Source organism: Astatotilapia calliptera, chromosome 17 (assembly GCF_964374335.1).
Source record: "Astatotilapia calliptera chromosome 17, fAstCal68.1, whole genome shotgun sequence".
Taxonomy (NCBI): domain Eukaryota; kingdom Metazoa; phylum Chordata; class Actinopteri; order Cichliformes; family Cichlidae; genus Astatotilapia; species Astatotilapia calliptera.
This window is the reverse complement of record NC_137438.1, coordinates 40,580,698-40,652,786: the sequence shown is the minus strand read 5'-3', so window position 1 is coordinate 40,652,786 and position 72,089 is coordinate 40,580,698. Positions and strand designations below refer to the sequence as shown.

At 43.5% G+C, this 72,089-nt stretch overlaps 1 protein-coding gene across 4 annotated transcripts; it reads right to left on the bottom strand.

The window, feature by feature from the left end:
• Positions 1–16,314: 16,314 nt before the first annotated feature.
• Positions 16,315–67,113, bottom strand: lmo3 (LIM domain only 3). Of its 4 annotated transcripts, XM_080291266.1 has the most exons (5): positions 64,702–65,138; positions 62,810–62,886; positions 62,212–62,425; positions 27,238–27,363; positions 16,315–17,835 (listed from the first exon to the last, which is right to left on the bottom strand). In XM_080291266.1, exons 3-5 carry the CDS (start codon positions 62,415–62,417, stop codon positions 17,730–17,732), a joined length of 438 nt encoding a protein of 145 aa, XP_080147392.1. In that variant the 5' UTR covers positions 62,418–62,425; positions 62,810–62,886; positions 64,702–65,138; the 3' UTR covers positions 16,315–17,729. The 4 variants fall into 4 exon arrangements, with proteins under 4 accessions (XP_080147392.1, XP_026002557.1, XP_026002559.1 ...); XM_026146772.2 differs by lacking the exons at positions 62,810–62,886; positions 64,702–65,138 and adding an exon at positions 66,782–67,113; XM_026146774.2 differs by lacking the exons at positions 62,810–62,886; positions 64,702–65,138 and adding an exon at positions 65,212–65,939.
• Positions 67,114–72,089: the final 4,976 nt, after the last annotated feature.

The window sequence follows — 72,089 nt, the reverse complement described above, 5'->3', positions numbered from 1 at the left end:
TTTAACAGTAGAAATCAGGCTAATCCTAACGCTGGTATTTCATAACCAAGTTTCTCTCACAAAAACAAACAGTTGTGTTTCAGTGCAGAGCAGAAAGCCCACACCAAGTCCTCCAACGAGCCTCGCACAGTAGAAAGGCTGACTTTAACAAAGCACTTACTCTGCTGCACAGACCACGTCCTGACGTTCCTGCTTCTCCTCTAAGCTCCCACAAAGGGATATAAATCTCCCCTGGGCAGGATAATTACCGAGATAATTTTATCCATAATGATACTTGTCAGTCAGGAGTGCTGATGAAATTAAAGAACTTCTTCTTTGTGAAATTTCTCCTCCAGATTTATCCCGAGATTTATGTGTCAGAGGAAGAAGAAGAGAGGAAAAGAAAGTCGGAGAAACTTTTCCGTCTATAGTAGGCTCCATAAATCCCTGCCGTGTGAGCGGTGCGTACGTTTGTTACGTGGCCTCAAGCTAAAAATCAAAGTCACATCAAGCTAGAATAAAGGTTACAGGCACGCAGATCCCTGTTGTTATATTTTATGTAAATATTTCAGAGTGGCAGAACATAATGTTCTCCATGTATTTATTCTTCATCACTCAGCTCGACTCTTCATTGACTGTATCTCTGAGGACGGATTTGTCCTGATTGATTTGACCTGCAGCAAAACTGTCAACTCTTTAATCCTCAATCTGAACTCTGAACTCTTCGGACTGGACCTGCATCCTGTCATTAAGGCTCGGTGACAAAGGTAAAGGCCTCCTGTGGATGAGAGCAGACAAAAAAGGAGGAAGAAAAGCGTCACTGCCTGAACGCAGCGAGAGACGCGGAAGCAGCACCAAACATTCCTACGAGGATCACCACGTCAGGGTTTTGTTTTTAAATTAACGTGGAAGAATTGGGGCCGCGTTGTATCGTTGAACAAAGGCAACTGAACGAGTGCTTATGTTAAAGTGTGACAATGACAGAATTAGAGCAGGTTTCCTCAGCTTCGTGCTCCCCACAGGGAGCTTTGCACACAAAAGAAGTACACTTTCATTGTCACTGGAAATTTCCTTCATTAGCATTTTCTAGAAAATGGGGCCACATGAAAAATAAAAATGCCACCAAGAGACGCCCGACGAGATCCAAACCCTGGAGACTTTCAATAGAATCGGCTGTTTGGTGATTATGCAGAGTTTCAAATATCTGAGAAACATCCTAAGGTGGATTGTAAAATTCAGTTTGCTTTCTTTAATGACACGAGGAAGACGTGTCAGTGTCGTTTCACCTGCAGCGTCTGTCTAAGCATTAAAATCGGGACAGGATCCCTCAGAGTCTCGATGCTGGTGGTGTTGAAGATGAGGCTCGGGTGGAGCTCTGTCTGAGGTGGAGACGGGGAGGAGGTGGGTCTGAGTCTGAAAGGGAGAATGATGAAGAGCACAGATTTAAACTGTGCAGAGAGGAGGCTGATTGTCTCAAACAAGGCAGACAAGAAGATGATTGGACAGAGAAATGATGTCAGTGTAGAGACTGACAGTGAGGGAAAGTAGGAGAGATGTAGAGACCAGACGAGCAGCAGGAACACCAAACGAAACTTCATCTCCATTATCACTGTGCTATCTGATATGTTAGCCTTCTTATAAATAGCAGGTTCCACCTCGCACTCCTTAAATCCTTGTTAATCGACAGTAAATTAGGTACCCTCTCCTAGATGATCTAATTGGAACCCATTTATTCTGTTTGCTTGACGAGCAGCAGCTGCACTGCCGAAATGAAGAAACTGAAACATGAAGCAGAGTCTCGGCTTTTGTTGCAGCATTTTCCTGCCTAAGCTCCTGCACTGATACACTTTGGTAATCACATTGTATGATATGTCATCAGGTGTCACTCAAACAGGTTTTTGACATATTGCAGGGATTTGGACTGCAGATAGGTAACAAATAAACACGTTATTGAAGGATTATAGATGATATACAGTTCTGAAACCCTATGTTCTATAATAGAATAGTATGCAGCTAAACAGTGTGAATCAGAGAGTTTTACTTTGGTCATATTTAGTAAAATGATGCAAAAAATCAGCAAAGATTTTTACTTTGTTGATGACTTTAAGTCATTGACTGTGTGTGTGTGTGCGCGCACACACACTTAATCCAAAAAAAGAAACTCACAATCGGAGTGAAAGTTCGACACCCTCCGTGTGAGTCGACCATCCTGGAGAGACACTTGGATGTTCTCAGCACAGCCACTCTGTGCCTGATGAGAGGACGCATGCCTGAGGGTCCGAGCTGCCACCTGAACCATCAGTAAAGTGAATAAAAGACAGGTGACCCTCAACCAATCAGAAAACGTGACGTAGGCTGTTGATGATCAAAGTCCTAAAGAAAACCCAGAAAGCTGGCAGTCACCTCTGAAACATGGGGGCAGTTCAAAGCTCTTGATGGGCTGCAGCACAGTGAAACACTGAGATGTTGGAATGTTTACGGGAAGGCAGACAACAGAGACCTAATGTTTGATAATCCACATTCCCTGTTTGACTCTTCGTGGCTGGACTGAGCATTTGCTCGGTGGGCCGATGGGTCAGTTGAAGGGCTTCTGCCTGTCGGCCCTACAAGCACTGACCCACTCATTCGTTATCATTACCAACACTGTATTGCTCCGGAGCAGCGGGCCCTCCCCTACCTTGGCTGTGTGCTCGCACACTTTGGAGAACTCAGTTTGGTGTGGAAGAAGTGGAAAAAGGTGCAGCTGTAAAAAGACAGTAAAAACAGAAAGTGTCAGTTTGCCTGACATGTAACAAGCAGTACCAAGTCCTCGCAGTCACAGGAGGCTGCTGCTAGCATTAGCTGTGCAGAAATGCAGGGGGAGAAACTTCAGCACCAACACAGACAGAGGAAGCGGAAATTGGTCTGTTTTACACCATAAAGACTCGAGTGGATCAGAAAACGTACAGACGAGGCGGAGTTGGTAAGAAAACAAGTGTGAGTGTGTGCAGGGAGAGTGCTTTCCACTCCCGGATTAAGGAGGGAGTTACAGCAATGATGGTAAAGCAACATTAACTCATCATCACCAGCAATAACAATAATGAGAATAATAACACTATTATAAGAAGAATATAGACAATAACTCTGGAATGTATTTGTTGTGTTTAAAGCTCGTTGTTTTATGCTGCATAGTTGGTTTGTCTCATATTTGTGTTTCGTCCTTGTAGCACACAGACGTGCACTGTAGCGTCGTTTCAGATTCACACTCGGACACTAACATTAACAGAGAGAAGGCCGTCTCTCAGGAGCGACGATCTTCCTGGACCGCTGATGGTCCACGAGGTCCAAAGACGCTTTTCTTTGCGCTCCTGTTTAAATGCAGGCTTGATTATCTTATAAGATGATTCTGAAAATTGTTCAGCCAATGAGACGACCTCACTCGCCGCATCCTGCCAACCATGCTGCATGATCACATGAGTAAAAGGTGAATTATAAGTTTGCAGCTCTCATATTCACGTAAATATCAATCACACGTTTTTCTGTTGCTGTAAAAACACAAAAACAGAAGTTTAAACTTTTTATTCTACAATCTGTCACATTTTGCAGCATATTTCCATTCATAAAAAACCAAAGCTATATAAACAGTGGAGAGCAGGAGCGATACACCAATACTTAGTGTGGGATATTAACGTGACACCTAATTGTTCTGTAAATAGTTAAATAACACCAAAGCCTGAAGCATTGCTTGTAACGATTTCCACATAACGCTGCAAAATTTGTGCACGAGTTTTTGAAATTTACAATTTCTATTTGATTTTAATGGTAGAAAAGAATTTGCTAAAGTTTTTAATACTCAGATGTTTTTTTGTCTGTAATTTTTGGTTAATTGTGTGAATACAGTTTGTAAATGTGAGGTTGAAAAGAATGATACCAAAAAAGCAAGAAAAGCATTTTTAAAGGTGAAATAAAAGGATAAAATCAAACGTAGTTTCCAGCAGACTCCAGTGTGGTAAAGCCCTAAAGCACATCTAAGAATTAAAGCTGAATGTCTGGACTTCACTGTTGTTAACTGATGAACACAAAGAATAAATCCATGTGTAGTGAGATTCAGATTTAGGAGATTTTAAAGCATTCATTATAAAAACATAAAATCCCCTCATTGTACTGCAGCTTGCATTAAATTAATATGAGCTGCTGGAGACGTTGAAAGTAAAATGTAAAGAGCAGAACCTGCTGTGGTTCCACTAGAGGGAGGCATTTTAAAGTCAGCCGAGCTGCTCCGTGTTAGAAGTCACGTGGAGCAGATGTAGCTCATGAATGTGCTTCAGCTCAAGCAGGTTTCTTCATTAGATTTCCTGAACTGCTCCTGCGTGCTGCATTGTGTCCTTCACTGTAAGTAAAAACTCGTTTGTTCCTCCAGGGTCTGTCCCTTTCCTCAGACCAGAACAGGTACGTTTATAACCAACAGCCTCAGACACGCCCACTACGCCTTACTCACAACGAATGCAGCATAACTGGGACTGTGTCGACATCATCAGTTCAATTCCAGTTTTCTGTAGCGTCATCAGCAGAAATCCTAAAAGGTTGAAAACTTACAATAAAAAAAAGAAACAAGCCCCCAAAACATTAACACTGAAACAACCACAGCCATGAGCAGCACTTATAGGTAATTCCCAGTGTTCAGATAATATTTACCCATTTTACCCAGTGTGTGTGTGTGCGTGTGCGTGTGTGCGTGTGCGTGTGTGCGTGTGCGTGTGCGTATTGTATGTTTCTTTCTTTTTACTAACAAATGACTGATGAGTATTTTACTTAAAACAAGCACGCCTCAGCTGTCAGCCATTGTGTTCATTCTGTGTGGGAAACAGTTAAAGTAAAAATCTCTTGACTAAGTTAATATTTTTAATTGCTGCCATATTTTCAAACTATGTGAAGATCCCTGACAGAATCTGATGGATTATTAATTTAATATTTAAGACTAAAGTCAACAAGTAAATAAATAATAGATATTAATATTATAAAAATTGTACATATTTTTAAAAAAATAATTATTTATTGAATTCTGATTAAATAAACACTAATGTGGATGTTTCCCATCCATCTGTACGTCAGCACAATATGAGGGTAACATTTGTGAACACAGACATACATGATCCACTTCATATGTTTTAGTCGACGGTAGCACAGAGCCAGTAGCTTGTGCTGATCCCAGTTAGGGGACTAAAGGTAATTACCATCGGTAATTTAAATATTATTGATTTGCCCTCTTGCATGATGGAATTGAACACTTCAGCCAAGCAACCAGTTTTAATCATCCATCTGTGAGTTAAATAGAGTGGCGGGTGGGAGATTGTGTGGGTGGCAGGCTGCAGACAAAACTGATCTTTTTCTTTTTTTAAGAGTAATTTTCTGATAAGTCCACTCTTCAAGAGGCCGTCATTACTAATCAATCAGTGTTAACATAAAAGCCCCTTTTTTTAACTTAATTACAATTTTGGTGTTTTTAGATAACGAGGACTTTGCGCATTGTGTGTTTCTGTGCACAAAGTGGGATTGACAAAAAAAACGATACTGGCAATTCATTCATTAAAATATTTGCAAATCTCTTTCATATCTTCTTAATTATACTGAACCATAATGGAAGCCCAATTAATAAAAGCAGAAAACTCCACCTGGGAGACACACTTGTGCATTCTTCACTTTTCATTAGGTCATTTCTCACAAAGGATCGCTATTTCTAGTTTTAATATTTTAGTGTTCTAACTTAAGTTTTAGAATTCTCTGCAGGTAGCGCACTACATCATTTTGACAGTTCAAAGTACTGAAACCTTTGGAGTAAAGTGTTTTTTATTAAATTCTATTAACATAATTTATGCTTGTCAGACACCCAGCCTTAGCAGAAGCTGTGTTGGAGCTGTGGTGAAATTCCAGCTCAATATTTCATCCGCTGGTTCCCTCAAATGAAAGAATGGGCTGCTAAGATACATGTGACACAGCGGTGATGATTAGTGCCAGAGACAAACTGCCCAGCGCTCTGTGTCATCTTTCACTTATGGCACAAACCACAGAAAGTGTCTAAGATGAATATGTAACTCTTAATGTACCCATCACTTCAAAGAATTCATCAAATACATTGTGTTCTCCGCGTTTGTCTTTTGTAGCAATATGATCGATATTTCAAAATTAAGTCACCAAAATCCATCCATCCATCTGTCCATCCATCCATCCGTCCGTCCATCTGTCCATCTGTCCATCCGTCCGTCCCTCCATCTGTCCATCCGTCCGTCCGTCTGTCTGTCCGTCCGTCCGTCCGTCCGTCCGTCCGTCCGTCCGTCCGTCCGTCCGTCCGTCCATCCATCCATCCATCCAGCCATCCGTCCGTCCCTCCATCTGTCCATCCGTCCGTCCATCCATCCGTCCGTCCGTCCGTCCGTCCGTCTGTCCATCTGTCCATCCGTCTGTCCATCCGTCCGTCCGTCCGTCCGTCCGTCCGTCCGTCCGTCCATCCATCCATCCATCCATCCAGCCATCCGTCCGTCCCTCCATCTGTCCATCCGTCTGTCCATCCATCCGTCCGTCCGTCCGTCTGTCCATCTGTCCATCCGTCCATCCATCCGTCTGTCCTTCCGTCCTTCCGTCCATCCATGTATAATACAATACAGATACATAAAAAACACTCCCAAAACAGAATAAATTATTACAAATAAAAATCTTTACTGCAGACACTAATTTTGTGTTGTAAGATTTGAGTTTCATGCTTTCATAGTGGTACTTGGGTACTTCTCAGGTGGTACACACAGTAAAAAGTTTGAGAAACACTGATAAGTGTATGTGTGCTTTTGGAAAACATTTAAAGCTGCTGTACAGAATCTTTGAAACAAGCTTAAAACATTTTTAAAAACAGAGCTTCTACTTCTCTTTACAGCTCCTCACTCCACCAGGGCTGTTTGGCTCTTTCTGATAGTGTGCAAATGTGGCGCACATACTGCAGCAGTCATACAGACAACTGGACGGTCCAAACGTTGGCCTACCTATTACTGGCTGAGGTTTTAGTAGAGTTGTGGCTGAACCACATAAAAATATCTATACTTGTGTTGTTAAAATGTTATGTCTCAACCAACTACTGTATAATTGTTATATTTTTAGCAGTGTGTCATTAACAGCAAATATTGTCAAAAAAAGTAAGAAATCTTTGGGGGTGCTTTGATTCATTTTGGGGGTGCTGAAGCACAGAAAGGCCCTTTTCTGTCACCATGGGTACCTGCTCCTCCTCCATTGCCCCTGTTACCTCTGGTGTCCCCCTGGGGTCTGTGCTGGGTCCTTTGCTGTTCTCTTTATACTTGTTACCCTTGGGCCGAATCTTTGATAAATACAACTTTTCTTTCCACTTCTATGTGGATGACATTCAAATCTATTTTGAACTAGCTGAGGATGTCACGTCGTCGTTGCAACACTTCTCCGATTGTATGAATGAAGTTAAAATCTGGCTACTGAGCAATTCTCTCATTCTAAATGATAAGAAGACTGAAATTGTAGTCTTTGATACTCCCTCCTCTCGGGCTGAACTAACTGGTATTTTTGGGCCCTTTGCTGACTCCCTTTCTGACACTGTGAGGACCCTGGGTGTTGTCTTGGACAGTTCCTTCAAGTTGGACAAACGTGTCCTCTGTAGTTAAATCGAGTTTCAATCAACTACGTCTAATCTCTAAGGCCAAGCCCTACATACCATGTAAGGACCTGGAGAAACGTATCCATGCCTTTGTTACATCCAGATTAGATTACTGTAATTCCCTTTACACTGGTCTCCATTCTGCCCTCGTTCACAAACTGCAGCTCGTTCAAAATGCAGCTGCGCGTCTCTTAACTGGAACTGGCAGGTTTGAGTCTATTACTCCAGCTCTTTCCAACCTGCACTGGCTCCCTATTAAATTTCATATTGATTTTAAAATCTTATTGCTCACTTTTAAAATCATAAATAGCACCGCACCCAGCTATCTTAGGGATCTCCTTAGCTTTTATACCCCTGGGAGAGCGCTTAGATCAAATGCTCCTGGTGCGACCTAGATCTCGGCTCAAGACCAGAGGTGACCGCGCATTCGCCGCTGTCGCATCCTACCTCTGGAATAACCTCCCTCAAGCTATTCGGGCGTCTGATTCAATTCAATCTTTTAAATCTCAATTAAAAACGTATTTGTTTAGCCTTGCTTTCCCCGCCTTCTAGAGCCCACATTTGTAAGTGTACTGTAACTTATCTTTTTTGCTTTATTAATGTTTATAATGTTTTAACCTTCAGCCTTTCGGGTTGTGCCTACTATGCCTGGTGTATTATTGGTTAGTTTTGTCTCCACCTGTTGGTATATTTGATTTGTATTTATTTTATTTGTATTATTTTATTTATTTGTATTTATTATTGCTCTTATCTCGTTCTGTGAAGCACTTTGACATACCTGTGGTTTTTAAATGTGCTATACAAATAAAATTGCACTTTAAACGTTTTTTCTTCCCACTGCCATCACGTGCTTGCACCACAGCATTTTCTCTCTGTTTAGTAGAATTTGAAGCAGCTGTTGTGACAGTTGACTCAGGAATTGACTCTTTTTCTGCAGTCAGATTTATTCAATGACTAACGACATTTTAATTGTGCAGTTTATATTAAAAATCAATCAGTGCAATTATTCCTGCCACATAATTGTTTGTACATGTTAGCTAGAATCATGAGTTTTTACTGATTTCTTTTTATTCTTTATGTAACATGTAGCTCAGGGGTGTCCAACTCCAGGCCTCGAGGGCCGGTGTCCTGCAGGTTTTAGATGTCCTTGATCCAGTACAGCTGATTTAAACGACCTCCTCAGCATTTCTTGAAGTTCTCCAGAGGCCTGATAATGACCTAATCATTTCATTCAGGTGTGTTGCAGGACAGATCATAGCTATAACTTGTTCCCTGTATTGCAGTAACACTAAGTTCCCCTTGGATAAATGATAAATTATAGAAGACAGTTTGGCATCTTGTCCCTGTAGGCTCTCCCAGGTAAGTCCGGGGCCTCATTTGTGCTGTTTCAGGTTGGGAGAACCTTTAGCGGAGCCTCAGTTAATCTCTTTGGCCAAGCTGCTCAGAGAGAGTCTTGCTCAAGTGGTCTGCTTCATCTTAAGACAAACACTTCAGCCTCCACCAGCAGCTCCGCTTTTCTCTGCTTTCTCTCAGATTCAGTCTCTTTCCTGTGCTACCCACAGATTTTAAAACCTGCAAATACTGCATGAGGTGCACGTGAGGTTAAAGGCTCAGTGTTGGAGGTCACCAAAAGATGCTTTCAGGACTTTAACAGCATAATCTCATGTCACCAAATAAATGTTAGAGTGGAGGCACAGTCAGGTGCAACATGTTGCACATTTAACAGCAACACAGTGATCTTTCTTTATTACACTGCTTTGTATCCATATGGTTGATGACACACGTTCTCTCCAGTGTACACTTTTGCCTCGTTGTGACACGGACAGGAATCACAAAAACGACATTATGCAACATACATGTTGTGTATTGAATAGTCTACAATACACAACAAGAAACAAGATGGTTAAATAATTAAGTAAGGGCCATATACTATGATATACTGCAAGAATTTGTATATTTACAACAGTGACAAAAAGAAAGAAAAGTAAAAGTGAAGATAGAGTGGAGTTCCTGTCCCCGACTCGGACGCCTCCAGATTCTGCAAAAGCAAAATAGCACTTTGTACCACAGGCTGAAAACGTGTTGGTGCACACATTAAAGGATCTGAGCTTCCTTAGAAAGCATCACAGTAGGGCTGGGTTTTTATAATCGATTTATCGATTAAAATCGATTCTGGCTTGGATAATGTAAAAGCGATTCATTAAAATCCTGAATCGATTTTTTAATATAAATTTATTTTGCCCGAAATGCCAGAATCTCAGGTGAAAGATCACAAACTTTCAACAACCACCAAACAGCTAAGACAGTAAATGAGAGCAGGTAGACGGATTCTGCACAAAGACTTAAACACACAGCGCGACCCGCGGATCAGAATCAGTGAGATGTCGCCTTTCTCACAGTCGGGGCTGAAAGCCGACAGCTCGCTGATTCTGATGCGTCGGTGGGTCCGCGCTTTGTGTTCACGCCCTTTATGCGCTGATTCTAAAGCTGTTAGTTTGATGTCTCTCCAAACAATATTGACCGAACCAGCAGCAAAAGAAGATCCGAACTACGCTTCACATAAACATCGTCATGAATTCACTCCGACTTTTCCTGTTTTGCTTCCACCGCGATGCACAGCTCTCTCTCTCTCTCCCCCTCTCTCTCTCTCTCCCCCTCTCTCTCTCCCCCTCTCTCTCTCTCTCCCCCTCTCTCTCTCCCCCCCTCTCTCTCCCCCCCCCCCTCTCTCTCTCTCTCTCTCTCTCTCACAGTTTCCCGTCTAAAAATCTGTTTTCTTCATTATTCGCTTGCTTGTTACGCACAGGTCTACTGCTGTTTACAGGCTGTCGGACGACGTTTTTTTTCTTCGTTTTATATTCTTCCGAAAAGAAAACCTAATTTCTGCCGTTCAATACTGAACAAATTTAAAGTTTTTAAAATTATGCAAAATGCAAAACGCCGTGTCTCTAATAAAACCGCTGTAACTTCAAAGGTAATGTTCATGTGTTGATTTATGGTTTTCTTTCGTTTTTGATGTACTGCAGAATATTTTTATAAAATCCCAGAACAGGAAAACCTTCATGTTTTTCTGTGTTTTATCTTCAGCTACTTTGACACAAAGGCCTCTGCTGTGACGCCTACACCTGTGATAAAGTCTTGCATGTGTCAGCTTCCTTTTTATAGATACAAAAATATGTAAATGTGCTGATCTGAATTATAATATTTCTGACTGTCAAAATTTCCCAGATTAAAATCGAATTGAATTAAATCGAATCGTGGATCAAAGCGATTCGGGACCTTGTGAATCGGAATTGAATCGATTCTAGAAATCAGTGACGATACCCAGCCCTAATCACAGCATCACTCTTAGTCCTCCAGTTAAGTCTATTATTCAGGTGCATGCCCAAGTACCTGCAGCTGTCCACTCTTTCTTCACCATCTCCTTTTGTCTTGCTGACATTTAGACAGAGTCGATTTCTTCCTGACCACTCCACAGCCGAGAGTCAGGACGCTGCAACAGCATCACCCAACCTCACAAGAGGCTGATAAGCAAACTGAGTAAGAACCAGTCTCATCAGCACCTTCATGACATGTGACGTTAAGGCAACTGGTCTGAAATCATTAAGGTCAAAAGGGGTGGCTTTCTTTGGTACTGACACAAAATGTGATGTCTTCCGTAGCGTTGGTACCTTCTCCTGCAGCAGGCTACGCCCACACTAATGCGTTTTCGTTTGAAAACACTTCGTTTTCTCTCCGTTTTGGCTCCCGTCCACACTGAGACGACGTTTTCCCGCCGCTCTCAAAAACAAATACATTTGAAGACGGTGCGTTTGCGTCGCAGTGTGGACAGCGAAAACGGAGTCTTTCGAAAACGATGACATATTTTAGTCATGTGATGCAGTCATGTGACCAATTAACCAAAGATAGCAGAGGGCATTATACAGCAGTTGTTTTGTTTGCTCTCAGTTTTGACAGCCCTGTTAAAGATTAATATCAGTCTGTACATGCTTCTCACTCGCTTTTGCAACTTTGTACTTTTGTGTTACTCGCAGCAACAACTCCGCCTCATTGTTAGTCCATTTAAAATACTCGGTGTTTTCCTCTGTGTTTTGCTGCGATGTTTCAACGAACCAGAAAGTAAATAAACGGCAGAAATGAGGCAGGCCGAATCTTCATGCGTTTCATGCAGGACTGGAACGTGAGTGTTTTTGGCTGTTTCAACGTGGACGCACAACTCTGTGAAAACGACTGAAAACGATAGTGTGGATGTAGCCTCAGATCGAAGAGTTACTGCAGGATGTGAGAAAGCCGGGCAGCACAGGACTTCAGGATGCTGGAAACGACATGATTAAGGCCTGTAGCTTTACCTTGGTGTAGTGGCCCCAGTTCTCTCCTCATGTCACAGTCATTTATAAAAGGGAAATTTGTGAGGAGGGTGTGGATGTATGGGGGAGGGAGCATGTAGTGGTGCATTGTTTGGTGGCCGAGGCGGTGTTAAGGTTGGCAATGTGTGAGGAGGGCAACAGGAGGTCCAGTAATGAACCTGCTGATAAACAGATTCAGCTCATTGGCTCTGTCCAGGCTACCCCCCGACTGCTGATCTCTTCAGTTCAGCTCAATTTCAATTCAATTTTATTTACACAGCACCAAACCACAACAACAGTCGCCTCAAGGCGCTTTATATTGTACAGTAGATCACACATTAATACACACAGAGAAAAACCCAACAATCATATGACCCCCTGTGAGCAAGCACTAGGGCGACAGTGGGGAGGAAAAACTCCCTTTTAACAGGAAGAAACCTCTGGCAGAACCAGGCTCAGGGAGGGGCGGAGCCATCTGCTATGATTGGTTGGGGTGAGAGAAGGAAGACAGGATAAAGACATGCTGTGGAAGAGAGACAGAGGTTAATAACAGATATGATTCAATGCAGAGAGGTCTGTTAACACACAAGAATGACAACCCACAGGTTTATTTCGGAGGCCTTGAAGGCCACGGCAGAGGCCGATGCTTCAGAGTATGAATGCGTATGAATGTATGTTAGTTAGAAAGCGCTGACAAAGCATAGACAACAGTGCTTGCATGAATGCGTGTTGTATAGAGCACTTTGAGCACTCCAGGAGAGTAGAAAAGCGCTATATAAGAATCAGTCCATTTACCATTTACCAAAATTTAAACTACAAAACTTACAGTGTTCACAGGTACTCAATGTTTGCCCCTCTGGACGCATAGCAAATGTCCTCATGACAGTTGTCCCATAGTTTTTCAAGCATGTCTGAAGTCACAGCAGCCACTGATGTTGTTATGCTGCCTACTGGCAACCGTGGGAAACTCATGGAAACTCGTAAATCTCCTGTTTAACGATTGAAAACACAGTCGGTGTTTTCAATGTCATTATCAGTGAACAACTATAGAATTCAAACGCTTTGAAATCAGATTATTCTTTTGATACACACTGAACTGTATATTCTGCTGCCAGGACCTCAAGAGCTTTAAAAGTAAGAAATAAAATCTTAAAATCAACTCTAAAGCAGATGGAAAACCACTGTAGAGTCATTAAACTGGTGTAATATATGGAGAAGTCCTGCTCCTGCATTTTGAACAGTGTGAAGTCTATTGATGGGTATTATTTGATATTGTGTTCAAATAATTAAAATCTTACTCTCAGCTGATTCGTCCATTCTAACCATCATCATCTGGCCACTTTGAAGAATAGTGTGTGTGTGTGTGTGTGTGTGTGTGTGTGTGTGTGTGTGTGTGTGTGTGTGTGTGTGTGTGTGTGTGGAAGGTGGCTTGCTGTAATCTTCCGTTCATGGTTGAATTGGTAGGCTGGGGCCTAAATGGACATCTGGTAGAAGTTACTGCTACATCAAAAGAAAGACCCTGAGACCCAAGAGGCTGAAAGTCTGCACAGTCCTGCTTTCACTGACTGTTAGTTTGTTTCTATGTGTCCTCATTGCATCGAAGCTACTGACAGTGATAACTTGTGTAATGCTTTCCCTGGACACACGCACGCATGCACGCACGCACGCACGCACACACACAATGGTAGTAAACAGTGCAAAAGTTTGCTTATACAGACATAATAAGCACAGATGTAATGTCTCCACAGATAGTTTGAGATTAGGATCTGAGATACTTCTTTAAAGCAGAGGAAATCAGATAGATACTACTTTGATACAAAGAATCAGTTTTATGTTTGTCTTTTTAAGAAGCAAACATTGCGTTGTGTTTTGTGACCTACTGATTCTGCATTTTGTTGTCCTTTGGTACCGACAGCAGAGCTACGCTTTCGCTAGAAAACTCAAATCCCACACAAACAAAAGTACATTATGCCTACAATAAAGCGCTAATGATCCAACAACTGGGATATACTTTCCAGGATGCCTATCACAATGTAGGGGCCAAAGGATAAGGAGCCATTAAAGCTGTGTTATCTGTTCCAGATAGCGTTGGTATGTCTGTAAAGATCATTATTTTTGCCCCTGCAGCCACTTGGCAAAGGGAGCAGGACTATCCACACACCCAGGATCAGCTGTAAACCATGGATGAAGATGCTAACAATATGCAGGCTTGGAGCGAATCCGTTTTTGAAGGTTCTTAATAGCTGTTAAAGCTCACGAGTGAAGGGTTCTGCATCGTAGTTTTTCTTTATGCTTTGTAAGGTCAGTGAAAATGTCAAGGACATGTTTCTACTGCTCTCAAGGTTACATGTGTTCAGGAGGAGGGAGGGCAGTGCAGATCCCACTGAGAGCGTCTTACACTGTGATTAGAAAAGACTCTGGAGTAAAACGAGGTGTTTAAACAGTCTCCAAAAAAGAATGGATGCTACCTAAAATGTAAATAACAGAATGCAGACAATGGTACAGAAAACACATCAGTCAGAAATTTTACTTAAAAAAATGCTGCTTTTGAATTTGATAACAGCATCATGTACAGTCTTATGGCACAATAATCAAGTAATAACTATTACTTATTTCTTTATCTTCAAACACTAATGCATTTGTCTTTAAACTGCAACAGCTCAATTCCTCACTTAGCGACACTGTTGTCAAAACAACAGTTTTAATTGTGCTCTAATATGTATACGTCGTCTTTAGGTTTAAAGCAATTTGCAAATTTTAATTTATTTTATTTGGTTTAATCCAAACTTTTACTGAGAAAAGGGTTTTCAAAAATATGCAAAAGACACAAGTGACTTTATCAAGGTTAACCAAGGGGTTAGATCCACTCACAAAGAAAAAGCGTGTTACACTGTGTTAGTGGTTACACTTTCCTTAGAGGGGCTGAAGCTAAGGAGAGAGAGCAGGTCACCTACTGATCGGTGCTTCGATCCCTGGCTCCTCCAGTCTGCATGTCAAGTATCCTCGGGCAAGATACTAACCCCAAGTTGCTCTGCGATGCGTCCATTGGAGTGTGAATGTGTGTGAATGTAGTTAGAAAGCACTACGTATAGAGAAAGTACTTGTGAGACTGAGTGTGACTGAGTGAATGTGGCATGTTGTATAGAGCGCTTTGGCTACGTTCACACTGCAGGCGAAAGCGCATCAAATCCGACAAATGCGACCATCTATCCGATCATGCTATGACAGTGTGAACGGCACAAATCTGATATTTTCAAATCCGACCTGGGTCACTTTCGTATGTGGTCCTGAATCCGCGTTTGCTGTCGCATTTTATTTGTCGTGTGAACGAGCACACACACACACACACACACACAAAAATCGGATTTGAGCATTAAGACCTGCAGAGTGAACGTAGCCTTTGAGCACTCCTGGAGAGTAGAAAAGCGCTATATAAGAATCAGTCCATTTACCATTTAAGTTGTTGCTATTGGTAAGAGGTGATTGGTTGTTTAATTGTGATTTCAAATGTTTTTATTTATAATGATGATTATAGAACTCCACACCAAACCTTTCCCGAGTTAAGATATGACATCTTGGAAAATATACAAAATCACAAAACCAGCATTCATCAACATTTGAATGGTGCCGACCATCACTGAGTTCCTCTTCATCATCACCGACACAAACAACATAGACAGTCCAATAATAATCAGCATCGAGATTCAGGGCTGAACATCTGACTTCAGATAAGTTGATAAGAGCACTTAGCATCTGTGAGTAATTCTTATTGGTGCCACACTTAAAATAAAAACACTATAACGTCTCCATGTAGAGCAGAGCAGCTTTAACATCATCAAAGATTTTCTCTCTTTGTCAGATTCAGTTAGCTTAACTGTAAAGTCATGGAAACATCTGTGAAGTCCAACTTCACATCAAATAATTTACCTTTCCAGATGATCCTAAACTGTCAGTGTTGTTGAGGGCTGCAAGAGTAACATGTAAAAGAAGCTTTGTTTTTTCTTTTGCTCCATGAAACATAATCAAAATAGAAAAATTTGACACAAAAAACAAAACAAAAACTCACCTAAGTGGAAAAATGTAACTGTCAACCAAAGCTCTCTGCTCTTAGGTTGTGTGACCCGAACATCAGAAGGAGCAAAGACAACAAACCGATAACTGCACTTCTGATGACTCGTATATCATAAGCTGTAACACGGCACAGAGAACAGCTTCATTCCTGAGGCTGCTTTACAACTAAAGCTGCATCTTTGGGTTTGATACTGAACCCTCACTGCTTCAGCAAACACTGTCAATCAACAGTCAAATCAATAGGAAACAGAAGAAAAACACCATAACCACTGGTTAGACAATAAAACTTTATTACATTTGTGTTTAAAATTATTACAATTATAGTATTTACAGGCATTGTCCTAAAAATAAGATTCTCATGCTGGATGACACAAAAAGAAATCATTGTACAAGCAAGCAGAAATGAATGTACATCCACAATTTACAGATTAGAGAAGCTTCTTCCTGTCGTCCTGCTAACGGTGCCATGAGCTCAGATGGGTTCATACAGAAAGATGAGATGTTTTCCTCTCAGCTGACGAGGACAACGTCCCACTGTGGGAGGAAGGCGTTGTGGCCATGTGTGAGTGAAATGACTGAAACTATCCATGTTCAAAATTCTACAAACCACTTAAACATCCTCGGTGTCCATGAGTATTTCACTTTGACTGGAGGTTTTTAATAAAAGAAAAGCCGTCCCCACCTAAAACAACATAACCCATCACAGAATCATAGTGGCAGCGTCCCAGTCCAAAATACTGCATTTTAGGAACGGCGATAACTCTTGTCAAACCATGGAAATATCTCACACTTATAATCCTGTAACACTTAGTTTTTCTTATAGAGGTTTTTACACACTTGTGGGCTGCAGAAGGAGCTGACATGCTGTACTATTCCCCAATAAATCTTTTGACTGAGGTGTTAGCAAACAATTGCTTATTTACACATCCAGACATGAGGCAACTTCAGCAGCTGGATGTTTGTCCACCTTATTCAAAATGTCCAATATCAAGTCCACAATTAACCTTCATTTTTACCCTGGTTAAGTCTGACATATCTCCCTTCCCTGTTTGCTCTGCTAATGCTGCATGGGCAGCATAAAGGTAAGTGTTTCTCACTTGACTGTTTGTCAGGTTTGGAGTTTCAGGTTTCTGAAAGGATCCATGCAAAGCCTTAAAGGACGTATGACAGAAGTCTGTAGCCTGAAAGGATGTCCATGGACCGACACACGCACTCCCAAAAGTATTATTTTGCCACACTTGAGACAAAATGGATGGATTTCATACTTTTATACTCAGTTCTTCAGCACACAGTTTTAGTGATTGACGATATCCGGGTCGAGTTCAGATTCAATCACAGACTGTTGAACTGTGCAGTGCAGTTGGGTGCGATGGTAGGTGGGACTAGTCTTTTTTAAAAGAGCAAACAATGCCAGCAGTTGGTTAAAAATTCCTTTTCAGGCCAGTATTTGTTGGTTGGTGGGAAAAGGCAGCATCCAAAAATGTTTTTCACACGATACATTTTGTTGTAGGCTTCCAGGGCTTTTCCCTGCCACGGCGTCTTTATGGCTATTCTGTACAACAGTGTGTTTGCCCTCTCAGGGAGTCTTTCTTACGTATGTACACGTGGGGAACATGGACAGGAAGGCATTAGCACTTTTTCTGGAGTTTCTCCCACTCTTCCTCTTCTTCCATGTTGGCCTGTGAAGGTCAGCGGACCTGGGGAGCATAGCCCTCCTTCATTAGCCCCTCTTCATAGTCTGTCTGGCACAGAATCATGTTGTTCTTCAGGAAGAACTTGTCTCCAACACAAAACCTGCACAAAGAGAAAAGAAGGAGAACGTTCACATCAGAGCATCAAAGTTTCATTAATGTGAGGCTTTAAACAGGCCAAGCTTCCTGACAACAAACGCTTCTCCCTAACTACTGTATCCCAACACTGTCCTTTCAACAGCAGTGTTGGGACTATGGTTGGAGATGATGCAGGGGCTGGTTTGAGTGTTTGTGTGTATGCATATGTTTATCTCCAAAGGTTGATTCTGTTCATCTGGACGTAGCGTTTTGTGGGAGAAACGTTTCGTCATCATCAGGCGACTCCTTCAGTCTCAGCTGACTGCAGGTTTCCCCAAATCTTAGAAACAGCACATTTGCATAATGACTGAAACCAGCCCACTGAGGGAACAAATCTCATGACCATTGACCAACAACCATGAGTCCCATTCACAGAGAGTTGGGGAATGGCTCCAATCACAGCATTGTAAGATGATGACAGATGTACCCTTAGGCCCCTCCTCCATTCAGAGATGGTCTTTCCCTCCTTGACTCCGCCCTCAAACCAGCGTTCCTCCCTGTCCAGGATGTGCACGTCCTCATCATTGAACGAGTGTCCACTGGCCTGTAGGTGTGAATAGACTGCAGAGTCCTGGCCTGACGAGGTGGCTCTTCTGTGTTGTGCCGTCCGCTTCACCGGAGGTTGTTTTGGTCATGAGAATCGTTCCTTCAGTGGCTGGTTTCAGTCATTATGCAAATGTACTGTTTGTAAGATTGGAAACCTGCAGTCAGCGGAGACTGAAGACGTCACCTGATGATGACGAAACGTTTCTAGGAGATTTTTAGGAGATTTACTTAATGACTGAGGATGCATCAAGATGCATATGTTTATATTTACTAATGGAGTGTTTAGTGTATCCTAACTAGATTATCTGTGTTTCTGGCCAGGGTTCCTTTACCCTTGCAGGAGAAACAAAACCCCACTGACCCAGGCAGCCCCACCTTCCTGTGCCTTGTTGTTATGGCGTTATTTTTGTGCCACTATTCTGAGCGCACGTAAAAACTATTTGCAGGTGCAAGTGTTGTATTTTGAGGAGAAATTTATTTTGAGTGAAGAAAAGCTGAATTTGAGTGAACAAAATTCATTGCTGGGTGCAAAAAATGTATTTCAGTGTTTGCTGTTATCCACACACACACACACACACACACACACACACACACACACACACACACACACACACACACACACACACACACACACACACACACACACACAACAGCAGCCCCTCTCGCTCAGTTTTTGCATTTGCGCTCGCTCGCAATGTGTCGCTCGCACTCTCAACATTTCTGCCCGTGCCTTCAACTCTTTCTCTACACCATTACATTTGTGCCACAAAACCAGCCAATCACAGACTTGGATGCAAAAACATCTGATTGGCTGTTCTGGTCTCCAATCAGCTCGAAATGACGAAATGCAATATCCCAGAATCCATTTCGTCCAAAACTCAAACGAGGCAGTGGCGGAGGAACACAGAGGGGCGGAGTTTGAAATATTACTCTGTCTGGGTCACAAAATAAACTTTTAAGATATTTTCATGTGAGAATGTTGCTGTGTAAACAACACATGGAGCAAACACAGCGAGCGCAAATGCAAAAACTGAGCGAGAGGGGCTGCTAGTGTGTGTGTATAACAGCAAACACTGAAATACATTTTCTGCACGCAGGAATGAATTTTGTTCACTCAAATTCAGCTTTTCTTCGCTCAAAATAAATTTCTCCTCAGAATGCAACACTTGCACCTGCAAATAGTTTTTACGTGCGCTCAGAATAGTGGCACAAAAATAACTCCATATGTTGTGAGAGGGCAATGAAGGTTATGATGAACATGTAAGAGCAGTACGTTTTGTTGTATTGTCCTGAGGGCTGCTTATCTCCCTCAGTGTGCAGGCTCACCAAAGTCAGCAAGCTGCAGTGCCGTCTTTACCAGGGGGGAGTGGAGCTGGGATGTGGGGAGTGGGGGGGGCAGTGAGCCTCTGACTTCCTTTAGTGTTAAGACTGCTGAGTTCATTGCTGGGACCTCCACACAGTGAGTGGAGCTCGGGTACCTGACATGACCCACCTGTATGCAGGAGTTATTCAGGGCTACATTGCAGGTTCAGAGCATAATTTTTTACATCCACCTCAATGGTAACTTTAGTTACAGTGATTCAAACACACTGTACGAGCACAAACAACAACAACAACAACAACGACCCCCACTCCCCATCCAAAACTGCATTTTTAAATTCACCCTGATCACCCTTCAAGCCAAATGAACACACGATGGTAAAATGAATAATATTGATTTTGAGAACAAAATATTTTGGAATAATTCTGGAATTCAATTCAGTTTTATTCATACAGCACCAAATCACAACAACTGTAAGGTAGACCCTGCAATAATACATACAGAGAAACCCAACAGTCATATGACCCCCTATGAGCAGCACTTTGGCGACAGTGGGAAGGAAGAACTCCTCCTGAATGGTGCAGGGGGGCGGGGCCATCTGCTGCGGCCGTTTGGGGTGATTTCAGTTATAAATGGGAGGGCGGGTTTTCCAGGAAGCAGTCAAGTCACTAAGGCTGCAGCAGCTGGTGTGGATCAAAAGAAACAACTACAACTGGGCAACGACCAGTGAGGGGTAATAGCTACGATGCCAGATGTTGCTGTTGAGACCTCAGGGGCTTGAAGACAGAAGACTAAAGATGGAGAGATGGGCCTGATAGCCGCAGTGAAGTGGTTACCCACGTCTCGTTCAAGACACCAGGTAGGAGAGCAGTGCTGATTACTCAAGTGATTGTACCTTCAAATCCTACAAGCTCTAATTAAAAAACAAAATATTTTATGCCTGTCAAACTGTTACCTTTCGTTACCTGTTACACTTGCAACTATTTCATTTTTACGGTCGTTTCAGGCTTTTCCTCTTCTGCCAGCAACGACATATTAAACATTGAATTGTTTTACACACTGGCTGCACATGCCCAGTTACCAGCACAGGCACAAAGTGACAGAGACCTCTTATTGTCTGTTAGCCGGTGTCTCTGCTTAGCTATGCTGTCTGTTTTTTCCCTTCCACCACATCAGAGTGGAGCCTCCACCTTTATCAGCACTGGCCTTCTCCCAGACTGTCATCAGGCCTGCACTCCTTTGTGCCTTGCTAACTGTAACCTTCCCGAGCCTCTCTGAGCTGTGGCCTTGACTTATTGGAGAAACTGGGCCAGCACAGGAGAGATGATGAGACTTGACAACAGCCCCATTGATTAGCTGTCCCCCAGGGCTGATCTGTGGGTAACTGCTTGCTGGATGAAGCCTCATATCTCCTTCCCTATTCTTTACACCCAGTGTTGCCAACATCTTTTCTCTCCTCAGAACCAGCTACGTGTCTTGTTAGCTCTAGGACAGCACTATTGCTGAATGATCAGATCCACTGTGGGGATCCTTTGTTTTCACTGATAGACCTCGTACTGCATCTAGTCCCCTTTAGTCCCTCAGCTTGATGTCATTTTAAAGAAATTACTTTTCCTTGTGACAAACATGTTATGCCTGAAGTGGGTTCAGCTGCAGATCCTTTTTTCATGGAAAGTGCGGCTGTCAGTTTAATAATGGTGATGACTGTTACCACCCAGCAAGACCTCCTCCTGAAACTGCCCGTGTGGGTGTGTCCTGCTGGCTCTCCTGCCTTTTTGCACAGCTGACTCCCATCAGCAATTAGAAGTATTTAAGGCCAGAGAAAGGTGTGCTAAAGGGGCAGAGAGCCATATTGGTGGTTGCAGCTAGTGAGCTGTGCGTGTGGGTTTGGTGGGAATAAGGTTAATATTAAATAAGTTCTCTAATCCAGTCTCTACATCTTTGCTCTGCACTAACAGCCCCATCACATAAGCATGGCCCTTTAACAGTTAAACATGGCAGTGGCCATTAGAGTCCTGCAGTGAGATGTGTATGAAATCAGAGTAATGACTGACTTTGAATTTTCTGTCTTTAATCTGTGGGATACAGTGGGCTGGGTGTACTCACAGACCTACTAATGGCATGAAGACATGCCTGAATGACTGTGCATGAGTAGCGGTACATCCAAACCTGGGTGTAGGAATTCAGCTTTAAAACTTCAGCATAGCCTCTAACTAACCAGTCTGCAGGACTGGGGAATAATTAGACTTCATAACCTCGAATGATCTCGGTGTCAGCTCGTTTATTTATCAGATTTCACATGTTCTGGTGCACCACTGAGACATTTCTGGGTCATTTATAAAATTGCTTTATTGAAGGGTCCATGGGTCAAGGGGACTTTCATGTTTGATGGAGGCGATAAAATTGATATAAGTGAACAGTGCATCAGATGAGCGTGCCAGACACAGAACAGTAACACATCTCCATGCTGACAATGCAAAGAAACTGTTCAGAGAAACTTCAGTAAGATGTCAGAACAGATCTCAAGCTGAAAAAACAAAAGGTCACCCAGTTAATCCAGGTTTATGCTTCAGAGACCAGCTAAGACCAGACTTTAAAACGTGTTACCAGTTAGTGCTGACCTCAGCATTGTTGACTTATAGACTTTTAGACGACAGAAATCACAACAACAGGCAGGCAGGAGCTTTATATGTAAGGTAGTCTCTACAGTAACACACTGTTGAAAATTGTTGATGCTAAAATAACAGCCTACCTGTAGACGGGTAGAATATTTTTTGCTTTGTCATTGTGGTTGGCACTGTCTTTTTCTTTGTTTTATTTTGGTAGTTTTTAGTTTTAATGACCTTTTTTCTCTTAATTATTTTAGCTGTGTTGCCCACCTGTTTCCTCTTCTCTTGATTAGCCTCGTTGTGTCTCGTTGTGTTTTCATGCATCAAACTGTTCCCCGTGTGTTTCTGTGCTTCTGTTACTTTTGTTATTTTTTCTGTTATGTTTCCATCAGCCAAATAAACGGGTCGACTCTTGTTTTATCAAGTCTGCCTCTGAAATTTGAATTTGGGTCCTTTATTCTACACACAACATGAGAAGAGGCATCTAAATGGTGCTTTCAGTCTACAACATACATGAGACACACTACTTTTATTTGACAGTTTATGAACTGCCCTAATATAAAGAGGAGATATGTACGCTGGCTTAAATGTATTTTAATGTGGGAGAGAAGGGCTGACCTGCCCGGGTCTGCTGATGTCTGAATGATGTCCAGAAAGTAAATGATCAGGAAACTTTCTGCAGAAAACCTGGTCTCAGATCAATCCCACTTTAGGTGGAGCAGCTCTCATTTCTAAAGCATGTTAAGTATCCAGAGTTGGGACCAGGATGCAGACATTTGGTCCTCCCTGCTGTCATCCCCCTCCCCACAGAGACCCCAGACCATTAAAAGACAAACCTAAAAATCAGCAAAATTTAAATAAGTGTAAAAACAAAAATAACACTCAACTGCATTAAAAATGAAATGTTGTGTGCTGGGGTAGTGTCCTGTATTTATGGGAAGGCAGTCGATTTTGCCACTTTAGAAACGTGCTAGAGAGCGTCCCCACCATGAATGGTCCCACTCATACCACAATGAGTTTATTCATCTCCACTGATGTTAAAGTTGCTGAGGTGCTTTTTCTGATTTGGAAATATTTTACAGCGTTTGCCTGGGAAAATATTGTCAGTGCATGTGCTGATGTAGCTATTAACCACCGTTTCATATTCCTGTAAATCAGAACTGCTCTTTTTTAAGGCAGCAATCTTAAACACACCCGAGTTTGTGGCATTGAAGCCGTCCTAAAGCACCAAATCAGTGTCTTCACTCCAAACTTTAATATTTTATTTACTGGAGGGGCTGTTAGAGGAACTGCCTGTATCAGAGGAACTATAGCTGGGTTTGGGGCACAGCCTTCTCATGTTGCTACAGAACGCTGACGGGACTTTGAAAGCACAGTCAAGAAGTTGTAGTTGTTAAAACAACAAACATGTGGGTGAGCAGTCTCATGTTTGGTGATAATGTCAGGCTACTGCAGGATGTAAACAGGAAGTACAGACACAGCACTGAAGTCCCTCAGTAAATAAAAAGGTCTGCACTTCACCATCAGCATTTTGATGTTTGCTCAACAATCTCCACCACCTGAATATCCACACACCATCTCTCCTTAACATAAACTGATACACCTTCACCTTTATTTGCGCTCAAGGCAAGTGTGTCGTCTCCACAGTGAGTGGAGTGGGTCTGTAGATAGATGGCTGAGTCTGGCACACTTGCAGCAGTCCAGGTTTTTGTAAAAATGACAGGACAACACTGGTTTCATGTTGGAATCTTTCCCTGGTTCTTCGCTCCATCTTGTTTTTGAGAGAGCGGACATTAGCTAACAAAAGGCTACAGGCAGCGGTGGTCATGTGGCTCTTGTGTTTGGTTCAGCCCACCTGTTTTGCCACACCTCTGTCTTGAGTGCTGTTATTGATGGCTGCTCTGTGTATTTGAGCTTGGAAGTGTTACGACCCGGAGACCACTCCCTGAAGAGTCACGTTGTGATCGATTGTACGAGCGGCTTGTACTTTTGCTTGAGGAAGATTAAGCTGTGTTCAGATTTCTCCAGTGTGGGGGGAGCAGGCCCACGAGATGTCTGGTCTGTGCTTTACGGGCTCCAGGCCCTTTGAGCCCCAAGACTGGGAGTCATCTGCACACTCCAGACTTACCCTTTGTTGTGGGGGAGGTTTTAGGCTGCATTGGGTAGGGCAATACACATGGCTTTGCTGGCTGTACTGCATGGTGACCTGCCTCTTCTTTTTAATTACACTGGTGGTTCTACGGCCATGGAGGATGGGGTTGGCCCTCCCCATCATTCCCTATTGGATGCTGCTGCCCTCCCTGGGATGTTTGTTGGTTCCAGGGCACGTGGCTGGATGTTCTGATGTGGCTGTTGACGTTGGGGGTGGTGGCTTGGGCCTCTTCTGTGTTGGGGAGGGTTCTTGGGCACCTGGAGTCCTGGGGCCCTGTTCTCAACTCACACCAGGGTGACTGGACTTACCCTGGGGAGGCCAGGGTTGGCTGGCGGTTGCCTCTGGCTCTAAGGGACTCTCAGCCAACTGGATGGACGTGCAGTTGTTGCCGAGATGTGTGGCTTCAGGTCTTCAGTACTCTTGGGGGCTGCGCATGGCCTGGATCTTTCTCTTTCTGCCTCTGGCTCCTGGGGGGCATTACTGCGGCTTCCCACGCTGGTTATAAATTACTTTTCATGACAAAGACACATACACACACCACAGGGAGACAGTTGATTTGTCTATCTGAACATTTTCATATTTTTGTCTTCCAGATGCTGTATGTTCATTGCCATACAGCCTCTGGTTGGAGTCTCAGTTGCCTCATGTCTGCCACTAGACTTGTAGTCAAGACCGCCTAAACCGAGACCAAGTCGAGACAAAAAAGTCTTTAAACTGCAGCCAGGTGCTGCTTCGTTTCTGTGTTTCAGGCATATTTATGTGTTCTTGCTCTCGCACAGCCCTCCTCACCGCTGTCTCACTCACTGAGAGGACAGACGCTCGCTCCACTTGACTGTCGCGTCCATCACCCACATGATGATATTATCCTATATCAGGGGTGCTCAATCCCAGTCCTCGAGAGCTACTGTCCTGCAGCTTTTAGATGCATCCCTACTCCAACACAGCTGAATCAAATGTTTGATCACCTCTTCAGCATGCCATCAAGTTTGGAGAAGGCCTGATAACAAGCCATTCATTTGATTCAGCTGTGTCGGAACAAGGATGCATCTAAAAGCTGCAGGACAGTAGCTCTCGAGGACTGGGATTGAGCACCCCTGTCCTATATCCTTGCATGTGATTGGCCACAATATGGAGGGATTGGAGCATAGCTGAGCCACTGTGTGAGAGCTGAGCAGCCAAAGGAAATTAAGTGAGGAGCAGCTCTCGTTCAGTGGGAGTCGACTCTTCTGATTCACTACAAAGCGCTCTGTAAGCACGTCTCCTACAACTGATGCTTTTGAAATGACACATCATCGAACGTTACGTCGTGTTCATGGACACTGTTGACTCCAGAGGCGGAGCCAGACATTTTATACACCCGGGGCGTAGTATGCATGGTGGGACTAAACCCCAATTCAACCAGACCAGACCCAGAACTGATCCAGAATTAAAACAGGACTACAACAGTTCAAAATCAGGACTGCTTATGACTTAACCGATACAGAACCAGAATCAAAACTCGATGATAGTAGCACTAAAAATCACCATAGACCTGCACTACACTTATTTTTTAATTCTACCAAAGTACACTATTTAGATTCAGAAAGGTTTATATAATTATTTAGCCTTGTTGTGCAAACAAGCCTGCATAACTTAATACAGCGGTTCCCAAACTTCTTTTGCTAGGCCCCCCTTTTGTTTAACAAGAAAAATGTTGTCAAGAATGTGGGATACTGTTTGTCCGTGATTTAAACAGCCCAGCGCTGCTCCCGATGAAGGGAAAAGCAATCCTGCAGGGAGACCTACCTCGGCACGTGCAGCTGAGGCCAAAGGGCAGATATGCTTCACCATATTTTCTAGTCTTTGGCTTAGAATGAAGTTGGTTTGGTCAGAGGGCCCGGTGGCGCCAGTGTCCGGCAGCCTCGCCTCTGTCAGTGCGCCCCAGGGTGGCTGTGGCTACAATGTAGCTTCATCACCAGTGTGTGGATGTGTGTGCGAACTGGTCGCACTCTAGAGCCCTGAATAGGAGAGGCTGAAGACTGACGTGGCAGAACAATTACTCAGTGCAAACTGTGTATAACTAACTTCTTTTCCTTTAGGATGCTTAGTATGTCTGGTTTGTGTGTGCATGTGGCTACAACAAAGCTATTTGTGGAAAAGCAACAAGTGAATCATAAGGACCTTGGAAACAGATATGATACACTTCACATACTTATGGCAACATCCTGTTTTTGCCATTGCCTCCAGAAAGTGTCTTCAGAAACCCTCCACTGTTTCCATAATCGTAATGAAGTTCTGCGAAATGAAACCTCATGGGCTCCCCTGAACGTTCAATACTCATATGCATGTCTCATGAGTCTGTGTATGACTGTTCAACAAATTCCAAGGCTTTGTGGACCAACTGCATCACCACTCAGTCATCTTCTGATCTGAGTAGATAAAACTGTGAGCGTGTTTCCTGTGGCCTCTGCCATCCCACAAAAGAGAAAACGAGGCGAATTAGAAAATACTGAAAACTGTTCAGTTCTTGTTTTTTAAATGAGTTTAAAAAAACTATAGCAATTCAATTAAACCAATCTCTGCTAACTATGGCCCTGTTTTTAACAAATCTTGAGCATCATGATGTGTTGCTATTGTTCCTTTTTGTGCATCTTGTACTGAACTGCAGTACATTGTAACAGTGTACAGTGCCTTGCTATCCTGACCAGCTATTTGTATGAGTACAGATATGAGAAAAGAGCAGAAGTTTGGTCCACTCACCTCTGATTGCAGAGCTGGCATGCGAAGCAGTCCAGGTGGTAGACATTTTCCTTGGCCCTCATAACCATCTCGAAGGCTGGGATTAGCTTGCTGCAGGCTGCACAATTCCCCGTTACACCAAACAACCTGAGGCACAAATGAACAGATGCAAACAAAAATATGTGTGTAAGTTATCAAATTAAGGAATCAGTGGAAAACTCCTTATATATCTAACTTAGCAATTGGCCTCAAAACTGTTTTCTAATTCGTGCCTGCTTTTATTTTTCATACTTTGTGCATTAATTCAAGGATAATTGTAGTGTGAGAGTGCTGTTGAGCCAAGCAAGTAGTAATGACTTTATGAACTTCTTCACAAATAAACTTTTAATCATTACAGAAAAAAATTAACCGTCTCACCGACACATTATTACTTTCAATAGCACTGACATTTATTTAGACTCTTTCTCAGATCGATCTTTCTGAGTTAAATTCAGTAATTATTTCCTCCAAACCATCAACGCGTCTTTTAGACCCCATTCCTACAAAACTGCCCAAAGAAGTCCTGCCATTAAATATGACAGTCTCTCTATTAATAGGCTACATATCAAATGCCTGGGAGCAATAATAAAACCTTTACTCAAAAAGCATCTCTAGACCCAGCAGTCTTAGCTAATTATAGGCCAATCTCCAACCTTCCTTTCATATCAAACATCCTTGAAAGAGTAGTTGTCAAACAGCTAACAGATCATCTGCAGAGGTTTATTTGAAGAGTTTCAGTCAGGTTTCAGAGCTCAGCACAGCACAGAAACAGCTTTAGTGAAGGTTACAAATGATCTTCTTATGGCCTCTGACAGTGGACTCATCTCTGTGCTTGTCCTGCTAGACCTCAGTGCAGCGTTCGATACTGTCGACCATAATATCCTATTAGAGCGATTAGAACATGCTGTAGGTATTACAGGTACTGCACTGCAGTGGTTTGTATCATATCTATCTAATAGACTCCAGTTTGTATAAAAATATTCTGTCTCAGAGCGATGCTGAAAAACTAGTTCATGCATTTATTACTTCTAGGCTAAAGTGTTATACCGACTCGCTTTGCTGAATAGTGATATATCAGGATGTCCTAAAAACTCCTTGAAAGTCTTCTGTTGATCCAAAATGCTGCAGCTGAAATACTGACAGGGACTAGAAAGAGAGCATGTTTCTCACAAACGGGGTTCTGTTCATTGGCTCTATGATTGTAGGGTCTTAGTCTTACAGTATCAGTGTAACTAACAGCTACAGTGATCCGACCTGCATCAGTTTGGAGAGGCCTACAGCTCATCACCCTCTACAGAAGTCAGTACCCCCTGATGAGAATTTCAGACTGGCTGATGACCTCAACACCTTCTACTGCAAACTTGAAAGACAACCACTCATACCTCCCATCTACTCACCCTAACCCCACACCCACAGAAAAGACTAATTGGAGTCCTCCTTCCCCTGCCCCTCTGACCCGCTTCCTGTGAGGAAGATGTGTGTCTGCTCTTCCAGAGACAAAGACCCGAAAGCGTCCAGGACCGGTTACGCTAATGCCTGTGAGCCTGTGTCAACCAACCCCCCTCATCTTCAACCGGATCTTTAACAGATCTCTGGAGCTGTGGGAAGTTCCTTCCTGCTTCAAATGCTCCACCTTCACAGGATTACAGTACTACAGGCCTGTCACCCTTAAGTCTGTGGTCACAAAGTTCATTGGAAGAATGGAAATTACATCACAGAGCACCTGCTGGGCCCCCTGCAGTTTGCCTACTGGGCAAACAGGTTGGCTGAGGATGCACTCAGTATGGGATTGCATTACATCCTGCATCACCTCAACCAGGATACTGTTTGTGAACTTCAGCTCAGCCTTCAACGAAGTAATCCCAGACATCTCCATCTGAAGCTCACCCAGCTTACAGTGCCCGCCTCCACCTGTGACTGTATCACGAGCTTCCTGACGGACAGGCAGCAGCAGGTGAGGCTGAGGAGAGTTACATCGCACACCCCAGAGGTCTGCTCTCTCCCCACTGCTCTTCTCCCTCTACACTAACGATTGCACCTCAGGAGAGCCATCTGCGAAACTTCTGTTCGTAGACGACAACAACGCCATCGGTCTGATCCAGAGCGATGAGGAGTCCACGTACAGAAAAAGGAGCAGCTGACCTGCAGTCCAATCCTTCATTAGTGTGCACAAACGTGGCCAAATAAAGAGGATTCTGATATAGAGCGCCTTCAGGTGACTAATGTTGAAATGTGGTACGATACAAATACAATTTAAGTGACTGAATCGAGATGCTTGTGAAGTGTGTTTGGAGGACACATGCATCACCTTATGTTTGTGTTTTGTAAAGTGTTACAGTGGGAAACACAACTTCTTATACCACCACTAATAGTAGGTAGTATTCAGATTTTACTGTGACCCGAGGCAGCTCTACATGTGTTCAGTGCTGAACCATCTGGAGAACAGGAGGAGCTGCACGAGGACGCTCTTCGTGGACTGCAGCTCATCATTCAACTCCATGATCCTCAACATCCTGACCACAAAACTGGACCACCTTCAGATCCCCCAGCTGGCCTCAGTCAGGCTCCCCCCCCCCGACGCAGGGCTGTGTCCTCATCCCCCCACTGTAGCCCCTGTTTACACATGACTGCACACCAATCCACTCAGCCAACGTCATCGTCAAGTAGGTTGCTGGAGCCATCGTGGTTGGGCTCATCTCTGACAGAGATGACACATCGTACAGGCAGCGGTAGAGAATTGACCCGCTGGTCCTCCGAAAATAACCTGATGTTGAACGTTCTTGAAACAAATGAACTCATCATGGACCTCCTCCGTGTCCTGACGAAGAATAACTAGAACAGGAGCTGCTGCTGGCCTCGTACCGCTCCTCGTGGAGAGCGTCCACTCTTACTGCTTGGGTGTTTGTTACACAGGGACAACTGCTGAGAACAGGAAAGCTGTGCAGAAGGTAATTAACACCACCCAAAAAGTAATTGGCTGCCCTCTGCCAGCCCTGGAGGATATTGTAAGCCTCTTCTGCCTCAGGAAAACCAGCGGCATCACAGTTGACCCCTTGCATCGCACCCATCCCCTGTTTGACTCGCTGCCCTCCGAAAGGCGCCTCAGGTGAATCGGCTCCACCTCCAGACTCACAGCTTCCTCCTCTGGGCCATTCGGATTAGTAACAAACATCCACCCATCTGAGCCACGGTCTGAGTAACCTCATCGCTCGGGCCGCTCACACACTCAGACCAAATCATCTGCACTACTTCCAAGATCTTTCCCACCTGCACTCCAACATGGGCCTTCCTGTTGTTTTGTTTATTTCTCCTGTTTGTTATTTATTCCTGCTGTCTTATATTTCTGCTTTGAGCTCAGGATTTACTTTCACCGTTGAACAAGTTTGACTCCATCTGTATCTCACGCATGTATTTTATTATTCTGGGAAATTCACTAAAGAGAATTATGGAGATGCAAATACTTCTGTTGCTTTTGGTGAACGAGAACGAGAGTGACAGGCGTCAGAGAGGATTTTTCCACTGAGACATACTTGGCCCAGTCACAAAAATATGCCACAGTGAAAAATAGCAGGGCCACAGCTTGTGCCATCGAAATAGATGGGACGTGGCCAGCTCTGTTGCCCAGGGAGGACCTTATTATTGTGTTCCCTGCTCCAGGGACATTAATGTGAGTATTCGTTACTACACAGTGACCAAGACCAGGCTAGCAAGAGCAAACACATATCTGATAACAAAATCATATTACAAAATAACCTATTAGGCAGAGTTCTGGAGGCACTTTTAGCCTCCATTGTTAAAATGATAAAACAGCATGCCACTCAGTCTGTAAGAGATCACCATCTGATGAATGAACTCGTGGGATATGCAGGGTTGTTTATTAACCTTCAGAAAGGATGTTTCCCAGAGGCAAAGAAGCAGATAGATTGTGCTCATATGAATATCTACAGAACTAAGGGCCGTTGTCAACATACCTTCAGACAGTGAAGCATCTCTCTTGTTACACAGCAATTGGGTGAAAAACAAATAGGACCTATTTGATGGATTAGTGTTGCCTTAATTAAAGGAATTTTGCCTTTCCATCGGAGAAATGAAAATTTGGTGGCATCTCTTCTGATTTGCAGAAAACTGGATTCTGTGGAAGCTTTTGCTGATTTGTCCACTTGCAGAGACACTGAGTGTTTGTGGACAGCAGCTTTATACAACAACTGTTTGAACCTTAAGTTACACTGTAGCTTCCTCACACTGTACACGGGCACATGTGAGGTCTTTGTCATTCAGCAGCTGATCAGTATTTGGATAATAAATGATTGCCCTTCAAAATAAATCATTCAGGACTCTGTTTGAATCTAAATGGTATTCAGTTTTGCCATTTTCTGGGTCTGTCCATGCTCTCTTCTCACCTCCTGAAAATGTATGGCAGCCTGTGCAGTGGAACAGAACCACCACCTGAGGACTTTGCTTTAGAAAACTTTAGCTGAAAGTCCTCAGGTGGTTTGATATGAGGGATGGTTAAATCGGTAAATAAGCCGACGACTTTCCTCTGAGATTGACTGAATTAAAATGTAACACGAGAGCACAAAACCTTGACATTAGTATCATTTTATCTCACGTAATGCAGAAGTGATTGCAAACTGTGCAAGATCGTATGCTAAAACAAAGCCTTTAAATTCCCTCGTGATGTTTGCACAAACATTAACTGACTGCTGCACATACACACCCAAATATGATTGGTTCTTGTCCAAGATGTGTGTTTTGAACAAAACTTTAACTATAATCACTCAAATTTCAATAAAAAAAAAGGATTCATATAAAAAGTTGCACTCTTTGGGAATCTCTCCATGTGTTTTACCTGGTAAACCGCATATTATAAACGATGAATTAACTATACACTATAAATTAGCTTTTCATTGACTTTTCAATCAGCCGAGTGCAACAACTCATTAAAGTTTGTAGACGGTGTTATCACAACAAATGAAAATAATTAAATGTAAATTTAATAAATTTAACATTATTTTTTTCTAAATGGGGAAAAAATCAAATTAATCAGTTTCGAGGAGACCCCCCCACCCCCCACCAAAAAAACAAAACAGTAATATTCAGCTATTAAACTAAAATATTTTTGTCTTATCAAAGATTTGTTAAAATCTTTAACGTTTGCTGCACTTTAATCGGCAGCTCAGTGTTTTATAAGCGTTGCCTCTAGCTAACAGAGTATTAGTCTGAAGGAAAATGGTTAATTTTGAAATGATGCATTAATTGATTTTCTACTCAAAAAAATTAATTTAAACTTAAATGTTTCAAAAATGATATGCAAACGTCATCGCCTACCTTTCTGTATGACTTCAACCATCTCCTTAAAAGACTAAACCTTCTACCAACCTATACTAATGGGAACATATTACCAGTTTGAACATTTCCTGGAGTCTCTTAAAAAGCCGAGTCTAAGCAGGGTTCAGTCTTTGTTGTACTGTTGGCTGCCAAAGGCTGTTCAAACAAGTAGTGCACAGTAGACCTCGGCTCACCCAGTGAGGAAGGAGGATGGATGAAGTTTACCTGCCATCAGTCTTTCACTGCTAGACCAGTTGTACAAGACCCCGGGCCTGATGGTACCAGACTGTCACTGGTAACAAATACAGCAGTAAAATAAGTACTGAGGTGCTATTCACATAAAATTCTCCTCACATGTCAATAACAACAAATACAAAGAACCCAAACCATTGATGTCCATAAATGATGTATAACAATGACGGGTAAAAGTGATTGAACACGTTTACTGGAATCTATTTAAGACTTCAGGCAGAAGCCGTGATGAGAGCTTCACGACGCCTCCTGTATGGTGAAACTGGTCGCACAGAGTGTTCGAGTGATTTTGGCCCATTCTTCCACACAAAGTCCCGAAGGTTCGATGATGTTTCAGCACCGGAGTCTTGCACGGTGAGGGTACATGCAGAACCTATTGTTTGTTTGAAACAACCATAGCTGCAGGTGCTCCTCGGCTCTTAGGCAACTCTTCTGACCATTTTTCTGACCCTGTCTGAAATCTTGTGCTCGCTGGAACGACAGTAGATTATTGTGCGACCAATGCCACAGTATATTTGGCAACCACAAGTTTGTGACAGTCTTACGAGAGCTCACCATGAGGTGTTTCTTGTGTGACACATTTTATAGGCCATCAGCTGATCTTAATTTGCACTAAGTGGCAGGACTGCTTTCTAATCACTGATACTGTCATGACTCTACATGCCTTTATGCATCTGCCTTTCTTCATGTGTTCAATACTTTTCCCTGTGTCATTATTACTTTTAACTTAATTATGGACATATATGGTTGGATTTCTTTGCATGTGTGGATCGGATGGGTTATTACTGACATCTGGTGAGAACTGAATAGAAAATTGGTGACGTGTTGCTTATTTTACACACAGATTTGTCATCTGCATCTTGTCCAGACTGTCGGTGGTACAGCGGTTGGACATGTCTAGTGTTGCTTGTGCTTTAAGAGAACACCAGGCATCACATATGCTTCATACCTGAGAATAATAATGTATCTTTAAAGAGGCCAAATGTTTCTTTTTCTTGATAAAACACTTTTTTGCTCATTTATTCAGCTTCCATGACTTCACCATACTGTCCCACACCACATAGCCCAAAACGGTCGAGTGACACAGCGGCTCTAGTGACGGCTTCTCTGTTGACCTGCAGGCACAGTTAAATAAATAAAGAGACATCAGTTGACCCGTCTATCATTCATTCGTCTGAGTTTTCCAGCACAGGAGAACAATTGGATTAATCCAGCTTGGACAGCAGCTGCTGATAGCAGCAGAGCTTCAAGCAGCCATCTGAAATCCTGATAGCAGTCTTGCTCTCCACTTCCTTCCCCAAACCCCAATCTCTTCTATCCCTCTTATCACATCAGTTGCTCCAGCCTCAGCAGGCATTCATCAGCTGCTGGATTAGAATTTGTTTCCTAACAAACCATTGATCATCAGCCTATTACTAGGCAAATGACAGTTAATTACCCACTACATTAACCACCGGGACCTGGGGACTGACTCCCTGTGCCATCAGTCAACATGATGAATGTGGCAAGTTCAGTAATGCACAACCATTCCCTCATCCGCCTGTCGTGCTGAGAACAACCCCTGGATCTCACTTCTAGGCACCCAGAAAGAAATCTATGGCAATCTGCATAATTACAGACCCCGGGTTAATAACAGCCAAAGGATTTCTAGCATCTCACCACAGGATTTTTAATGGGGTTGTTCTTTGTCCAGTTTTGTCTGATTTGGAATTTAGTCACAGCCAAAAAAAGCTTAAATGCTAAAATACAACAAAAACCAGCAAAACAAACGTTGAGAAAGGCACAAGACGGAGAAGGCAAACAGAAATATGGATCTGCTGCAGGTGCTGATGTTAATGTTAAGGTTGGAAGATCTAATCAGACTCACGCAGTTTACATACCCTGCATGTATGACTACTGATTGTTATTAACACATTTTTATTTCATTTACTGTGGGAATAATCTGAGACTCTCCTCCTGGAGTCCTGAGGAAGTCCTGAACCTGAAGCTCTATTAGTGCTTATCTGCAACTGGACGCTCCTAACGATGAGTTATTGCTTGCTTTCAGAGACTGGAGCCACATGGAGGAACATTGCCCTGACCTGTATGTCCAGAAGAGAAGCCACATTGTTACTTATTTACCGTCTACAGAATTTGCTTAAAGAACCAATGAACTACTGGTGGCGTCAAGCTAAGTTACAATGAAACCCTTAAAAAAAAACAACTAACTTGTGTTTATTTCTTGTTTTCTAACCAGAGCTATCCCAGCAACACCAGTGAACTAGGTCCAGTCTCTGGTGCAATGTGTGCAATGTCGCACACACATAAAGATTAACAGCAAACACACAAGTATGAATCTAGGAAGCATGAATGATTGTTTTTTACAACTGGAATGCTCTAAAGTCTTGACTGGTACCAGGAGCAAACTTGAAGTGATCAATAAGTGTGTCCATTTGGCACTAGCTCACATGTGACTGCTATCGTCCAACCTTTCTATGAACAGCACATGTCAGAGCAGGACATTAAGGCACACTGTGAGTGAATGGACAGACACAGACAACTTTTCCAAGAGTTTCTGGGTCTCTGTTGAGGTTAACTTTCATAGTTCTTGATGTTTGGGCTGCCTCAGAGTGCCTCTTACTGATAGGTACAAACAGACTATGATATTTACCCTGAAACGCCAAAGCTAATTGCCCATACCAATCACTCCAGCATCAGTTACTATAGTACTGCGAAGCTGCAGGGCAGAACGTCTCATGTTATCCCAGCAGGCAGTGGTCTTCAGAATGATCAGTTGTTGTTGAGCAGTCCTCCTCTGCCTCGTTAACTGCTGGTTTATTATTGCACACTTGTCTGGTCGAGCTGTCACAACTTTAAAACCCTTAAGGACCCACAGTGACACTGGTGTCACTGCCCCTTTACACTTAGAGAAAAACTATTTATAATAGTTTTAACTTTGACTTTTAACTAATAAAGTCCCTAAGTGACGTCTACTGCACAAACTAGTTCAGTCATGTGACAAGTGAGGCACTCTGGGTGTTCAAGACACCATTTTCAAAGTCTTGGTCCACCTGGTTAGCTAATGAGACCACTATGCTAATTTTAAAATCTTTCTTTTCTTTTTGCAAAGGTAAGCTTTTACTCATTCAGCAATTCTAAACTTTAGATAAGATGTCATAGGTCATTTGTAACCTAGTTTGGTAATATTTCTGAAACAATTTGATCTAGAATCAGTTTGTTAAATATCGCTGTGACAAATATGTCACATCGGGCATTAAACTCCAAATTTTCTTTAAAAAACTGATGTCACATATTTGTCACAAAAAGACAAAAACTGATCCTTTGCTTAGTCAGTTTAGCTCATTCAGTTATTTTAAGTAAACGTATTCTTTGTTGTTAATTCTCAGTCATATTTAACTAAATTCAAGCATAACTAATTTATTAAATTACCTGAATTTGTGATGGAACTTTACTTTAGCTTTGTCGAGGCGTTTTTCAGTTACCCCCCATTTTTTTTGTCATTTTCACTGTTTGGTAGAATGGATAAAAAGAAAAAATATAGTGTTCAAGATGCGCTAGAGTTTATCACTGCAGAGGAGAGTGAGTATGAGGGATGTGAAAGATTCTGGAGACCCTAATTACATCCCCTACAAAGACGTGGAGAGTGATGAATCAAGTGAATCCAGTGATTCAGACAGTTGTGATTCAAGTGATTTAGAGACAGAGCCACAGCCATTTGGACACTGGGCAGCCCAAAGCAGCTATCAAAGGACAAAAATTCTCCTGGAGAAAGAAAACATTCGAAACCCCTGAGATCACATTCAAGGGACCCTGTGCCAAACCTCCAGATGAGATCCACACTCCACTGGAGAACTTCAAAAACTTCATCACAGATGATATGCTGCTGTTGTTAATGGAACAAACAAATTTATACAGTGTACAAAACTCCAACCATCTGAGAAATGTAAATACTGCTGTTAAAGAACTAGAAATACTCATTGGTCTCTGAGGATGGGTCTATGCCAAATGCCTGGAAATCGAGCATACTGGGAAAATGACACCAGGTGTCCTATGGTAGCAGATAACATGTCCCGCAACCGATTTCAAACCCTGTTGGGATCTCTACATTTCACTGACAATACAGATTTATTACACAGAGATGCAGAAGACAAGTGCTGGAAGATCCGTCCATGGTTTGAAATGTTTCGTCCCAGAGGAGTACAACTCTGTTGATGAGCAAATGGTACCCTTCAAGGGACACACGGCCCAATCAGGCAGTATGTGAAGGGAAAGCCCCAACCCTGGGGATTGAAAATCTGGGCCCAGTGCTCATCCTGTGGTATGCTCCATGATTTTGTTGTTTATCAAGGTGGTACTGGGAAGAAGACTTTAGTTGGGATTGGAGGAGATGTTGTGGTGAAGTTGTGTGAAACTCTGCCAGCTGAGCAAAACTACAAAGATTTGCTGATAACGTCTTCTCCTCAGCCCCACTTGTGCTCACACTTCTTCAGCGACAGATCTACTTTGTAGGAACACTTCGTGGAAATCGCTTAGCAGGTCGTCAGCTTGAAGATGAAAAAAGTCTTGCCCAGAGAGGCAGAGGATCTGTTGATGCCAGGGTGACTAAGGAGGAGAGCATGGTTATTGTGAAGTGGTATGACAACAAATCTGTTACCCTCATCTCATCCTATTGTGCAACTGAGCCTCAAGATACAGTCCGTCGCTTGAGCAAATCGGGCAAGGCATTTGTTGAGGTCAAAAGGCCACACATTGTGGAGTACAACACATTCATGGGGGGTATCGACCTGCTTGACGCCTGCATTGCAAGGTACAAGTACCACATGAAGTCACGGAGGTGGTATCTCTACCTGTTCTGGCAAACCACCATGCTCGGTGTTGTCAACGCATGGTTGATTTACCGCCGTGACTGCAAGCTACTTGGTGTCCAAAAGCCACTGAAAGAAAGAAGCTTCCAGGCAGAAGTTGCCACAAGCCTGATCCTTTGGAAATCACACAGGGGGGCCCATCACAGAACAGAATTCTGTTTTTAAAAGCAAGAAAGTGTTTACAGAATTACTTTCTAAATATGGAACAAATTGTATGCCCAATGTGACGCATATGTGACATTTCAGATCTGGGGCAGTGGGTGGAGCTATTACAAAAAAAACTTCAGAAATGTGTTATATATGATTCATTTGATATAACTTACAACCCCCGTAATTTTCATGAAAGTAGAAATAGGTCTGGGTTTTTAAGGGTTAAGCTCCCAGTTGTGATGATGATCTGAATCTGGTGTGGGTCCTCGTGTGTGAGCACACACCTGAAGACCCGGAAATTCAAGGAAACTGTTTTGTGAGCTTTTAGCTGAGATTCTGATGTTTCTACCAGACCTGGAGGCACAGCTCGTAAAACCAGATGTTCTCCTGCTGCCCCGGTACCGGGGGCGTTGGGGCTCAACAGGTTAACAACACCGTGCTTGTCCGATACAGCCTCAGGACATCGAAGCTCTCTGCAGGCACGTTCAAGAGTTTCTTGATATTCAAGTAATCAGAGAGTCAGTCTCCTTTCTCTTCACCTATTGTGGTAATCCGGTTGTGCATACGCTATAGGAAACTCAACTTTCAGACGATAAAGGATGCGTTCACACTTCCCAATCTGGAAGCCACTTTGGTTGGGTTTTTGGGCCAGCTTGGGGTTTTCTTGACCTAAAGTCTGTTTATTATCAGATTGAGGAAGCAGATAAACCCAAGGCTGCTTTCATCTGCCCCCTGGGCTTCTGTGAATTTAACTGCATGCCTCAAGGTCTGACAAATGCACAAAGCAAACTTCAAAGACTAACAGACCATGCATGGTGGATAGGCAGTTGAAAGAGGTACTAGTTTCCTCATTTATGGTTTTCAGAGTTTTTATCGTTATTTTTTTAAAAAAATCGTTTTTATTGTTAACTCAGTTTTCCTGGGTCTTTTCCCAGGTGTTATGAATGAATCTTCTTTTTTTTTGGTACTGGTTTTATTTTGTTGTATTTATCCGCGACACCTTAAGGGCCGGTCCATGAAAAGACTGTCGGACATAAACCGGTTCATGGCGCAAAAAAGGCTGGGGACCGCTGGATTAAAACGATCACCTGTAAAATGTGTATTTTTCCAGATCTCGGTGTGGTACCTGGGGCATGTGGAGCCCCACAGTACAGTTGGGATGGTTTCAGAGAAGATCTCTGCCCCGTGCACCTGCCCAGGTCATCAGAAACTCAGAGAAACCCATCCGACACAAGCCTGGATTGAAGGGTATCGATTCCACAGTTCCAGTTCACTGGATGCTGAGTCAACCCACAACTTTGATGTGACTGTCCACACATCTCTGAATCCAGGCCTATTCGGCCTATTATAAAATTGTTGGTGTCCCTGTGACAGATTTATTTGGGTTTCCTAAGGAGCCTACATTACATTTTACAGTGAAAAACTATAAATAAAAATTCACCACGTCATATACCATGTCTGCGTCAGGACGGACCCGGCCATAAAACTCTAAAATTTTAACCTCTAAAAATGGGGAACAGGGTATAAACTGGCTTCCAATCTTGGTAAAATGAATTAAAACTTCAGTTTAGTCACATACTGACTGTTTGCACAGAGGAAAAACTACAAATAGTGTGTCTTTGTCCCAAACATCACTGACGACACTATACACAATGATCAAAAATCCAGTGGAAGGAAAAATGTGTCTTTCTCTTCCTAACTTTCACGTGGGTCTCTCATGAAGACTCTTTAAAATATGATTGGTTAATAGTTTGAATACAGGCTAAATAATAACTGTCGTTGAAGGCGTGCCATTTTCCCCATCAAATTATACAAAACAAAAAAGCGTCCCGCTCTCGACCTCTTCTTCAGTTAATGTGGCCCATCTCATCAGGATGTGAGACAGACATCCAGCACACGTGACCCTCCTTCAAAGTTATTCGCTTGTGATTAAGATCACCCAATTTGATCCTTTAGCATTTTAGCTTACATGTGAAAAGCCCAATTTAATTACAGGAACTCCAGAACACTCAGACTGAAGCATTATTGGGAAGGTAATCGCTAAATGTGTGAAGTGAATTGTGGTATTGGGAGGTTAATGGCAGCCAAGCTTCCCTTGACACAACAGAACAATTATAGGGTGTTTTGGGTGCTTTTAACATCTCTGTGCCACCTCACTGAGCTGCAAGGTGGAAATTGCACAGATAGACAAATTTGCTTGTGTTATGCTAAATGCCATGTGACCCTCTAGCATATGACATAACATGACATAGTCACACAGTATTTACAAACAAGTTATGAGACTACTTTTATGCTTAAAATATTAAATGTATATAATTTAACTTAAAAGCAAATTTGATGCAAAATGAAGCTGAAGCTTGTTGTGACCTGACAAATGATAAATATGATTGATTGACACACCAATTGTTGCTCTCACTGTAACAAGCCATCAGAAACAATGTCTTTTTATATTTATTCCTAAGTACGAACAGCCTTTATATCAGAATCAGAATACTTTATGGAAGGAAATTATGTTTATCTATATATCACAGTGAGGCATTATGCACAGGAACACCTACATTTGCTGGAGTGTCTTGGCTCCTTATTGGTTGAAAATGCGGTGATGAAGCACAATGTGTGACAAAGAAAAGGCAGACAAATGAATTCTTGATAATGAATCTGAGCAAAGCCCGGGCCTGGTCAAACCCAACGATGACAATCCTCTAAGAAGCTTTCTGTAGCACAAATGTAGATCAAGTTTTTGTCACAAGATGAACAAAAAAGGCTGATACTAGCGTTAGCATTGCTTTACTCAGAACACTTTTCCCAGCTGAGTATGGTTCTGAACTTAACAGTGGCTCATGAATCGCTGCACAGAATATGCACATTTTTGGTAGGAATGTACATTATTGCATGATGTGAAAACATTGATTGTTGTAATATTTCATTATTGGCAGAGACCGTGTTAAGAGCCTAACCTGATACAAGCCAGGAGGACCCCAAGCTTTACTTCAGTTCTTGCTGACTGTTGTTTGACTGTTTTAACAGCCAAACAGATGTTTTTGCCACCATGAGGATTATTTGACGCACCGTTTGTAAAGTGAAACATGTTGAAGTTAACGGCAACATTTTTCCACATTTAGCTCAAAACCTTACAAAAACATATCTTTTTTGAGTCATTTTTTTACAACATTTAGTAAAATAATTCTAAGTTTTTATATTTAAAAAACAGTTTTAATGTTAAATCTAAAATAATTAAAATAAATAAAAGCTTTATGAAAACCTCCGGTGCAAAAGTGTGCTGGTAGGGGTCAGATTTTGGTATTACCAGTATTTTGCTAAATGTTGTAAAGAATGACTTGAAAAAAACATTTTCTGTACGGTTTTGAGCTACATGTGAAAAAATGTTGCAGTTAATTTCAGCATGTTTCACTCTACAAACGGTGCCCATGAGGATTAACAATGAGGTCTGATATCAATGTTGTGTTTAGTGAACACTGAGAAATGCGCATAGAAAATAGTGAGAATAAGATAAGATAAGACTTTATTGATCCCACAACGGGGACATTTTTGCGTCACCTCAGCTCAGGTACAGATATATGAAGGAAATACAAAAATACAATTAAGTACAATCAATGAAAAAAAGTAAGATACACTATATACAATGGTAGCACACACAGTATGTGATTATGGATATAGTTGGAAATATGGAAGACATAAACTATATAGCTTGGAAGGTCATGGAGGGTCCATTATGCATGAAGTGGTGACCGTGGATGTTCACAGTGTCCAGTGACTCATGACATCGTGATTGAGGAGTTATAGAGCCTAACTGCTGTTGGGATGAATGATCTGTAAAAGCGCTCCTTCCTGCAGCTTCCTGTGTTTCAGTCTCTGACTAAAGGAGCTGCTCAGCCCACTCACAGACTCATGCAGTGGGTGATGTGGGTTGTTCATGATGGATGTCAGCTTTACTAACATCCTCCCCTCACCAACCACCTCCACAGACTCCAGGGGGCATCCCAGCACGGAGCCAGACCTCCGCACCAGTTTGTCAATGCTGCTCCTGTCCCTGTCCGTGCATCCACTCCCCCAGCAGGCCACTGCATAGAAAAGGGCAGATGCTACCACAGTGTCATAGAAGGTCCTTAACAGAGTCCTGCAGACTCCGAAGGACCTCAGTCTCCTCAGCAGGTGGAGTCGACTCTGGCCCTTCTTATACAGGACGTCTGTATTTGTTGTCCAGTCCAGTTTATTGTTGAGGTGAACACCCAGGTACTTATAAGAGTCCACTATCTCAATGTCTTTCCCTTGGATGTTCACCGGTGTTGCAGGGGGTGACTTCCTCCTGAAGTCTATGATCATCTCCTTTGTCTTGCTGGTGTTGATTTGGAGTACGTTGGTCTCACACCAACCAACAAAGTCACTGATGACCCCCCTGTATTCCTGATCATTCCCGTCTGATACGCATCCAATGATGGCTGTATCATCTGAGAACTTCTGTAGATGGCAATCATCCGAATTATAACAGAAGTCTGAACAGGAAAGGTGAGAGAACCGTGCCCTGTGGCGCCCCCGTGCTGCAGATTACCGCCTCGGACACACAGTCATGGAGCCTCACATACTGTGGTCTGTTGGTAAGGTAGTCGATGGTCCATGCAGTCGGCTGTTTGCCTACTCCGGCTCCCTCCAGCTTCCCTCTCAGTAGTGTGGGTTGGATGGTGTTGAACCAAGATGGCGCCGCGTATGGTCGCCCTGGTGCTTCAGTGCGTTACAGAACCTGAATGCTCGGAAAGCTCCCGGCCCAGACGGCGTGTCTCCTGCCACCCTCAGACACTGTGCAAACGAGCTGGCCCCAGTGTTTTCTGGCATTTTCAACTTCTCACTGCAGGCATGTCATGTGCCTGCCTGCTTCAAGTCCTCCACCATAATCCCTGTCCCCAAGAAACCTAGGATCACTGGACTAAATGACTACAGACCCGTGGCTCTGACATCTGTGGTCATGAAGTCATTTGAGCGCCTAGTTCTCTCCTATCTCAAGACCCTCACGGCCCCCCTCCTGGACCCCTGCAGTTTGCATATAGAGCCAACAGGTCTGTAGACGACGCCATCAACATGGCCCTACACTTCATCCTGCAGCATCTGGACTCCCCAGGAACCTACGCCAGGATCCTGTTTGTGGACTTCAGCTCTGCCTTCAACACCATCCTTCCAGACCATCTCCGAGGCAAGCTTTCCCAGATGAATGTGCCTGATCCCATCTGCCGGTGGATCACTGACTTCCTGACGGACAGGAAGCAGCACGTGAGGCTGGGAAAGAATGTCTCGGACTCCCGGACCATCAGCACCGGCTCAGGGCTGTGTTCTTTCTCCCCTGCTCTTCTCCCTGTACACCAACTGCTGCACCTCCACCCACCAGTCTGTCAAGCTAATCAAGTTTGCAGATGATACCACCGTTATTGGACTCATCTCGGACGGGGATGAGTCTGCCTACAGGAGGGAGGTTGAACGTCTGGTGTCTTGGTGCAGCCACAACAACCTGGTGCTGAATGCCCAGAAGACAGTGGAGATTATTGTGGACTTCAGGAAGCACACAGCCCCACTCCCCCCCATCATCCTGACTGACACCCCCATCACCTCTGTGGACTCATTCCGCTTCCTGGGTACCACCATCACCCAGGACCTGAAGTGGGAGCCCACCATCACCTCCGTCATTAAGAAAGCCCAGCAGAGGATGAACTTCCTGAGGCAGCTGAAGAAATTCAACCTGCCAACACGGACGATGATGCAATTCTACACTGCAATCATCGAGTCCATCCTCACCTCCTCCATCACCGTGTGGTACGCTGGAGCCACTATCAGGGACAAACAGAGACTGCAGCGTGTTGTGCGCTCTGCTGAGAAGGTGATTGGCTGCAGACTCCCATCTCTGCAGGACCTGTACACCTCCAGGACACTGCGGCGTGCAGCCCGGATCTCAGCTGACCCTTCTCACCCTGGACACAGTCTGTTTGACCTGCTCCCCTCAGGCAGGAGGCTCCGGTCCATTCGCACCAGAACCTCTCGCCATAAGAACAGTTTCTTCCCCTCTGCTGTTGGACACATGAACAATAACCATATGACTGTTCCCGCCACTAACACATGACCCTACGCTGTGTCACTGCATCATTCCATGTTTGGCACTGATCACCACCTGCACTCATGTATATATCATGTATATATCTTTCAACGTAGCACTCTTAATTCTTATTCTCATGTATATATCTCATGTATAGCTCATGCACATATCTTTCTACGTAGCACTTTTAATTCTTATCCCTACTTTTATTTTTTCATGTCTATTTAAGTGCTATTTATGACACTATGTTTGCACTGAAGCACCGCAGCAATTTCCTAATGTTGTAAACCTGCTCAACATTTGGCAATAAAACCCTTTCTGATTCTGATTCTGATTCTGAAAGCACTGGAGAAGTCAAAAAACATGATCCTCACAGTGCTCCCCGCCTGCTCTAAGTGAGAGAGGGATCGGTGTACCAGGTAGATGACAGCGTCATCCACCCCAATTCCAGAACGGTAGGCGAACTGCAGGGGGTCCAACACTGAGCCCACCAGTGGCTGAAGGTAGTGCAGGATGAGCCTTTCCATGGTCTTCATCAGATGAGAAGTCAAGGCAACAGGCCTGAAGTGGTTGGGCTCCCTGGGGTGTGCGATTTGTGGCACCGGAACCACACAAGAAGTCTTCCACAGTTCAGGAACCCTCTCCAGGCTCAGGCTCAGGTTGAAGATGTACAGGGCCACCTGACAGAGCTGGTCTGCACAGTCCCTGAGCAGTCTGGAGCAGATTCCATCCGGACCTGCTGCCTTCCTTGCCTTCGTCCTCTTGAGCTGATTTCTCACCTGATCAGCTGTGAAGCAGATGTGAGGCTGGGCTGGAGTGGGGGGTGGGGCTCGCTTTGTTGTGGATAGATGTGTGGATAGGGGTGAAGCAGGGTTGTGTTGAGAGGAGAGCATTGCACCCGGAGGGGGGCGGCAAATGGAGGGGGGGTTAATGGAACCTGGGGGGTGGGAGAGGTGATAAGTGGGCTATTGTCAAATCTGTTAAAAAACAGATTCAAGTCGTTAGCCCACCCCCGGCCAGCAGACTCTGTGGCTCCTCCATTGTCCTGGAAATGTCCAGAGATTTGTTTCATGTTCCTCACATTTACTGTCTTTGTCCTGTGAACTGACCTTAGTCAAATAAGCACTGTGATGATCACATAATCTACACAAAGAAAATGTATGTTATCATAAATAATCTGCCAGCAGATCTGCCACCTTTGTCTGTGTGAAACAGAAAGCTCAGCTCTCATTGATCAAGCACTCTAAGTCATGGCAGCTGAGAAATCGTCAGACTGACAGCATGGCTGCAGATTGCTTTGACTGCCTCTTTAGCATTTCACAGATTTAAGTCCAATGGAAAACTGATACCTACTATCAGCAATCAATACAGCAGGACCCCCTCAGCACTACTGTGTCTCGCAGCTGCTCACCACTTTGGGTTTTGATGTCGATGCAGAAACACACTAATCATTTCATACCACCAAACCAATCACACACTGGATTTCCTCTCAGTGGTGAAACTTTGGCTTGACTTACATTTTCAGGCTCTTAGCTTGAACAACCATTCTCAGATCTTTCCTTAAAACCATTCAAGCTCCGCCTTTACAGGTTCTTTAAAGTCAGAAAACGCATCTTCGGTACCTTATGTAGCAACAGATAAGGCTTGCAGCAGCCAGCACACACAAAGGGATGCAGAACTGGATGTGCTGTCAGGTAACTTAATGAAGTTGTTAATTCTTTCACTGAGTCACTTGTTTGTCAATGTGCCCTGGCCAAGGGCAAAGCAGTTTTGCAGTATTAGCATTCATCTCTTTGGCCTTTTCATGAATAAATCAGGCTGTTAAAATTGCCACATTTACATCTCATTTTACAGGAGCACAGAAAGACGCTATAACTGCCGATAGTTAGCTTTGCAAGGCTCTTTTCTCTTTGGAGTATCTGTTATCACAGATCCAGGTGTCAGAGGTTTTAGATTTATTTCTTCGTTTATCATGATGCAGAGTACAACATCAAAAACACTGTAACACCTTACAACAGAACTTCAACGCACTGACAACAGGGTTTAAAAAACGATTGTACCAGTGCATGTTCTTCCCAAGTCAGCACAGAATACATTTGAGCAGTGCTGATTATCTGAAACACCTCACTGGCATGTGCACTGGGAACAGCCTGGAGCTGGGGGAGGGTTACAGTGGTGTCTGACCAGCTAGTAACTGAGAACTCAGAGGTTCAGTACAGATCTCATAGCAATGCCTATGCTACCCACATACTGTCTGTAGGTGGGACTGCCACCAACCAAACCGACCTCCTCTAACACCTGTAGCCAGATCTGCTTCCACGTCTGTATCTTATGTTCATTTGTAACACATGCAGATTCTAGGTTTGATCAATTCTATTACCATGAGGTGATCGCTTTCATCAGACACAAACAGGCTATGGGATGCATCAGTAACACACAGCAGCAGTGCTTATCACACTGAACCGAACCAGCTCCAGCTAATCTCAAACCACAGCTCGACAACTACATCTGCACAGATCCTCACTGAGCTGTTAGTCAAAATACTCTTGATACAGAATGGCTAGCTAACAGGGGTCAATCTTTCTTTGTCCTGGAACTCTCTACATCCCCAATCTGTTCCATAGGTCTTCAATCCTCCTGTTGCTGGACATTCATGCAAGCCACATGAATCATGCAGATGCATTGATGTCACAATAACCTCCTGTCACCTGCAGCTATTAAACACTAAAAGCTAAAGAGTGTGAGAAGTACAGGTCCACGTGGAAGTTTCTCTCTATGTGACGCTTCACTTTCCAGAAGTGAGGGAAAAACATTTGTGATGTGTGTGTGTAACGTGCATACAGGATGAAAACTGTGGATGATTCTCCACCACAGTACAAAAACCACCTGTGCCAGAACGTGAGGGGCTTGCAGTAGGGTCCATGCTGCATGTCATCATGTGTTAAACAGCAGTGTGTTATCGTACTCTCACATGCCTGTAGAGGAGAAATGGCAGCCAAATGTGCTGCAGCCAGCATTGACTGTAGCCAGGCAAGACATGGAGCCCAGGCTTACACAGTGTCCATACAGGGCACTTTATTCATACACAACATTAAACATGACAAAAAACCCAACAAACAAAACCAACTAACAAAAATTGCTCTAAGCTACAGCTACAAGGCCTCCTGCAACGTAAAGGCACACAGCCCTTTGTGTCGTTCTTCAATCAGTGTCAAACCAACGGGTGTTAAGACCAAGTGATCCTTGAATTTAATAAAAGATGTCAAGAAACAGTTTTGGAAAATGCGAGTCCATCACATCACAGGTTACCAAGTCTAATCCTGTAACCGCGAATTGGATGGATGATGACTTTTGAGTTTAGTTTTGGTTTCTTTACTTCTCTGCAGTGGACGGATGCATCAGTGAGGGTGATGAGCTAGAGTACCGGGCTGTGGTTGGCTGCTGTGTCATGTGGTACAAGCAGAATCATCTATAGTTCAATGTGACAAATACCAAAGATTTGATTGTGGACATTAGGAGGACGCCTGTTTCAGTCGAGGGGGGCGATGTGGAGGAGTATTAATACCTTAGAGTACACTTTGACAGTAAACTGGACTGACCACTGCCCTCTACAGGAAGGCCCAGACTCGTCTCTATTTTTGGAGGCGTCTGAGATCTTTGAACATCTGTCGGACGATGCTCAGGATTGTCTATAATTTATTTCAGTTTGTTACTGCTCTTATTGTCTTGGAGCGATTGTAACCACACATTTTCTTAGGGATTAATGAAATATTCTGATTCAACAAAGGAAAAAAATAATCACAAATTTGTACATCGTGCACAGATAAATGTGTGTCAGCATCCCTGGTGTCGGTTTACACAGTTACTCTCATACTAAACTGACCTGTATGTGTGTTTTTCTGTATTAATGCATAACATCAATTTTTCTTTTTGTTTCTATGAAAAGTTTTCCAGTGAATAACTGAACAAATCTTATTTTTGATTTTCTTATTTTGCTGTAATAACGTACCTTACAACATAAAGCGACTGTTGTTGTGATTTGCTTCTCTATAAATAAAGTTGCATTGAATTGAATTAGTAACTTTGACTTCGTTTTGCAAAGAAAAATTTTTTACTCAGCATTTTTTGGAAGCCAGTCAAGTCCTTCAGGGAATGCAGTGATTGACTTGATGTGGTGATTTGGATTGAGGCCTGCGCCACCAGAAAAAGGCAGAGATCTGAAATATTTAATAATAATTTAAAAACTCTTTAAAAAACTATTGGCTCTGGTGGCTGCTGATGTTGATATTTTTTAAGCACTGCATTTTTATGTTACTATCATGACATTAAAAAAAACCCAACTCTCCCTAATTGTCTTAACTAAAGCCTTAAATATTAGAGCTCTCCTGCCTTAAAATACTCCCCACATAGCAGATTAAAAATAGGCTATACTTAAGACCCAAACCTGTCCTTAATCTGTAAAGCCTCAAGGATCATCAAGAGGAAAAGGGAGGCAGGTAATCCAGTAATATATGCATAGAAATGACCTGTGGCATTCCCCATAAAGATAGGGCAGTAAAGGTCAAATAGCCTCCAAACTGCACTAGAGTTTAATTAAAAAGACAGAAGTGCATTTTGAATTAGAATTTTGTAGTGGACGGGCACATTCACTGTTCAGTGAAAAGGTGAGCTGAGCCTGTACCTGCCCATAAGCCATAGCACCATCTTTCTATTCCTTTAATGTCAATATAGACCATTTTATTAAGACCATAAAGGTCAGTCTGGAAGGACAGAGGATATCAAATAAATGGGATGAGAGTAAAAACCACATAAGCTACCACTGGCAACTTAGTTCAACTGAGCTTGAGTCGTGTCAGAAGGTAGAGCAGCTGACAGTCTGGTGTCGATGACAAGAGTGGAACCCAGTTTCAGACACATGAATGGCTTCCCGGTTCTCATCTACATATGTTCCCCCAGTTCTACAAGCTGTTCGTTCTCGTGCCCCACCCTCCCTGCCTGCCAGGCCCGGGAACCGCTGCCAGCCCCCTTCGATGCCTTCCCCAGACCGCAGCTCGGTTCATGTTGAAGCCTTTCACCTTCATCTACTAAAACGCCTTCAAACCTAAAATGAGGACGTGGAAGCTTCTTCAGCTCTAAGAGCAACTGGTGGACAGTCCCAGATTTGAAGCCCTATGGGAGTGTCCCTAAGTGGGTCTTGGACCCCCTATTGACCCTCTACCTAATCACATGAGCCAAGGTGTGAAACTGGGTGAGGGTCACAATAAGCCAGGGTTTCAGGTGAGCTCATTGTGAAACCTGGCCCCACCCTATCATGTGATTTCCTGAGGTCAGATGGCCCAGGATGCGAGTGGGCGTTAAGGCGTCTGGGAAGACAGTTGGTGTTGTAAGCCCCGCCTCTGTTCAAAGATGGTCGCTCACAGTGGACATAGATGCTTCTTTCACTCCTCTCTCAAACCATCTGTCTTCTCTGTCCAACATGTGAACATTGGCATCCTCAAAGAGTGACCTTTGACCTTTAGATACAGATGGACTGCTGAGTCTTGTCCTGTGGAGGTGGGTCTTCTGTGTTGTGCGTTTGTGAAGTAGCTGTTTGGTCTCTCCGATGTAGAGGTCTGGGATACACCACATTGTTAAGTTTGTGTTTTGGAGTTTTGTCTTTGGGATGAACCAGTTTCTGAGCGTGTTGCTGGGTCTGAAGTAAACTGGGATGTCGTGCTTGGAGAAAACTCTCCTGAGTTTCTCTGGGGTAAGCCCAACTAGGATGACTGCATGTTTCAGAGGGAACCTGATTACTCCAAGTTTGTGTTCCAGAGGGTGGTGGGAGTGAAGGAGGAGGTACTGGTCCCTGTGTGTGTGGGCTTCAGGTAAACTTCAATGTTGAGGTTTGACATCCATGTTTGTGTCTGTAGATATAGAATATTTAGGACGTAGGACAAACCATACAATACTGTATAAGGCTCAGCCACCTATTTATTCCATACTTATTCTATACTTGGAAACAAGTGCAGCAATGTATTGAAACATACAGTGTACACGAAAAACACAGTATTTCCAATTCACTGCCAGTTCCACCATTACCACTTTATTCTCCAATCCAGACTTGACCCTTTCTCAAGGTTTCTTGTAATTAATTAAGGTACTACTCAGGATTATTTCTCCAGGCTTCTTGAAGGACTTTCCAAAGCCTGGTCCAGGGCTTTCCATTAAACTGGTACTTGGTGCCAGTTTAATTTTTAACTTGCACAGCTGTGCGCTACAAAGACTCAAAGTCCAAACATCTTTGCCTCCACTTCCTCTTTATTGTTCAGTGGACATGAATTGCAATTCCTCTCCCGGTTGAACATCACTTACACAACACTTCATTTTTTCACTAGTGGCATTCCTGCGACAGAGAATATGGTCAAAGGCCATTCCCCTGTTTCCTCAGTGGGCACCTGAATATACTAACCTTTCCAATATAAACGCAGTAGTTCATAAATGGCTCTCATAAGTTGATCCTACACTGCTTCAGTAATGTGGGGTCTGGGCTCAGGGGTGCCCATGTCTAACCCATTTCCTGTTTTTCTACCCAGGTATGCTTTGACCTCACTGGCAGTTGTAACGCTGGACCCGTTAAGCATAGACAGGACGCGGACGTGATGACAGCACTACTTTATTTTCGAATGTGATCACACTGTGGTTTTTGTTGTCACTGGGACACAGACACTCCTGTTCCGCTCTCACGTCTCTGCCCCTCTGACTGTCACTGTGAACATATAAAGAGACATAATCACACTCATGTCCCAGCACACCTGTTCACCCCGCCCCTGCGCCGCCCCGAGCTCACTGCGTCACCCCTCTGCAGCCGGCCAGAGACCACACCCACGCCACAGCAGTATGTTTGGGATCACTGTCATCCTGAAAAACGAAGCCGCTGTCAATCAATCCCCCACACTACTGTCTGCAGTGCCGAACCACGACGTGGCCTCCACCGTGTTTTACAGATGGCTTTGCACGCGTGGGGTGGCTGTAGCAGGTCATTTCCTCATTGGAAGGTTGGTAGTTCGATCCCTGGCTGCAGCCCAAATATCCTCGGGCAAGACACAAACTCAAAGCTGCACTCTGATACGTCCATCAGAGTGTGACTGTAGACAATAGAGCTTGTGTGAATGTGTGACTAAGGCAAGTTGTGCGCTTTGAATGCTCAGAGTAGCAAAGTGCTGTATAGGAACCAGTCGCATTCACACACTCACTGTCGCATCTCAATCCCGACCTCTTTTCATCTATTGAACCAGAAATGTAAAATCTGCATCTATCACTCCATAAGAACTGTCGCCACTGATTTCCAGTCCAGTTCTTGCACAGTTTGAAACACCTCAGCCTTTTCTTCTTGTTTCTGACAAACAGTAGAAGCGACGACTGCAGGGCGAGATACAGCTCTCAATTATTTGCTTGGTTTTTTTCCCCCTTTTTCTTAACGACATGACGCTCAGATGCTGTTAATGTGCTATAAATGTCGAGCATAGTTAAGGAAACCAGTGCATATTTACTAGGGGTGCAACGATTCTCGTATCGATATTGAACCGTTCGATACAGTGCTTTCGGTTCGGTACGCATATGTATGAACAATACAACATTTTAAATTTATTTTATCAACTTTCCTTCTGATGATGCTGTCTGTGTTGAGCGCTCAGTGAATCTGCGTTCGACTACTCCGCCTAGGCTGCACTGTCCAGCGCAGATCCAGTGAGCGCAGCGCAAGCTAGCAAGACAGAAGCTAAGCCCGTTGCAACATGGCAAATTGAACCTCCCCCACCCTCATTCAGATCTGACCTTTGGAACTATTTTGGTCTTCATGTGACGTATGACCCTGAAGGTAAGCGCATCATGGACTAAAGTAAAACAGTATGTTGGATGTGCCACGCAATGCTCAATTACATGGGTGGGAACTAGTGTGTTAGCGCAGTTAGCTCGTTAACGTGTTGACACCGTCCAGCCCCACGCACGGGGCGATCCGCGGTAGCTCGTTAACGGAGATTTGCCGTGTTGTGGCGTTAACGTCATTTCAGATTAACGCTGACAGCACTAGTGGGAACACAACGAGTATGACTGCACATTTACTCCGACATCATCCTAGTGCAAAGACAAGTGGAAGCAGACAAAAAAAAGCAAGCATGCTACTAACTTTACCCGAGTCATTTAGACAGCCGTTAGCACAGGATTCTCCTTATGGGGACCTGATATGTTTAATATGCTGCTGAGAATATAGCCCAGAAGAAGCGTATAGTAGAGCTTTTATTTTGAAAGAGCCATTTCTCTGTAATAAACTCTCTTTTCCAAAGATGAGTGATTCCTCAATCAGTTAGATTTAGTTTTTTATCCCTTTGTTGTTTCAGCAACATTAAATATTAAAAACTGTACTTTTGAGTTAAAATATATATTTATAATTTGAATAAATGACAAATTAAAAAAGCATGAACATTTTTTTGTATCGAAAAAATATCGAACCGTGACACCAAAGTATCGAACTGAACCGTGAATTTTGCGTATCGTAGCACCCCTAATATTTACTACACATTTGTCATATTTGGTTCCTAATTACTTTTTTGCATTTGGGCCACTTAAGGCTTACATCCAGCTTGTCCAGGGCAGAAGGCCATCAGTGCCGACTCACTGCAACATGTGGCCTACATCCACATGCTCACATTAAGAAGGGAGACAGAATGGATGTTGATGGAGCCATGAATCAGTGGAGTTGGTCTAAAAAGACTGAATATTTCAGAATGTCGATTACGACCTTCAATTATTCACTTGAATATCCTGTTCTTTAAAAAACAAGTAATCACACACTAAACTGCTTGTTACATTATTATTATAAATGTAATGATGGAAACAATTTGATCCGAATGAGATTTAAAATACATGAATGTTAGAGGCGAGAGGCTTTTCTATTCGCCGTCTGCCCGCCCCTGCAGATTAAGCTTGACTTGATGTCACAGTCAGGCCTGACACTGATATGGAAACTGACAATGCGTCATGAGCCAGATAAAAGCATGATGCATTTTTCATTTGTATTTACACACAGGGTTACACAGTGACTGTGGAGTAGAAAGTTGATCTCAGTGAGGAGAAAATGTGAACGATTAAACTGACCCATCATGTACATGGAGGCTTATCCCTCACTGATAGCCAGCTTTTCCAAACATTAATAAATCCAGCAGTGTTGATGGTGCTGTGCATTTGCTGGCAGTTACAATCTTACTAAAACCACTGTAGAGGAAAATTGAAGTTGGATTAAAAAATGAATGAACAGATAGATAAATGAGTGTTTTCCTGGTGCTGCCTTTAAAACGGATGCCTACAATTTACAGTTTTCCATTAACAGATGCCCAATCGCCTTTCCACTCCTGCATCCAACCTTGGACTCCTCACATTAGCACCGACACGCACGCCACAGTCTTCCTTTTCTGCACATTTTTAAACTCACATGTGTCAGTCTGTCTGCTCTCCATCCTCCGAGCTTTCATCCCTCTGTACTGTGGAAATCAAATATCAGCATAAACAGTGTTGTCATGCTATTACCAGTATCACCAGTGTAAGCTCTGGTTTCACAGGGGTCATAAAATAATCTTGTTGTATTTTCCCACATTCAGAGAGAGTGAAGCACAAAGATCATAGCTTTGACTGTGTTTGCATTTGTGCTGATTCTTCAGGTTTCCCCTGGTGTGTTTATTATTGTTGTTTTTAGTTTTTATTGCAGGTGTTGTGCTGGAGGATTACTATTTCTCTGCTGGTGGGACTACATCGTTCTGGGTTCCAGACGCCTGAAGAATTCTATTAACCTTGATTATGTCAGGCCTAATAACGTGTCACCCTGCTAAATAGAGTGGGGTTCACGTGGAGAAGGATGTGGGTGCATCATGCACTTGACAAAGCCAGCGGATTATAGAAATCTTCTTGTGATGTTGCTAACCTGAGTGGACAGATTGAGATAAACTAAATAAGTAGAAATAAAATAGTTAAGGTTGGTGTGTGTGTGTGTGTGTGATAGTGCAGTCACTGATTGCCCTGGGTGTGGCGGGCCCTGGGTGTGGCGGGCCCTGGGTGTGGCGGGCCCTGGGTGTGGCGGGCCCTGGGTGTGGCGGGCCCTGGGTGTGGCGGGCCCTGGGTCTCTTTGTTGGATGGTGGATGCTGCAGTTTGCTATATTTGCCATTCATTAATCCAAAGGCAGGGACCTCACATGACACTAGACATCCAATCAATTCAGTCACCTTGAACTTTGAAGATGAAAGAGTAACTAATCTCATTCTTCGCCGTCATTCCTGCTCCAAAATACTCCCCCCGTGTTACAGTCTGGATTGCTGTTGATCACAAACCGTTCACATCAAGTCAGTCAAGGACTTTTGTTCTCTGACAGATGACAGAAGCCGGCACTTGTCAGCAGGACTGGTCCTCAGCTTGAACAGTATTGTGTTTGAGCATCTTTCAATGCCAGTCTTGATCCGCAGTGAGCTCTTGTGCTCCCAGTAATCCCCGTAACCTGTCTTTGCTTTTCTTAGAAAATATAAAGGAATCTTTAAGTAAACTAAGTAAGGAATTAAAAAAAATTCCCATGTTGTTGCAGTATATTAATGACTAACCTCGTAATGTGGATGGATTATCTCAGTTGTTCTCCTGACTGAAGTTTGGTCCGTTTACAGCATCCTGCCATCATTCTAACCCTCAAACAGAAGACTTGCATAACATACATGTCCTACCTGCCACGGAGAACTTGTAGTAATGAGAATCGATCTGATCTTCATGTTACTCAGGGCTACCCTCCCGACACTGTTCGTGACTTGGGTATTATTCCAGTCTTGATGTACTCGTTTATAAAAACTGTCTCTTGACATTCTTAACAAACTACTTCTGACCTTTTATATAAATGCAGAGACAGAACGAATAAACCTCACTCTGTACCACCTACAGCTCTGTAAGGACCATCGGAGGTAATGTCCATGAAAATGGGAATTTATTAAGGTTGCTCCAGTTATTAATTGGAGATCTGATACTAGAGGCAGAGCCTGCTTGGCTTGTGCTGCTAAACTCGCTGTTGCTCCTCGACTTGACCAACAATCTTCTTTGTTCCTCACTTTTTGTGCTTTGCTGGAATTCAGCTTGAAAGAGCAAAGTTTATATTTCAATGATATTATATATAATATTTAAATAAACAGGAGGTTTGTCCTGTTTGCTCATTGAACTCAGTTACTGCACTGTTCACATAGTCGCCCGCCCGAGTGTCGAGTTTAACCCTCAAAGGTTGATCGTCATCACAAGGCAGGCGGCGTTTTAAAAGTGATAACTCAGGAACGAGGCAGATGTTTGAAACTGATACCACAGCTGTATCTACTGAAACTCTGACAAGTTTCAATCTCAATGACCTCAAGGTCAGAGGTCAAGTTCACACTTTGTCATGTTATTATTCCAGAATGAATTAAATTGATCTTCAAACACAGTACAGTGGTGCTGTGATTAGCACTGTTGTCTCACAGGAGGTCACAGATCCACCAGGCCGGGGCTTCCTGTGTGGGTTCTCTCCGGGTGCTATGGCTTCCTCCCACAGCAGGGCTACGTTAGTGTAAGTGTCAATGTGAGTGTGAATGTCTGTGCTTGTTAGCCCTGTGACAGACTGGCGACCTGTCCATACCCTCTCCTCCTGTGACAGCTGGGCTTCCCTGTAACCTCAACCCTTCACACAAAAACTCATCATGACAAAGTTTAAAAAGAAAAAAGTTTGCTTGAAATTCTTGTGAATTCTGTTAAATTCAGAACGATGAGTCTGACGGAGCTGCAGCACGGCTCTGTGGACAGAGGAGAACCTTCTGGAAGGGCAAACAGCACAACACCAATCAGGCCTGTGTGGGGGAACCCACTCCTAAGTAAAAGCCACGTGACACCTGGAGTTTTCCAAAAGGCCCCCAAAGGACCAGAAACCAAATCAACTGATTCTGGAATAAGACCATAAACTGACAAGAATACCATCCGGATGGAAATGACGCCTCTGCATGATCACAAGCATCAATAACTCCACACACTGGTACGAAGAATGTCCCGAACAGTAACAGCACAGTAACACTAACAATCAGTACATGAGTATTGTTACTAACATGATGGTTGATTCATTTGTGCTGGCTAAGGGTGAAACTCACCGAAAGGACACGAGAAAGATTTGAAAAAAACGTTAGTGTGTCCTCGTTTTTATGATCGACGGTCGAATGCATTTAAGTAACGTACATGTTTTGTACTTGAGTATATCTCACTACTTCATACACCACTCCACTGCATGTCACATGGAAATGTACTTTAGTCTACTGCAGCTTTTAGCTTAAGCTTTAATGTTTTTAAAAGATGAAACCAGTGGCTCCACCTAACCTGAAGCTGTGGTTTGGGTAATATTTCACTTATCAAAGTGGACACGAAACACTCCACATATTCAGGGTCATTCACATCACGGAGCCCTGCTCTAAAAACTGTCATAGATTTAACTCCATCCATCTGCTTCTGCTTCTCCTTTTCAGGGTCGCGAGGGCGCTGGAGCCTATCCCAGCTGTCGCAGGGCGAGAGGCGGGGTCCACCCTGGACAGGTCGCCAGTCTGTCGCAGGACCAACACACAGAGACAGACAACCATTCACACCTATGGGCAATTTAGTATCTGCATGCGCTTATATAAATGTAACTTAAAGTTATTTAAAGTAATCAAAAAACAACATTTACATTGTACTGTGTTAACAAGTGTTTTAGGCATAAATACTCTGAGTACAGTCGAGGCAGCTCCTGTGTTTTTTCCTTCATCACATTCTGAGTTACTTTTAATAAGTAAGAAATGTATTACACACACTTTTCATGTGGTTGTTTTTCTGTGAGCTGCATTGTTTACACTGAACAGCTGATGGCACTGAATATACCTCTGTGACTGGACTGAACCAAACCTGCTGTCCTGAATGATCTACAGAGGAAACAGCTGAGAGCTGGAGCTAAAGAGCAAAAGGGAGGAAATATGAACAGTCTCATCCTGGGCAATCAGACGTCTTTCAGCAATAAGGTGGGAATGCTACTCAAGACCACGAGGGAATTCCAGGAGTGCAGTCTGTCAGTTGTCCCAGTAGAAACCACAGAGCACTGAACCTGCTGTAGAGTCATTGTGTATCACAGCAGGCTGAGCAAAGGCTGTAACTAAGGAGTTTTCAGGGTCATGTGATCCACAAGTTTTAAGTGTAATGTTAAAAGTAGAAACTCTAGAAGCACGGGACTCGATGTGGACACAAAGGTAGAGTGGGAAAAATAATACAGTGAGTTCAAACTAGTTTGACGGTGAGAACGCTGTCGAGAACATGTTTCCTGTTGGAGCTGCTGGTCGAATCTGAAGAGGGGGACGAGTCCAACGTTTTGGAGCCCAAACAGAAACAAACGATCCTACAGGAGGAAGAAAAGTCGAGCTGAACAGCAGGTTTATTAGAAATGATCGATGGAAGATGGAAGACAACTACAATGTCTGTGTCTATCGTGGGACAGGATGTTGCCCACTGCTATCAGGGAAGACGATTTGAATTTAAAGAAACTAAAATACTTTTTAAACTTTTGTTTCAATTACGAATAATAATTGAGTCCGATTTGACTAATCAATAGTGCTTTTCATAACACACTGTATAGCACACACACATGTGCATCTGCATATATCTGTGTGTGTCTATACACGCACCAGGCACTTATTATTATTATTATTAGTAGTAGTAGTAGTAGTACTGGTCGTATTAACTGCAATAACAAAATAATTCCCAATTCGGGTTTAATAAAGTACATCTCATCTTACTCTCTCCTCTGGTCTGTTACTTTGCAACATCTAGCAGGGCAACACAGCAGACACACACACACTCGTTACTGTGTGCTGAATGCAACAAACATGACGCAGTGCAAAAATGCATGTTGTATGTATCACTTTTCAGAGTTTGATTTTGTAAAATTGTAGCAGAGCAGGAAAAGCAGAGTTTTACAGAACATTGGCCAACGACAGCATCCAAACATGAACTCTTACAGCAGGCATAGATCCTACAGTCCCATCCAACTGTCACCCACTCTCACTGCAAAGATGAAAACAATCTCTCCATTCATAATTCATCTGACCAAACAGGTTTTATCAGTGGTCGACACTCAGCCAATAATACACACAGACTAATTAATGTAACAGATTACTGCTTCATCAGCAAATTAGGAGCCATGGCTGTGTCTTTAGATGCAGAGAAAGCTTTTGAACAGGTAAACTGGGAGTTTTCATTAGAATCTGCACAAATTTGGATGGTTCAGTCTTCATACATTGAATCTAAATGCAGTGTTAGGATAAATGATCTTACTTCCCAAACCTTCAATGTCAGGAGGGCCACCAGACGGGGCTGCACACTTCCCTCCTCACTTTTGGGTGTTTGTATGGAAAAACATAGATGTTAAAGAAATTCAAAATGAAACTACAGACCATAAGATAAGCCTGCATGCTGACAATGTGCTGCTTTTCCTTTGGAACAAACAAACTTGTCTTCTTAAAACGATCACACTGATAAGTTCTCATCAGTATCAGAATACTCTGTTAGCTGGAGTAAATCAACCGGTGTGATCACCTCCACCACCCCACTGCAGCTGGGTAACATTACAAATTTATGTATACATTTTTCCACCAGCTATTGTTATGATCCAATGTTGTCAGTATTTGTTTATGTGACTCCTCCCACCAGAGGATGGCTGTGGGTTTTTCCCCTTCTTCTCTTAGGAGGTGGACACCTGGGCGGAGTCTCTTCCTGTCCTGGGATTGGATAATTGGTTGATCACCTCCAGTATTTAACTACCGGATGACAGCCACCTGGCCCCCCCTCTCTACTAGCCTCCACATCCAACAAAGAGCCTGTGTTTTGAGTCATTGTGTCTTTGCCCATTGATGTGCAAGTATAACTGTGTGTGTGTGTGTGTGTGTGTGTGTGTGTGTGTGTGTGTGTGTGTGTGTGTGTGTGTGTGTGTTGTTAGTATCTTAATTTTGTAAATAGCTGTAATAGATTTGTAAAGCAGCAATTGTGTATTTTGTTCCCCTTGTATATATCCTTCACTGCAGCAGCCTGGTAGGCGTGAGGAGCCATTTTTGTTGATTGAGTTTTCTCCTGTTTGTCATTTAGAAACTTTGGTAAGTGAATTGTCTTGTTTTTCATTTGTGTAGGAAAGCATAGGGACCATCAGGGAGTTCTGTTTGTTATTTTTAACACTGCTCACTGCTGAAGCAAATAAATGGCTGCTTAGCACTTTAAAAGATACTGTTTGTTTTCTTGCTTTGGTGGAGTGGGAGTGGGAGTGGGCCAATTTCTTGTTGCGTTCAATACACGCCCAGACAAAGAACGTAACACTATTGAACTATATTCCTCTACTAAATATGGCAGAAGATGATATCACAGGTTAAATCAACTAAATGTTCTGTCATGGCATGAGAAGTGAATACAACATTTTCAAAATCTGGAATGAACAACAGCAGGTTTGTTGAATAGCAGCTGTCCACACGTGTATCCCAGCCTCAGCCAAGCTGTGCATCGTAGCCAAAGCTAACATGGAAACAAATACATCACACATACAGTCCTCACTGCCCTATGCCCAGTTTGTATATTACTCAGTGGTTGGACGAGTCTATTTCTCTCTGGTCCGCACTGATCACTTCCATCACGTGGCTGGTGGTGCTCAGCTGCAGCCCCAGCTCCCCGTGTCTCTTGCTGGGGGTCTGCGTAAGTCTAGCAGCCTCCTGGGGGCCTGGGATCTGTTCTGGGGGATTCTCCTTTTTCTATTTCTTTGCTTATTGTTCAGTCTGGTGTTCGCCCCCCGACTGATGCAGCATAACATCCACAAGACAATATGAATAATAAAGTAAATAAATAAAACAAAAACGTTAACAAGAGGAGCCTACAGCGAGGCTACGGTGCTCCTCCCGGGAGAGCAAATATGTTTGACACAACAAAGGATTCAGACCATAATTCTGCTTGGACAGGACAAAAACCCCAAACCAAAACGCTGCATAAGGAACAATCCGTTTACTATTATTAATAAATTTGTCCATAGCTGTCAAACTGGCCGAGGATGTGAGAACATGATCACAGTGCAGCATACTGCAGCCACTTCTCTGCAAACAAAACCCGCTAACATCAGGTTTTGTGGGACGTGATGCTGATTCGGTCCGGGCATGCTCTCTCAGGTGTTAAACTCTAACACTACTGAGGACAACACCCACAACATGCTCATTTTACCCCTGTGATGCTATGACAGCATGAACTCTGCTACAGCTTCCATGAACGGTTTATTGTCAGTCCCAAAAGTTGAATCTGTTCATCTGAAACCAGCACCGCTGATTAACAATGACCATTGATCAGTGTGGCTGTTGATCAATGGTCATGATAATTTCCGTATTAATGACCATGAAACTGACGTTGCGGCTCACCGTTAGTCAGAGGTGCTGCTTTCAGTCATTATGCAAATGTGCCGTTTATAAACCTGCATCAGCTGAGACTGAAGTCTCATTCAGTCGACTTTGATGGAAGAGCTGCAAAGAAGAAACGTAACGCTGTCAGAAACCTTCATGTCTTCATATCCTACTCGAACTCCATTAAAACATTTAGCTAAAACAGAAGAGTGACCTCATCACAGCGCTAAGCATCGATGTGAAATTACAAAACTTTCATTCTCACAAATCCAAAAATTTAACAATTTCACAAACCGCATGCAGATTAAACTTCAAGGTTGTAATGGCGGCTCGCCATAAACTACAAGCTGATTTAACATGAACGTAACTTCAAAAACAACAGCAGCTGTTTCCTGACATCAGCCCACAGGAGGCCACGACAACACAGAAAGGATCGAACTTAAAGTGTTTCAGTATCTTCAGAATCGTCTTTGTGATGACGTAAAGTCAGAAATGGATATATTTGAAATTTTAATAATAATAATAGTTACATTCTTTAAAAAGATTTTAATTGGAAATAATTCATTTTTATTGGCTCCAGCCACCCACGACCCTGATGGATAATTAATGTTTGATTTATTCAAAAGCTTCTAACAAAGATGATTGTTAGAAGGGAAACACTTACTGTTGCTAATGTTTACTGCATTACAGTGGATGAAAAAACAATTCATTGCAGTGTTAAAATAAATAAATAATTAAAACCTTGTCTGTAAAATTAAAAAATGATTAGTTCCAGATTTTATTCCCATTTAAAGAAGTTAAATGATCCAGTGTTTTATTATCAGTTATACTTACAAATATACCAACGATTGTGTTTCTATACAGGAGCACAGAAACACTCGATTTCTGCCAAATAAAATCTTCTATTTCTATTTGTACGTATCGAAACTACAGTCTGTTCCAGTGAATATGCAGACCACGTGAACACACTTGATTACACAGTACTACTGAAACGCACACACTGATAAATAGATAAAATATTACACAAAAAGAGAGCATGAATCGTTTGGTCATAATGAAATGTTGCTGTGCACCAATTAGGTTCGAGAGATAATGAATTACTGTGACGAGGTTTATTGTTTCCGGTGCTTTGACTCTTTGACTGTTGTTACAGAATCACTAACTTATTTATTTTCTGCTGTTTTTGTACTTATCACACACGTGCCCACAGAGACAGAGTCTGAAAATGAAAATAAAATATTCACATTTTTAGATACAAACGAATAAGTTTCCTTTTTAAAATTTAGTAAGAACAGTTCTTATGTTGCAGTTGCCGTCACAGTAGTAAAATACTCCACCATGTCCCAGTTTGTAGGCGAGAGAAGCTATAAAGGACGTGTCACTGCTAATGTGAAATAACGTTTCTATTTATGGGTCGGACTGCGCGGAAAATCAAGTAAAAGTTCTTCAGGCACTTTATTACCTTTTAACTTTATTAATCATGATAATGTTTCAATATCAGAGTTGCTGCCATTTCCAATAAAATCATCACATTTCAGCGAGTAGATACATTAATATTGTAACATCATGCTGTCAGTCTTTTTTTAAAGAATTATGTACATAACTGACCCTTGTTATTCCGATACACCGATGCAGTTACTACCTGGAACCAATTTAGGAAGATTGGCTCACACTCCTGTGATGGTTACTAGTGCCTGTTTAAAAAGATTATATATAAAATAAAATACACATTGAAAATACAATCGAACATTTAACACTTGGTGTGCTGCGTTCGCTTACTGCCAAAACGTCAGCGGTCTCTCTTACCGTAGGTAGTCTCTTCGACACAGGATGAGATTGGCTTTGGTGTACAGAGTGGATCCCACCTCGCCCAGTCTGCAATCACAGCAGGCACACTTGAGGCAGTCCTCGTGCCAGTACTTATCGAGAGCCTTCAGCAGGTAGCGGTCCTTGATCTTCCGGTTACAGCCGGCACAGCCTTTAGGCTTGGTGTCCGGCTGGACGGAAAGCATTTGTATACCTGGGAGAAGCACAAACAAAGCTTTAAAATCATCGAGCAGGTAAACACATGAAGGATCACAGAACGATTAAATGAAAAAAAATCAAAACCTGGATAAACAGAGAACTAGACCTCAAGTTACATACATGTAATGCACTGTTTAAAATCATGGCAATTAAGAACATTGACAAGAAAAGTGAAATAAGACATAAAATCAGGGATAATGTGCTTTGATTTTAATGCAGCCCTCAGTCTTACACTGTCGTGTTTGTACAGTCAGTGTTATCACAAAATGCTCAGAGTTACAGATTTGTTTTTTAATTGGGAACTGTGATGACATTTACTACATGTATGTATGTTGTAGGTATGTGTGTGTGGTGTTTTCCTTTATTTGGGAATATTTACAATAAGAGCTCCGTAGTGTAGTGGTTTACAGATCGGCCCCGTCCAGAGAAGACATAAATACCTTTGGGCTTTTGCACCTGTTGTAAGAAAAATCTGGCAAATCAAACATGCAAAGCTGCTGTGAATCAGGGAGCAGTTCAAAGTAGATCCAGAATGAGGTTTAGTGCAAAGACTGCAGCAGCTTCCATAAAGGTGTTACAGTAAAGACGAGCTGTGCAACATTTATAATTCAGACTGAAACAACAGTTTCCCTGATTAGCACATCAGTCAGAGCAGGATGTGGTGCATTGTTTGATTAAAGAAACACTTCTTACAGGAACCCGACACTTTTCTGACCTTAGCACACATGTTTGCCTTACATTTGATTATGTCCAGGCAGAGCAGCTTTTACACAACCATGAATGAAAACACTGAGTTTCAGTGCATGCCCACACAGACCCCACGCCACAGTTTCCCAGCTCTTTTGCACCTTAGTCTTTGGGGGTGTGGTTAGAGCCGAGGAGGTTTGCAGTGGCCTGTATTGTTTGGCCTGAGCTAACTATGGGAAGCCTTTGTTGGGCCGTTGAGGCGGTGAGAAGGTGGGGGTCACTGAGTTTTTGCATGAGGCTGGAATTAGTATTCTCCTGCCATTCTCCGAGGAGTGGCACGGTCCCACTCCCCTTTGTCCCCCACCCCCGCCCACACACACAGACCACAGTGTTTAAGCTGCATGTTTAGCTCGGGTCATCTTTAAATATTAAAACCTGTCAGAGTTTGAGGGCTGCACCGTGTCGCTGTAGTCGTTTGTCCTTTGAGGTTACAAACATAGTTTTATTATGTTAGTTGGCTTAGTTGTAAGTGCAGACTGATCAGTATTTATTACCAGATAACTTGAACCTGCTGTTCACTGGAATAAACACAGCGTCCTCTATCGTGTTTAAATGTCACATGAAAACTGCGTTGAATGTGTTCATGCAGTTTGAATGACATGTGTTTACAAACTATTAATAATCTGTAAAAACAGATGTGCGTCCTTTTAATCTCCCACAAATTCTGTAAAAAGTTAGTTTTTCTCGCCGCGGTGCGGGAGGCGGCTCAGCTCGTTTGTGTTGTGTTGGGGCTGCCGATTTGTTAATTGGCTGGATTTAGAGAACGGAGCGCATGGCTGCTCCCCCGCGCCCGCTCAGCGGCACTGATCCGTCCGGCCTCGTTAACACTACAAAGTCCCCGCGACTCATTACCAAACCAAAAGAAGCAAGAGTTTCCACAGCCCTTTTACTGTGCCATAAACTCGGCAGAGAGGAGGGGAAGCACGGCAGGAATGTGGCCGCTTCGCTTTTTCGATTGCCGGGGAAGTGCTGAACAAAAGCTCCCAAAGAAAGCTCGGAGTACTAATCATATCTGTTCACTTGCTGCTGGCTCGTAGCCTCCCTTTCCCCCGTTCATTGTGGGCTTCTAAGCTGCTGCTGCTGCGCGTCCGCAGCATCATCGTGTGAATCCCGAACGAATGGAGGACGGCGAACAGAGACAACAACGGTGTTCCAGTGCGAGCTGATGCTCGCGTTTTCACCCCGAGTTTAATCACTGTTGTCGTGGGAGCGCATTATCGTTAGAGGCCAATGACGGATTTCACAGACTCGCATTTCCACGCACCTCGCACAAACACATGGAACAGCACCGTGTGGACCTGTCTGCCGTTTAATTACCGACAAACGCACACCGCTCTCACGCATTCGTGAGGTGCTCTCGATAAAATGAGGCAAGTTAGATAATGGATCGTTTCTAGCAAAAGCAGGTCAGATGTGAACGCGTCGCCTTCGACGCAGAGATGCTGTAACTTGTCGTCGCAGAACACTCCAAACACACAGAAAACGTTCCGTTCATACAAGCCGAAGCCAAAGAAAGCGTCTTACCGAAACTTTTCTCCCTTTTCTGCATTTGTTGAGCCGCTGGAGCAGCCGAAGCACCACCATGCAACCCGGAACCGCCTGGACCGGAGATCAGCTGTCTGCAGGCAGACTGAGATCAGGCTTTGTTAGAGAGGGAACAATCCAGCACGGCGGCCAAAGTGGAATGAAGAGAAGGAGAAACGCCGGCTAATAAAACGCAGGCGGATGCGTTTGCTCCCGTCGGGCGTCGCACAGTGTGTGAGAGCACGTTTATCGGTGCGCAGAGAGAGGCAGGCAGCGAATGACAGAACGACAAAGAGATGCTTCCCCTCCACGACACTGGCAACCTCATCACAGCGGCTCCTGCTGCATGCTGCTTGGCTCATCAGCAGGCAGAGCAGAGGTTACGCACAGCGGCTCCCTCACCGAGCAGTAAGCGCGCTCTTCCCAAACTCTTACACGTATGAAGCCTTGTTTTCGACGCTATTTCTGCCACCTTTGTTTTCAGTGAGGCTCATTCTTCTGATCACTCACCTCTCTCAGCAAGTTTCAACCGAAGCCTAAACTAAAGCAGCGAATTGAAGCAGCTACAGATTGCCAGAGTTGGAGCAACTGGCAGCGCAGGTCGCCACATTGACCTGGAGCTTGGAAACAAAGACTTCCAGGAGCGACTGCTTGGTGTGTCAGCAGCTAGCTACAGGTGGAAGCTGCAGGGAGCTCGGGTCTGTCAGAGACTGAAGTTTCTCTTAGTATTCTCCCACCTCCAGTCTTCTCAGCAGTGACACGATATGATCAGTTATTAGCAGCTGTTTGGTTAAAGGATGCCTCCCGTACACGCCCACTTTCTTTGATTTTGGAGGGTCTACATTATAGATACAGAAGCAAATGCAATAGTCCACGTGTAGGTAGAGCAGTTTACTCCTAACACTGACACTAATATTGAGATGAGCAGCTCTCAGAGAGTCACAGAGGTAACTCCTTGCATTGTTTATTTCAGCCTACAGTACATCTGCACAGGGTTCTAATTATTAACATTTAAAAAGCCCCCAAAAGAGAAAGAAAGCACTGTCTACTGCTTGCACCTTTGTTTGGTAAAAGACTAGTGTGAGAAAATGCAAACATCACAGTGCATATAATGGCTCTGTGATTACACCAGCCTGTGGCAAAGGGAGGTCTCCAGCTGGGTTAACATCAACAACTCTGATTATCATCTCGCCATAGTTGCTTTTAATCATTCTTGTATTAAAGGACAAATGCATTCGCCAGGTTTCCGTGTCAAGTCGTGCATCAATTAGCGACCTAGTTTAGATGAGACGAGGCAGCGAGGAGGCCCGAGTGTCACGGTATGGTTACCCCATACCTTCCTCCCCACCGCACCACTGCTCCCTATCACACACACAGATGTGTCATATAAATATGATGATAGACAAATGAAAGTGTGGAAGGCACTGAAGGAGGAGACACAAGTCAATAGTTGGCATGCAACTCCAGCCAAAAATGCAGCAATAATGAGTTGGGTCATAAAATGCTCTCCGCGCCATTATGAGTGATGAGATGCATTAAAGCTGACAGGGTATTACCTGCCAGTAATTAGGTTTTGTCATGGATTGAATTATTTCAAGGAGGCCTATCTCGGTAATCATGCAATCTGCTGCAGTGTGTGTGAGGCTTCCACCCCTCTCCTGGTGCCCTTCCACCCTCCTTTCACTTGCTGTGTTCAGCCAATTATTCATTCTCCGTATGAATATAAGATGAAGACAGAAAGCAGGAGTGTATGTGGAGAGCGGGGGGAGCGGTGAGCATCGCGCGGCTAGCCGGGTCTTGTCATGCACCATACAGTACTCTGCCAAACGCAAAACCGGAGAAAGGGGACTTCTGCTACACACTATGACCCCAACCATCAGCCTGTAATGAAGACACAAACGAACGTGCACCAACACCAGACACGCTCTGAACAGCCTTGCATACATGACATTTCAGCAGGAAGCAAATCTGCTACATTTCCATCCGATCTCTTCCCTGGGAGCTCAACCAGCTCTTTACACGCAGCCCTCGCTGGGGCTAAGCTTTGAACCAAGAGAAGCAGAGCACTGATAACACATACCTTGAAGGAGCTACAGCCAGGGATGCCCAAAACAAATACTGCCGTGGTTTCGTCTTCTGTGTTCTCTTGACTTTGAATGAAAATCTCCAGAAGGTAACTTTGTGAGAGCTCGGCCAGCTCCCGCTTTTCTAAAGAAAACTTTGCCGCCAAAGTTTTATGGTTTGATAACTGTTAATAGCTGAGCTTTGACCCTAAACTCTGCTCCCCTCGCTGCTCTGTGGCTCCTGCAGCTCTGTCACAGAGCATCCCTTTCCCCCTTCTCCTTCCCTGCTTGTATCTCTGTGTGTCTCTCTGTTTCTCTGACAGGGAAAAGCAGCGCACAGTCGAGCCTCCTCTCCTATTTAAGCCCCTCCACCAGGTCCCCAGTCAGCAGCACACTCCAGCTCATCCAAGAAGCTGACAAGCACCGTTAGGGAAGGCAGCGCATGTTGCTCTAATGGACCTCATTAAGCTCTACTTACAGATGTTCTCTTAACATAATTGATCTGCAGCGAGTTGAGAGGACGGCAACCTATTCCCCAGCCCCCAATTATGGCCCGGTAATTAGATCCCCAACCTCCAGTTCTCCACATTCACCCTTCTAACATTCCGAAATATCAAAGTATCTCTTTCTCTCAAAGCGACCACCCCTCCCTACACCACCTCACCTCCGTGTCTCCTCCCTCCTCCCCACAAGACACTATTGACAGTCAGATCTGCTAACCTTTGTAGTGTAGCCAGATTAGCAGTGAACTCACTGCTATTGACAGCGCTCACTCAGTTTTCTATTCCTCCTTTCTCTCTCCTTGCCTTTTCATCCCCGTTGGGAGACAGAGAGAAAGTGAGTGGCACAGATGGAGGAAAGGGAGAGCGAGCGAGGGGGGAAACTGAGTCGGCATACGCCATAAAACATCCTAATGGTAATATTTGTCTTCATCTTTTACCTCAAATAATTCCTCTGATGCCAACTTGGAATAGAAAAGGTGTTGGGTGGAGATGCCAGGAGCTACAGAGTCGTGATAATGTAGCTTAATAGTGCCAGTCAGTGTCACTCCTGTAGCCCCAATGTTGAAACAGAAAGCGGTCGAGTAGAATGTCCTACTTTTGCATCACGTAAAAAACAGTTTATGATGAAAAGTAATAAAATATTGTTCCCAGATCTTTAAGTTTTCACAAATGTAACAAAATAGTTTTTCAGGATGTCAGGAAACGGGACACATACTCATTTTACATCGAGTCCACTTTGGTCCTAACTGATCAAACTCAATCCCTGATCTCAACGTAAGCTAAAGAAGTGCAGTTTCAAACACATGCATTCATTTTTCTACATGATAAATGTGTCTAAGTAAAAACTTTGATGTTTATTGTTTTATATATATTCAAAAAAATTTGATGAAATTTAAAAACTAACATTTCTATTTCCAGCCACCAGGCTGAAGAAAGAGTCCCACTGGGCTTGGTTAGCCTGTGGGACTCCGGAGGCAGCTGACAGGTATCGACAGGCCAAGCAGAACGCGACGCGGGCGGTGGCGGAAGCAAAAATTCGGGTGTGGGAGGAGTTTGGAGAGGCCATGGAAAAAGACTTTCGGACTGCCTCGAAGAGATTCTGGCAAACCGACAGGCGTCTCAGGAGGGGAAAGCGGTGCTCTACCTGCACTGTGTGTAGTGCTGGCGGAGCGCTGCTGACGTCGGCTGAGAAAATCGTCAGGCGGTGGAAGGAATACTTCGAGGACCTCCTTAATCCCACTGACACGTCTTCTTCATCTGGGGACGAGGGGAGAGACCCGCCAATCTCTGGGGGCGAGGTCACTGAGGCAGTTAAACAACTCCCTGGTGGCAGAGCCCCTGGGGTCCACGAGGTCCGCCCCGAGTTCCTGAAGGCTCTGGACGTTGTAGGGCTGTCCTGGTTGACACGCCTCTGTAACGTTCAGAATCAGAATACTTTATTGATCCCTGGGGGAAATTATTTTTTGTTACAGTGCTCCATTATAAACCAACATTAAGACAAGACAGACAATACACTAAGTAAGAATAGTACAATATATACATATATATACATACATAAGTCACTTATAAATAAATAGTTGGAAAAGAAACATGTGTAGCTGTAGCAGCAAACAGTGTGTTAAGTGGATGCGTTGTACAGGGAGCCACAGGCAGGAATGATTTCCTGTGTCGTTCAGTGGTGCTTTTCGGTAATCTCAGTCTCTCACTGAACGAGCTCCTGTGACTGACCAACATGTCATGGAGTGGGTGGGAGGTGTTATCCAACATTGTCTTTATCTTGGACAGCATCCGCTGTTGCGTGGAGATCAGGGGCAGTACCCCTGGACTGGCAGACCGGGGTGGTGGTCCCCATCTTTAAGAAGGGGACCGGAGGGTGTGTTCCAACTACAGGGGGATCACACTATGGCAGGGTGCTGGAGAGGAGAGTCCGCCCGTTAGTCGAACCTCAGATACTGGCTCTGTCAGGGCTGCCCTTTGTCACCGATTCTGTTCATATTTGTTTGGACAGGATTTCTAGGCGTAGCCAAGCGGCGGAAGGCTTCCACTTGGGTGGTCTCAGGATCTCATCTCTGCTTTTTGCAGATGATGTGGTCCTGTTGGCTTCATCAGGTGATGGCCTCCAGCTCGCACTGGAACGGTTCGCAGCCGAGTGTGAAGTGGTGGGAATGACAATCAGCACCTCCAAATCTGAGGCCACGGTCCTCAGCTGGAAAAGGGTGGAGTGCCCACTCCGGGTCAGGGACGAGAGCCTGCCCCAAGTGGAGGAGTTTAAGTATCTTGGAGTGATGGGAGAAGAGAGCCGGAGATTGACAGACGGATTGGTGCAGCGGCTGCATTGATGCGGACGCTGCACCGGTCTGTTGTGGTGAAGAGAGAGCTGAACGTAAAAGCGAAGCTCTCAATTTACTGGTCGATGGTGGTTCGGGCATCTGACAAGGATGCCCCCTGGACACCTCCTGGGTGAGGTCATGTCCCACCAGGAGGAGGCCCCGGGGCAGACCCAGGACACGCTGGAGAGATTATATCTCTCGGCTGGCCTGGGAACGCCTTGGTATTCCCCCGGATAAGCTGGAGGAGGTGGCTGGGGAGAAGGAGGTCTGGGCCTCTTTGTTTAGGCTGCTGCCCCCACGACCCGGCCCCGGATAAAACTGAAGAAAATGGATGGATGGACATTTCTATAGTAGACAGTGAAAAACAGAACCTTTCCTTTAATTCTTTATCTATTAATTGTAATGAATTAATGTAACGACTGTGGAGGAGCTCGGTATCAGCAGGAAAAGCTGTTAAAATTTATAAAGAAAACCAATTAAAAGCATGGCTGCCTTCATATTTTTCAAAGCCATGCAGGGGCCATATCCCAATCCTTGCTGGCCGATTCTGGCCCCGGGGCCTTATGTTTGACACCCCTGGTCAAGTTCAAGTCGAGAAAATTTGGTAACCTGACACTCAGCACATGTTATTAGTCTGTGTCAGTGACCTTCAGTGTTCATGTTAGAGACATGTGCCATTATAGACACACACACACCAGAGGTGTGGACTCGAGTCATTAATTTTATGACTTTAGACTTGACTTGAAAAAATGTTCTAAGACTTGTGACTTGACTTGGACTTTTACACCAATGACTTGGGACTTGACTTGGACTTGAACCGGTTTACTTGAAAAGACTTGATATTTTACCCCAAATATAAAATTTAACATGCATATTATATAGAGATTGAAAATGTGACGTCATTCACGGGTAGAACCGCAAAGGATTCTGGGAACTCGTGGCAAGCGGTACTAGCGCACGCAGGCTTTCAATTGAAATCAGTCACACAGCGATAAAAAGAAACACAAAAATGTCAAGAAGCTGTTGTATTATTAACTGCAATAGCCGGTCGCATGACAGCCACGGGAAGCCGACGGGTAAAGAGATCGGTTGTTATCGGATTACGTCGTTGAAGAGAAATTGTTCGAGCCATGTTTCTGAAGTAACAAAGACGCGACGGGTGGCCTGGATTGCAGCCATTCAAAGACCAAATATAACGTCCCAGAACACTCCAGCTCACAGGTTAGTCTGCTCCAAGCGAAGGTCAGTCTGCTGTTGTAGTTAATGCGTCATTTTTCTTAACATAATTGGTGATATAGGTTACAAGCAAGTCTGGCGCTGAACAGAAATTGTGGCGCTATGCTCCTTTGTTTATTGTGCATAAATAGTGAATTGTCCTGACACAATATTGCGTTTCGCTTCTGTTATTATGGTACACTGACAAAAACATATACTTTTATTCACAGAATAAAACAGTTGTTTTGTATCACTAATTGTCCAGTACGATTACAGCATACAATATTATTGTCACTGCTACATTTCTGTGATGAACCAGAAATTATTTCCACTGCTAATTAATTACCATTGATCTCAAAGGTCCTATTAATAAACGATTAATGAATGTGTATTTATGACGACAATTTGTGAGACTGGTAAACTTATGATATGTACGATGGTCTTTCGTTCTACACGGTGCATTTCAAGGTCCTGCACCCATCCGTCGGTAAACTGTACCTGGGCTTGTTGCAGTGACCGGAAGTTACTAAACTTCATGAGTGTATGCACTCACTCCAAGAACCGTATGATTATAAATATGCATATAAATATGCTACGATGAGATAGCTGACTTCATCTAACTAGCAAATGTTGTCCAGGCTACGTTGGTGATACAGTTTTTTTAATGTGTATGATATTTTTGTCATGCGATTTTAAAGCCGGTCCTACAAGCGCATCCAAGAATAACATGCAGCTTATCTCAGAACTGTCGGTGAAAATTATTCTTGGAGCTAGGTTTAATTGAGCTGCATTTTAAAGAGGTGCAATTTCACAATTTGTGTATATTTTCTAAGTTCACTATTTTGTCATGTGTTGAGAAAAACACAGATTTTAAAATTACATGGTCTAATATTTACATTTAGCATAACTGCAACATTATTTTTTCGTTTTTTTTTTTAAAGACTCGAAAGGACTTGAAATTCAAAGTTTCAGACTTGTGACTTGACTCGGACTTTTACACCAGTGACTTGAGACTCGACTCTGACTTGCCTGACATTACTTGAGACTTGCAAAACAATGACTTGATCCCACCTCTGACGCACACACACACACACGCACACACGCACACACACACACACACACACACACACACACACACACACACACACACACACACACACGCACACACACACACACACACACGCACGCGCACACACGCACACACACACACACACACACACACACACGCACACACACACACACACACACACACACACACACACACGCACACACACACA

Coding starts and splice junctions, on each gene's coding strand:
- lmo3 (XM_026146770.2), bottom strand. CDS start 64,726: ATGCAGAAAAGGGAGAAAAGTTTCG. Junction 27,364..62,211: donor TGTCGAAGAGACTACCTACG/GTAAGAGAGACC, acceptor TTTGTGCCTCAG/GTTGTTTGGTGTAACGGGGA. Junction 17,836..27,237: donor TGCCAGCTCTGCAATCAGAG/GTGAGTGGACCA, acceptor CTCTTTGTGCAG/GTTTTGTGTTGGAGACAAGT.